This window comes from Vitis vinifera, chromosome 1 (genome assembly GCF_030704535.1).
Source record: "Vitis vinifera cultivar Pinot Noir 40024 chromosome 1, ASM3070453v1".
In the NCBI taxonomy this organism is placed as follows: domain Eukaryota; kingdom Viridiplantae; phylum Streptophyta; class Magnoliopsida; order Vitales; family Vitaceae; genus Vitis; species Vitis vinifera.
Genome location: NC_081805.1, coordinates 26603422 through 26664369, shown reverse-complemented (window position 1 = coordinate 26664369; position 60948 = coordinate 26603422). Strand labels below are relative to the sequence as shown.

The window sequence follows — 60948 nt, the reverse complement described above, 5'->3', positions numbered from 1 at the left end:
TTGAAGTTGACAATGCCTAAGGAGATTCTCATAACATGGGCATCGCCCTTTTGTTAACAAATCTTATCTTTCAATACTTCTTTATATGAATATAAGGTGGGATGGATCTCCGGTGAAGGGTATTTAGGTCATTTCAGAGGCTTGATAACTCGAGGAAGGTGGGTGGGAAGAGTAAAGATTAGGGTCTACTTGCCCCCAAAACGACGGGCACCCACGTCGGATTGAGGGTAACTGACAAAAAATGCCACCTTCAAGTGATGCCCCATTCAAGATTTCCTCAATCTTCTTGTCTCACTATTTTGGATCAGATGCAAAATTTAGGAGAAATCGACCAAAGAATCTCCCTTTGAAATTACCACTATGCCCCTCCCCACTCATGCACTTCCCTAATTTCATTATCAATCATTTTTGGTACTTATTGCCCTTTTGATTTTTTCTCCCCATTTTTCTCTTTGTTAACAAGGTGGTCCATTTTAATTTTTATTTTAATTTTAATGGCTCTAAAATTAGAAGTTCGTTAATAAAATGGATCCATAGACTAAATTTTAAAAATTTTATCTAATCATTTAAAAAATTAAAAGAGTAAGGACAAGGCTTAAGGACATAGGTACAAAATGTAGGATTAATTTATGATCAAAATTAGTTGAAAATTGTGACATTAAAAATACTAACATGGTCAAGCACTTGGCCATGCCCAATTAAAAAAACCTCACTAAGTGATTGGATCCCATGTCACGGGTGCACTCTCTGCCACCCAAATAAATAATTCCAATTTAAAAAAGAAAAAAAAAAGAAAAAAAATCTTAATGGCAAAAAGGTAAATAAAGTGAAAAGAAAGGGGAAATGTGATAAGAAGTGGGGGTAACGTGGGACGGTTGAGATTTAGTTAAACTGAGAGCCTCAAACATTGACAAATGAAGAAGGGCGATTCCGTATGGAGATGGGAAACTCCACTTTTTGCAAATGATCAAATTCGAAGGGCCCATTTGATAATTTTGAAAAAAATAATAATATTAGTAAAATAAAATAAAAAAATAAAAAATAGAGATTCCCACAAGCAAATGGACTCGACCCACTTGTGTAGTATGGAAAGAAAAGTCGAATTGAGGTCTTTCGTAAGCCAAATTGCGGCTAAGATTTTTCACTTTTTTATTTTTTAAATATTTTAATTGATGAAAATTGAGCTTTTGGTTTCAGAGTCAAAGGAGTTTGCGTGTGGGTGTTGAAGAGGGGTTTAAGGAGAAAGAGAGAAACGTCAAAGGCTGCAATTATTGTGTTTTGAGTAAAATGTGTTGTTCAGTGGAAAATGTCCTTTTGCTTCTTTAATCTTCTTCTTTTTTTATTTCTCTAATTATTATTATTATTATTATTATTATTATTTTTTGAGAGAGAGAGGGGGAGGGAGATTGTGTAGGTGGGGTTATTTTTTACTTTCATTAACTCGTGCTTCATGTTTGATTGGGAGAATTGGTTTTCCTTCTAGAAAACCATGTAGGAAAAAAATAAGGGGTTTTGGAGGAATGAATAAAAAGTGGGATTTCTCCTATTATCTTTCAATAGGGAGAATTGGGTTTTTGAGGAAAATAAATAAGAAATTATTAAAAATAGTTTTCTAATTTTAAAAATATTTTTAATAACATTTTTATTTATATATTCTTTTAAGAATTTATTCTTACAATAAGTTATCTTTGATAATAAGTTTAAGAGATTTTTAAGTCTTTTTTTTTTCAAGAAAAAAAATAAAATAATAAGAAATAATTTGAAAATTTTTGTATTTCATGTTATCTTCTTCATGAAGAATAAATGGAAAAAAATATATTTAAATTCTCAAGCAAGTGAGAAATTATTAAACAAATTCTTTTTTTTTTTTTACATGTTTGATTTGAAAAATTGGGTTTGTAGAGGAAAATAAAATAGTGTGAGATTTCTCTTTTGTATATGTTCAATTTGGAGGATTGGGTTTTTGAGGAAAGCCAAAAAGAAGTGAGATTTCTCTTGTTAATTTGGAGAATTAGGTTTGCAGGAAAGAATGCAAAAGATTATTAGGGTTGGAAGGAAATCAATAAAGAGTGGAATTTCTCTTTGAGTGCTTAATTTGGGGAATTGGGTTTTTAAGGAAAATTAAAAAAAAAATTAGATTTTTGTTATTCGTATGATTGAAAATTTTTATTAGGTTTAATTTGGAGTGATTAGGAGAATTGGGTTTTCATGAAAAGCGTGTAATAGAATTCACAAGCTTTGAAAGTGAGATTTCTCTTGGCTCTACACTTCATTTTGAAAATTGGATTTAAAAATGATTAATCATAATAAAGGGTGATTTAGTGGTTTGTTTGAAAACTACATAAAAACCATTTTATTAAAAAAAATCTTAAAAACATTTTTAATAATTTTTTTTTTATGATAAACACTTTTTTGAAAACTTGTTAAAAACCAATCATTTTCTAAAGCAAAAATAATTTTAATCGAGTATTAAGGTAGATTATTAAAAACATAAAACATATTTTAAATGTTAAGAAGTATAATATATATATAAAACTAAAATCCTATGATATCAAAACTGGGGTTTATATTTTCAAACCGTCTTTCTATAATTTACATGTTTGTTTCCTGGGTTTATAAGTCTAAAAAATGACTTTTTGCTCTTTGATATCCTTAAACTTTTATTAAATTTAAGCCTATAAGAAAATTAGTTGTTTAATATTTGGAATCTCGTATTTCAAAAAATTTTATTAGTGAATAATTTGAGAAAAAAAAATCTTACTAAACAATGTTAGATTCTCCTTAAATAATAGATTTGAAAAAAATGAGAAGTCAAAAAGTAAGATTTCTCTTTAAATGTTTGATACGGAGGAATTGGTTTTCAACCAATCAAATGGTAAGGGAGATTTTTTCTTTACATTAAACATGCTTGATTTGAAGAATTGGGCTTTGGACAAAACAAATAAAAAGTGGGATTTCTTGTTGGATTAGAAAATTTGGGTTTTGAAGAAAACAAATAAAAGTTGTACTAGACTTCTTGTTGGAAGCAAACGACAACCTTACACGTTATAAAGCTTAGTACCAAACGCTGAAGATTCTTATGAGCTGATAAATTGGAAAATTTCTTTAGTTTTCTAGGGAGGTCCATTTGAATTTTGAAGAAGATAGTTGATTGGAGAATTGAGTTCTTAAGCAAACCAAACAAATACAAGTTGTAGACAAAAGCAAAGAAAAATTTAAGTTAAAAAGATAAGTAAAGAGTAGTCTAAGAAATTAGAGTTTCTTACAAGGAGAATAATCATAATTTTTTTATTATAATTTTTAATTGGAGCAGGCTCCTTTGATTTTGAAAATTGGGATTTGAAGAAAGCACACAAAGGATCATATTTCTCTTCTTATTTTTTTATATAAAATTCTCAAGATAACAAATCAAACTTATAGTGGCAAGCAAAAGAAAGCTTTCTTAGAATAAAATTAATTGAGAACTTTTCTTAAACTTTATGTCTTATTTAGAATATTTGAGGAAAAGTCCGAAGATGGTTAAGCCAAAAAAAAAAAAAAGGGAAAAGAAAGAAAATTATTAATGCAAATCTTTCTTTATTTTTTTTTGTTTCATTTAATATTAAAAATTTGAAGTTGGACATAAAAATATTTTAAAATTTATGTATATATTTTATATTTCCCTCCTTTGTTGGAGTAAATAAAAGAATTTGAATTCTTTTCTATAATTTTTTTCTTAATACTTTCTGTGATCCAAATAAAACTAAAACGAGTTCATTACTTTTATTGAATTTAAATTTGACATTCATGTTTAGAATATGATAATTAATGAATTAAACCCGAATCAACATGACCCAATGGTAAATGCTTTATACATATTAAATTATTAGCTTAAAAAGAGGTGCACTAAATGAAAGTGAAATTGATGTTGAGGAAGAAAAAATGAAGAGTCCTTTATGTCAATCATTTATATATGAATGCCCCTTTTTTCACAAGCCATCATTGGGCATTTTAAAGTGGTGTTACGTGTACATTCTTGTGACTATGTTTTCCATATAAAGAAACCCCACATCCTAAGCCTTCACGCCCATTGAGCTCTACGAGGATGAGCACCACACCCTTGAGAAACATAAACAAAGATGAGATGAAGACACTAAAAATAAAAAAATAAAAAAATAAAAAAATAAGATTTCAATCCACAAACCACAACCCAAATGTCATATGAGGAGAATTTCTAGAAAAGAGGGTGGAGGAATTCAAAAGTCACCATGGAGTTCAAAGTTGACCTAGGCAATCTTTAATGATGAATATGCCTTTAAGGGCTTATCACTTTTCAAATAGAATATTTCTTTTTGGTTTTTTGAGCCCATTTTCTTCATTTTCAAGCCTATTTTGCCAATCTCCCTCAAGCAAGACATGTTTTTTTTATTTTTTATTTTTTTATTTTTTATTTTTAAATATCATATATTTATGTGTGTAAGCATCAAATGAGTACAAGGATAGCTGCCTTTCTTCACTTTGAGGTAAGCTAGGGTTTGGAATATTGTTCTTAACATATTAAGGAAAACCCTAAGATTGATTTCATCACTACTAGTCATCTTTTAACTTATTTTACTTTGCTACGTAAACTTGAATTAGACTTGCAATTGCAAGTTGCAACATGGGGGGTCTAGTTGATTGAGTAACTATCAGGCACACTTCACCATCATTTCCAACTTCACACAAGTTATTATTTAAATAAGTCCCTAACTTTGTCCATTCTACCCTAAACATTGATCTCATGTTAAATATTATTAATCCTAAAAAATTACTATTTATTTAGAAACCATACCAATAATATATGGTTTTTTTTTTAGTTTCAAAGATGAAGTCATAATTTCCAAAGATATATAATAATATTATAAAATTTTTATTAAATATAAATCAATTAATGCAGGATATTTGTACGAGAAGTAATTTTCTTTTCTTTTTTTGTAAAATAAAAAATAAAGGTTAAATTACATTATAAATCATTCAAAATCAATCATAAAAACTAGATTTCAAAGTGGGGATGGTATTTTTTTTCTTTTTTAATTATGAAAAGACCCTTCAAAGTTTGATACACCAAAATTGTGGGTTTGTCTCCAAATGTCATAAATGTGTGAAAAAAACCAGAAAAAGAAAAAGAAAAATCGTACACAAAGGGTACATGAAGTGTGTAAATGAGTTGTAACAACCCAATGGAAAAGGGGGAGGTGAGGAATGTCCATGGCCTACTTTAGAGAAGCTTCCTCTGAAAAAGGGTGATGGAAATAACAACAAAGGAGTGGTGTCTTTGGGCATGTGAACAAACTGGCCCGCCTGATATCATCAAATCACAAAAGGAAAATTTAGGCAACTCCTTCACTCTTTCAATCCTATAAGCCTCACATTCCAGTCTCACAAGCAAACTGCATTGTCTTTTACCCTTTCCTTTTCCCTTTTTTGGGTTCTCTTAGGGGTGGTGGGGGTGTTTGGATTTCAAGAAAAATTATTGTTTTCACATGATTATGCATTGTATTTTCTCCTCAAATATACACACACGTATACATTTTTAGATTCTTTAGTGGGGTTCTTGGAAGTTAACTTTCTAGGGGAGTTTTTGTGAATGATTGAGCTTCTCTAGTACTAGAAATGAGAACTGTTTTACTTTTTGGTGATATGGGTTATTTTTAAAAAATCTTAGAAATAAAAAAAATAATATATTTAGGGTAAAATTACAAAATGTTTTAATTAAAAATAAAGACAATTTTAATAATTTAAAAATTTTAATTAAATAATAATGTGTTGGTTTCTTTCTCTTCACGTCTCCTAAAAATTGTATTTGATTCTTAAAAATATTGTTTTTTTTTAGCATTTAGGAAAGAAATGTTCTGTCCAAACATCATTGTGTTATCCTTATTTTGGAACATAATTATTTAAAAAAAAAAATTAAATAACAAGTTCCATTGTTTTTGAAACTTTCTCCTTTAGATGGTGTTTGGCTGGGGATGGGGAAAGTGGTGTGGCAGCAAGTGAAGCAACTTTTTGGTGCAAATGGGGCACATGAGGCAAATGGAATTATTCAAATTCCAAGCCACTTTGAATTTTTCCTTTTTTTTTTTTTTTTTTCTTCCTTTCTCTTTTGTGAAATTGGTAAAGGAATCCAAGGAAATTTCCTTTAACAAAGCTTTTGATGCAAAAACACGTGTGACCCAAAAAAAGGCATGGACAACTTTAATAGTGTATCCAAACAATCACCAAACTTTATGTTTTGTTTGGGGTTTCCACACCCATGCTCTGCCCATGTGGTGTAAAGGAACGTATGGCAATTCAATATGGGCAAAATCTTATTTTATTTCCCACTTTTGTTTGGGAAAGGCAATGCATTTGAATTTAAGGTTTCTTTTTTTAATTATATATATATTCAAGTTTATTTCCTATTATCAATTTCACATTTTTTTATTTTATTTGTATTCTCAGTTTTGGGCTGGAGTGAGGCTGTTAAATTCAGCCCAGAAGCAAAGCCCAGTCAATTGGTAGCGGCCCAGGGAGGACCCTTGGACCACAAGGCCGTCCATTTCAACTAGGGCTGTAATAGGACGAACTCAACCCAACCTCAAAAGAACAAAAAAAAACATTTTTTTTTTAATATTTTCCAAAAACAAGGGTATTTGACATTCAAACAAACTTCAATATCTCGTTTTAGTGCTTTTGAGCTAAATTTGCATCCCCTTGCACCTTTCTCAATCCTTTCTTCTTTGTAATTCTTAAGCTTAAATTGTTGTCAAGACATTGTAAAGACAAGTCTCTTAAAACCCAAAATTAAAGTTTTAAATGTTTAAAAGCCTTAAAACCCTTAACTTGGTGGAAAGTGGATGTGGATCGAGATTAAACCAAATAGTCATAAGCTTCGTGTTTCATCTCTCTTATATTTTTTCTATTTGCTCATTTTTGTTAGTTACAATCACTTAAAATTTATAAAATTAACCATTACTTAATTCCTTCTTTTTCTTAGATGATTCGTGTAAGTAAATTGACTTGACTTTACACTCATTCCCATCATACTTTCATTCTTATTCCCGTATAACAAACTCACCTTTACATTAGGATAAATCCTTCTCCTTCCCTTTTTTCCAAATAAAAGGAGGATGCGGATAAAATCAATGAAACGGAAGAGATCCGAGTAAATGGAAGGAAAAAACAAATTATGAATTCCACTTTAAAGAGACATGTTACAAAAATAGCCCAGTTTATGAAACTTCTTATCTGGAGGGGAGTCAAGAAAATTCAAAGCTAGAAATACTTAAAGAAAATGAAGATAATAAAAACAAAAAATAGTTTGAAAAACCCCTTATGACTCTTATTTTATATTTGGGGATTTGGATTCTTTAAATATTTTTTATTTTATTGATTAAAGAAAAAGAGGAAATTAATAATAAGATGGATACAGAAGATACGAGAAGATGCGTCCACCCTTTACATATTTGATACTTTCTTCTACAAAGAAACTCATAACACCAACCCATTCGTAATTCATATATATGTTCTAGAAATATATCCTCTACCGGCATTTCAAATTTAAGCGGGAAGCATAGAGGCCCTAGAAGAGGTAAGAAGAGGAAACCTCACAACCGTTCGGAGGTACAATTGTGACGTAACTGTTCAAATTTTCTACTATTTTTCTCCAATTCTTGAGATAAGTTGGCAACACTAAAGACTTACACTGTTATAATGTATGATATTCCTAAAACCATTAGAAGCCTAATCTTTATACATATAGATAAACCATGTTTACAACAAGAAGATAGCTCAATATTCTCATTCAAGGTAAGAGATAACAATTTTGTTTTGAGTTATTTAATTAGAAGTAATAAATCTAACCCTCATTATTTTTTCAGCCTAAAAAATATTTTTTTTTCAAATAAAATTACTTTATTTTTTTTAAATAGTATTATATTTTAAAATTTACATGTGAATGAGCAAAATATTTTTATAAAAAATTGATGTCAGATTTATAAATTTAAGATTATTTCATCACTTTTAATTAGTTAATCTTTGTTTTGTTTTCTAACTAGTCCAAATTGAGCTCCTCGTCCGGTGGGAGAAAGGAAGAGATAGGAAAGTATTGAATGCTCTGGCCCCAAGAAGTACATCTTAGGCTTCTCTTTCACCATGTTTCCATGGCTTGAACTTCATTTTCTTTGTACTTTGAAAGCCATGTCAATAACTGTAACATTTCTTTTAGCCAAAATAAAAAATAAAAAGTAGGATGCTAGTAAGCCATGTCAATAACATTTAATGAGATTTATTTTTTTTCATATCTTAATTAAAATTATAATATATATATATATATATACATTTTTTTTTTCTGCATGAATCCTTATTGGACCTAGGCATGTGATGCTTAAATGAGAAGCAATGGAGAATAAATGCTTTCATTGGATAGAAAAGATTATCATCTACGAATATTTAAAAGAGAAATAAGGTTCTTTCAATATATAAAAATTAAAAAAAATAAAAATAAATTAAAGCCCTTGGCAAGGGTATTAGAGAATGCACTATATTCACTATCCCAAGCACATAATAGGTGGTGAGACTCTAAAAACAGTTTTTAATTGCTTTATCAAAAAACAAAAAAAACAAAAGAGGTTTGTTGTTATTTAATGTATCCAACAATGTCTTCAATATATAAGTGTTTTTAACACTCTGATCCACCAATAATACACATCTAAATATTATCATATGATGGTGATGGTTAATGCTAACCATTGTCACCAATAATTTTTTATGACTATTAATCCGCTATATTATGTTGAACACTTAACACATCTATAAAATAAGTGTAACCAAATTGACTCATGGAATTTATTTTGTATTCATATGAAACCAACCTTGTTATATCTGTCCGATTATTGCACCATGTAATCCTTTGGCTAATTCTTACATAACATCACACATTATACTCAATTGAGTTTTATCTATGTTCTTCATAACCCTATTGAAAGAATTAGTTATCTTTTGGTTTTACTAAAGGATTATTACGATCGATCATCAAACTCCTTCATAATTTACTTGTTTAATTTTTTTTATTAAATAACATAGGAAATGATGTCTCCCAAGGAACTCTAGTTATGATATTAGGTTCTTGTTTTCAATTTTCTTTGTCACCATTGCCGTTTGTAACACTAAATCCAATTACTTTAGCATATAAATTTTAGAATTCTTGTGCCTCATATATTGAGTTGAACTCTATTTTCCATAGACCTTCATATGTCAAATAATTTCAAATCTTCTCTAAAATAGACTTAGACTCTTAGGATTTAGGCCAACATGATAATATGAAAGAGTACAAAGAATGTGAGAAGATATATAAAGAATGTCAAAGGAGTATGAAGAATGTAAAAAAAATACAAAAATAATAATAATAATAATAAAATAAAAAAGGAGTAAAGAATTTAAGAAAAGCTACAAGGAATATGAGATAAAACATGCATAATGAATATAAGATAGTATGAAAAATGTAAGGAATTGTATGAAAATGTGAGAGATGATACAAAAAGTATAATAGGGGTAAAAAGAATATTAGAAGAATATGAAAAATGTGAGAAATGACATAAATAATCTAAAAATTAGTATGAAAAATATAAGAAATGATACAAAAAAGATACGAACAAAATGAAAAATATAAAGATTGTGCAAAAAAGAACGAAGAATGTAAGAAAGGGCAAAACGAATGTGAAAGAGGGTACACAAAATGTGAGATGGGTACATAACAGTACCCCTTCTTATATTCTTCGTACCATTTTTTACGTTCTTTGTATCATTATTCATATTTTTGATACTGTTTTTCGTAGTCTTCATACACTTTTCACATTCTTCATACCTCTCTTACATTCTATCTATCATCTCTCTCGTTTTTTATATCATATCTTCCACAACCTCTATACTATATCTCACATTTTCTATCTCACATTTTCTATCCCCTCTCTCATATTTTTACATCCCTTCTCAAATTCTTCAAAATGTATTGTCATTTTCTTTGTACCATCTCACATATTCCATATCATTTGTATCCCTCTCACATATTTCATACATTTTCCCACATTCTCACCCTTTTCCATATTTTTCTTACTCGTGTTATGTTTTTCATATCATTCTTACTTTATTCATAACTTTCCTTGTATTCTTTATATAATTTATGTGAGAAAAACAATTTAAGATAAAAATATGTTTTTACTATAAATATGCGAAGGTAAAAAAATAAAATGATATAAAATATTAAATTTTATTAGAAATAAATTGATGAAAATATGACTAAATTATCTCAATTTGATCAATGGAAAACTCAATTGTATTTTTTTTTTAAAAAAAATTCTAAAATAAAATACTCTTCAAATATTATTAAATATAAAATTTTTAATTACAAAATTCACATTTACATAAATAAAAAAAAATTGTGATAAACATTACCTATTACCTTAACACTTATAATTACTTGTAATCTTTCTCACAACATTTTATTGAAGAAATACAAATTCCTCGCTTTTATATCTTTTTAGAAGATACAAAATCTAATCTTCAAATTTTGATCTTTTGGAAAGAATCTTGTAGCTAAAATCATTTAATTTGTATATTCCATGTAGTGAGAATCAATTAATTGTTGTATTTTCTTCTTTTAGATAAATGTTAAGTACCACACACACAAAAAAATATAGGTCCAATTTTTGAAAGTAAATTATAATTCAACTACTAGCATATAAATATTGTAATCAGGATACAAAAATGTAATCAAAACATGAAACTATTCAATCTGTTAAATACAAATTTAATAATTTACATTTCGTACACATTTTACATAAAGATAGACCTTTGGCTTGGATGAATATTACCTTCCATGTGAGAACGCATTAAATTTTAATTATTTTTAAAGGATTCATCTTTTCTATAAAATAAAAAATGAACACAAAAAACACAAATTTTCCCTTAAATAAAAGTCTCTTTCTAGCTAGTTCTTGCACTTTGTTAGAGGTTATGATTGCCAAAGAAAATAAATAAATAAAAAATAAAACCTTCAATGTGGACAAATCAAAATATAATTACCTTTTTTCCTTCTGCCCATCATATTTGAGCTTTTGTATTGGATTCTACATTCAATCGCGGGCAATCTAAGATAAAAGAGGGGGATATGGGTCAATTAAGCGATCACCAAATCAAATATAGTCCCCTGAATGTAATATGAATTCCAGAAAAGCTCTTCTTATTTTTTCAAGCCTTATATGATAGACAAAACACCTTATAAAGATCTCTTTTGCTGTATTTTGGCTTAAAGAAACTGTACAAAGAGATGGAGCTTATTAATTGTTACAAATTCCACCTTGTGGCCACATAGCACTTGCTTGCCAGTGAGTGCAGATCCAGGAAAGGGGTGGTAGCTGGAGAACTGCAGGCGGTGTGGGCACCATCAGAGCTTGGCAAAAACAGGCTTCCTCTTCTGGATTTGAGCTGAGACGGCTTCGGCTAAATCACCAGATAAAAGCATGCCGGAGTTCCAAGTTGCAACATAATCTAATCCTTGATCCACAGTGAGATCTCGACCTCTTAGTAACACTGCTTTTGTCCCGGTGACAGCAAGAGGAGACTTGGCTGCAATTCCTGCCATAACATTTCCATGAGACCAGTGTACATCTTTCAACCTTTAAGTAACATTTTCCTATCCTACTAGATTGACATTTGAGAAATGCTAGCTACATTTCTCAGGGGCATTCTAATGAAATAGTATGTAATTCCATGTATTTGAAAACAGCCTCAACAGAAAGAGCTATATGAAATTTGCTTAGATTTCATTGGGCAAATGAGAGCCCTTATGGATATGTTTGGTTCTTGGAAAGTAAGGAAAAAAAAATGCTATGGAAAATAATTTCCTTATGTTTGGTCATCCTATTGAAAATACCAAAGAAAATCAAATATAATTACAATTAATTACAAACTTATACATTTCAAATTATTTAATCTTTATTTGAGTCTGAAGTAACATATAAAAATAATTTATTGACCTTAAATCTATCTTTTATTTTTCTTCACTTTTTTTTTTTCTTTGCACTTTTCCTCTCTATTTTCTTTCCCTCACATTTTCCTTCAAATTTTTCAGGAACCAAACGTAGCTTACATATGAGAAGTTGAAGAAAAACACAGGCATATTCGCAGCCTCTTTTTTTCCTTTCTGTTCTGTGTGATCTTATAGATTATAGCAGTCATCATATTTTCTCCATCGCAATCCCTTTTTCCAAGATGAAGACAACATTTTGGAATATGAAAGAAGAAATCAATCTTGTTTCCAGTCATGATTAGTAGCTATTTGTCTTTGAAGTTGCTTCATGCACTACTAAAAAACCAGAATCCTCAGGTGGTCAGTTCAGACCTTTCCGTGCTATGTTGTAGCATACTACATTAATGTAAAATCCTTTCTCTAATGAGTCTATAAGTTCTATTCTGCATGGTATGATTATTTTTGTTACTATTTTTCAACTCAAGATAATAAAAAGATACTATAGAATGGATTTCATCATCCGACCAGATCACAAATCAATGAAAATTCTATTAACAAGACCTTTTCAATTGTAGCGAATATCTTATTACAAAAATTTCTTGCTAGTTCAGGATATCAAGAGGTGCTAGTTGACATTTTATATTTAGTTAGCACTCATAATCTTCTTAGAAAGAGACCCAATCCAGCATAGAAATTAAAAGTATTACTGAAATAAATCTACAACTATTGAACCTGAAGTTTGTAAAATGGACCAATTCATTTCTATCCTGTATCCCTAATTGACGCAGCCTCTCATACTTCAATTGTAAATTCTAGCATCACATGAAAGGTCTCATATGCCAGATAGAAGCATCACTGCATCAGTAGGAAGCTTTGCAGCTATTATCTGGCATGTTCACACCTCTTATATACCGACTCGAATAAAATAGGAATGGTAAGTTTTACTCTTCAACATCCATTTAGGGGATCCAAGCTTGAGTCGGTTTTATATTAGAAATAAGTCGTACCCACCAGCACCAATAGGCAGCCTTTAGCTATTATCTTCCGCATTCACATCTCTTCTATACTGAATTGAATAAAATAGGAATAGTGCGTTTTACTCTTTCATATCTATCCACATGGGATCTGAGCTAGGGCTGGTTTTATGTTTGAAATCAATCCTACCTACCTACCCCACCAGCATCAATAGGCGTACCTAGGATTCAGTCATCCTGAAATTGAGCTATGGATCACCCTCTCACCCAAACAGCTCGCAACAAAGAAGGATGGAAGGGACAAGCAACAAGGACCAAAGACTATAGAACAAATGACTTGTCAGACTTACCATTTCTATCCAGCTCAATGCCAATATAATCAGGCTTGAAATAGAATAAATAATGATAACAGATGCTGGTTGAATCCTAGAGAGATTATGCAGAACCTATGAACCAATTGTGTAAAGGAAATTAAGCAGAACTCTGCACCATTATTTGGAAGCCATGGGACCAGTGATCCTAGAATTTATCGTATGAGATTGGGCTTTTCCACATTACTTAGACCATACAAAATACGGTTTCGGTGGTTGATCATCTAAAACAATAATTTTAATCAGCTACAGTAAAGAAAGAATATTCGTAAAAGTTTTTGAAATTTGAAGAAACAGAGCAACATAATGCTAAAATCAGAAATAGAAGATGTAGGAAAAAGCCATTTACCTTCTGCAACTAGTCTTATGCCTTCATCCATGGCTTCCTTGGAGGCAAAAACCGTAGAAACCAGACCCAACGATTTCGCCTCAGAGCCCGAAAATCGCCTTCCAGTCAGCGCCAATTCGACCGCGTTACCGTACCCAACGATGCTCGGGAGCCGCTGAAGCGTACCGACATCGGCAGTGATCGCCAGATCCACCTCTTTCACGGAGAAGAATGCGTCCTCCGTACAAAACCTGATGTCACAAGCCGTCACAACATCAATCCCAGCGCCGATGCACGCTCCGTGGATCCCGGCGATCACCGGCTTCCGGCAGTGCTCGATGGCCGTGATGGCATCCTGCAAGAACTTAATATGCCGTCGGAGCCTCTCCCCGGTGCGGCCGCGGTCACTGGATTGGGAACGTTCGGAGATGGAGTCCAAGACTTTTAGGTCGATGCCGGAGCAGAAATGGGCTCCGTTTCCGGAGAGAATAATGACGCTTACGTTAGGGTTTTGGTCGAGGGAATCGAGGGCTTTGGGAAACTCTGAGAAGAAGTCGAGGGAGAGAGCATTTCGGAGAGAAGGACGGTTGAGATTGAGGTGGAAAACTGAAGATTTAGGGCTTCTCTGAACAATTTCTAGGGTTTTGTAGTTTTCCATAGTTCGAGTATGGACTATCGAAGATGGGAACTGAAAGAAAGGAAAATCTGGGAAAATGCCTGGCCCTGTTACCAAACAGTAGCTAAAGCTAAAAAAAATAAATAAATAAAAAAGGTCCTACCGGGAGTCGAACCCAGGTCGCTGGATTCAAAGTCCAGAGTGCTAACCACTACACCATAGAACCATTTTATTGCATGGTTTAGTAATTTTATATAATCAAATTACTTTAATCCATACTCTCTCCCAGTTTATGATATCCTAACCACAAGTCATTCATCTCTTAATTTGAAAGCTATGAAATAACGTTCTCATGTTTCTTTTGAAAATAAAATAAGGTTAATTGAAAATTTTTGATTGATCGAGACTTGTTGAATGAAGATATTAACAATCTTTTAACTACATATTCCATTTAATCACTTTCAAAAGAGTGTTTAGGACTATGAAACTAAGAGTGTGTTTGAAAGTGATTTTAGAAAACGATTCAAGTATTTCTGACACTTAAATGATAAATTTTTTCAAATATTAGGAATATTAAAAACGCTTCCTAGAATCACTATCAAACGGGCTCTAATTATGATGGTAAAATCTGTAGACCTTTAAATGTAAACTTTAGGTTTAAAAGGAGTTTGATTTTTAATCTTTGTCTAAAAGTTAATTAAGGTGTGTAAAATAATTTATTAAACACCATATAAAAGAAAACACTAAATACAAATGGAAACTCATTTAAATATGTTCAATTGGTAAAACTACAAGATATTCATCCATAACAACAATTACTAATTCTTAAAGTAGTACTAAGTTTTACTACATCTAATATGCACATTCCTCCTAAAGATTTCATTATCAATAGCACTTGCATTGTCTTTTAAGTTCTCTCAATGCCATAATCTCATTTTAGTTCTTAAATTGATGTCGTAATGCGTCTACATAGTTAAAAGGAGTTTATACTTATATAGTGTCAAGAACTTTATACCCTATTCAATGTGGGATCACAAACGCCCCTCCCCCCTATGCAGACACAATGCCCTCACCCTCACAGTTTTAAAATGCATTTATATAGTTAAAAGGAGTTTATACTTATATAGTATAAAAAACTTTCTACTTTACTCAATGTGGGATCACAAACACCCCCTTTTCTCTATACATATGCAACATTCTAGTTATGTCTTATGGGATTGTGGAGCTAAATAGATAGACACACCTCATAAGGCCAAACAAATCACTACATTGGCATTGAGGATTGTGTCACACCCCTGAATATCACTCTAAATTTTTCACGAGTGTGCGATGCTAAGGACCCTTCCTTAGCTAACCTTCCTTCCCAGCTTTTAGAAAAACAGAGTAAAAGCAAAGTAACAGGGACACAAACGATTACGGGAAACCCTTCCCAACTTGTATTATTTCACTTTATAAGACAAAATTGTTTCCCCTAAGTCAGAGTACAATGCTTACACCCCTAAGCATTCAAAGAACCATGTCCCAATCTCTCGCTGTTTCAAGGATGCAGGAGCCTTTTTAAAAGACTCAGCCTGCAAGTTACATTTTGAATTTCAAATTCAAAACCTGGAGCCAATCTAGAGGTTATGCAACTGGTTAGAATTGCCCATAACTGCCTTACATAACCACCCACCACCCAGATGGTGGCCTGCTCGTGAACCACCCACTTGCACCAGCCATTAGCACATCAGCCAACTGCAAGTCAATTGTAGCTGATTGCTTGACTTGATCACTAGCTGCACTAGCTAGCTGCCATCTCCTCAAGCCTTTCTCACCAAGCTGCTGGAGAGTCCCCCTAACAAGCTGCCTCCTTCCCCGTAAGGTGCCTCTTGTGATCGGGTGCCCACCAACGTGTCTTTGATTAAGGCCTTCTGAACTAGGCAACATGCACCAACCAACTGACCAAGTGTCTGGTGCATCATTGTGCCTTCCCCACACTGATGTGTGAGCCCATGCCATGTCTAGGTGCCCATGGTCTGGGTGTGTTGCTTAATCCCACTATTAGGTCCAGCTCCATAGCAACGAGCCATGACATTGCGCCCATGGCTGATCCTTCTTGGTGCATAGGGCATTGCACCCCTGTGTTGTACATAGACATCATGGGTGCGAGTCAGCTGCTATCTAGTGCCCCATCAGGCTATAGCATTGCGCTCATAGCTTTCTCAGTTGGCTCACCACACAAGGCTTAAGCACCCTCGTGCTTGCGCGGGGAGGAGGTAGGCCGTACCAGGCCCCATGCCGTTGTAGCCACGGGGTTCACACCACACATGTCATGGAGCCCATGTGTGCGTGCTTGAGTCCTATTCGTGTGTCCTAGGCACGCCCAAGGTCATGACATGGTGCCTCCTTTGTGCGGTCAAGACTTTCCCTTGGTGCCCCTTTGAGTCACCTACCCCCCCTTAAAAAGTAACACGGACCGTTTTCATTGTTTCTGGAGGAGACATCAATATGCTTGAGGATACATAATGGAATATTTAAATAAATATAAATTAAATTCCAAAATAGCTCTCAGCCCCCATCTGCACCAACTCCATAACCTATATAAGCCTGGTGCGCGCTCGGTGCACGTCTGGCTCTCCCGTGGTGCGCGTGTAGTGCGAGTCTGACTCGCCCGCGGTGTGTGCTTGACTCGCACATGGCCTCCTCACTTAGCTCCTAGAGTTTGAACCACCAACCCTCTAGGCCTTTCTTGCTCTCTGTCTAGGCTCTCATGGGTGCAAGGCCTACCCATGAGGCCCTTTCCTCTATAGTTGAGTCAAGTGGTTAAGGGGTTGACAGATCGACTTTAATACCATTTGTAACGATTCATACCTAATCATGTAAATATTGTTCATCCTAGGCCCAAAGGGGTCTTCATGACTTTAAAACACATTTGCATGGTTAAGAAGAGTTCATACTTATATTATAAACTTTCTACCACACCTGATGTAAAATATCACAATGGATTTTGATTTTTTCCCAACATTTGTGACTTAGTTGTATTTGATTAGTTGGATAGGATAAATGTATTTAAGGATATCACCTCCAACAAAATGAATTTGGAAATACATCTTAGGACATTATATATAGTAAAATGTATTATGTTATATTCATATTTAGTTTATGGAAATGAACCAAAAATAAAATAAAATATATATTGCAAAGTCAATAATATGAAAAGAAATTTGGAAAAACAAAACATAGAGAATGGATGAGAAAAATGAATTCACAATGTATCACATCACTAATGTGTTATCTCACCTATTATCGTATCGCATCTTATATTCAATGAATCAAAGGTCGGCCTTAAGGTTTTAAAAATTTTAAAAATCTTTTCATATTATAAAATAAATCTTAAGCTAATTAGAAATCAAAGACACAAATAAGTTGATTATCCTTAATGATCAATTGCTCCCCATGTTTCTTAAAACTTCTATACCAATTGCTAATATGTTGATTAATTGTCCCTAAAGGATAACTAATCATTCCTCTAGTAGGTTGAATTCCTTTGCATATCTTGGTCCAGACTTCAATTTTGAAATGTTCATTATTATCATAGTTAAAAGCAAATCCTAAAATCATTATACTCACATAAAATATAGCAAAATTGACATTATGAACATGTATAAAACTCTATCTTCAACCTTGAATTTAAATGAAGTTTTAGATAGTAACAACATATTAGAATTTCCGATTTGGGTTGGTATTGTCAAATAAACCATGCACTCATAGCTTTTAAACTCCAAATTCCTCTCACAACTTCATTTTCTTTACTATGAGATATATATTCATTACAAATATTCACTATGACATCATATTAAATAAAAGTGTGTTTAGTAATGATTATAAGAAGTATTTTTAAATTTTATAACATTTGAAAATTTTCATCATTTAAGTATTATAAAACTCAAAAACACTTTCTATAATTAATGTCAAATGTACTATAAGTTTTTTCGACTTGAGATAAATAAAAAACACTTAAAATATACTTATCTGAAATATACTTACGTTTATCACTATCTTTAAATAAAACATTTTTTATCATGTTACTTTAGAATAATTGTTTCTAGTTACTACTAAAAACTTTTTATCGTAATTACAAATTGGAATACAAGATTGTTATTAATAGTATAAAAAATCATAAATAAAAAAAATGCAAATGATATATAGCTGTAGAAAGATATAAATGGAAATTTCTTACCTTCTACTTTAGACTAAGTATTTCAAAGAAATTTGGCAAAATTTTGAAAAAAAAAAAAATAGTGGGACATAACACCCTATAATTAGTGATATTTCCAATTTGGTTAATGCAAAACCGAACACCCAAATCAAACTCTTAAATTTTTGTTCCAACCAAAGAAAGTATGCTGTGCCATGTACGAAATGTATATTTGCAATTTGCGTGGAACATGGCTTGATTGTAGGCCTCTTGGTCACACGTAATAGAATAAATAAATAATAAATCATAAATAAATAAATAAATATTTCTAGAGCGGGGTTCAGTTGGGAACAGCTTTGGAGTCTGCACCATTCCATTATCTTATGACATTTATTTCATGCAAGTTTAAAAAGCTTTAGCTTTCCCCATTCCTCAAAATCCTCATCATTGTCTTCTTCCACAACCTCCACTCCTTTCCATTCTACAAACCAAAACAATTAAGAAAAGGATTGGGTGGAATCTAGATTTCATCCCTTTTGACCAAAAATTAAGTAGGTATTTTAAAATTTTCATCTCCCAAGAATATTAATATACTTTTATATTTTAAATTTAAAATATTTTTACAAGAATCATTATCAAAAGTTTTTTTTCAAAAAGAAAATATATTATACATAAATCTTTTATTTTTTATTTTCTAAATTTTATCAAATACTTGATTTTTAAAAGCACGGACTCTAACATTCAAGTTAGAGAATATATGTTAACTAGTTGTATTATTACCACACTCCAAAATTTAGTTATGAAAATTATGTCAATGGTATTATGTACCCTACAAATTGGATTTAAATTTCAATAAAATTTAAAATATTTAGTTATTACTTTTTAGTTGTAAAAGCTCGAAGCGTGGGAGTGCATGCAAGCTAATTAATTTTTTTTCTTTTTATCATGTTTTCGTATATTTAATTTTAGCTTCAACTTTAACACAATTAAAGATATTTATATATTGGGTTCCGGTTGTAAAGAACAAGGACTAGCCTAATTCTCACTAAAACCGAATTTTATTTATGGAAATGATGCCTCATTGAGAGACAAAAGTGGTAAACTTAAAATGAAAATTAATGACAACTTTTGATAATAGACATATGAATGAAGAAATATGTAAAGATCATGATCAATGAGTCGGAAGGAAGAATTAATTGCACCGTTGTCTTGCACTAAACTACTTTGATTGGAAAATATTTGAAATGAATGAATCTAAAGCTCATTCTACAAATGCCAAAAACCTTTGATGAATGTGGTAAACTAACTTTCTGGTCTCCACCCAGCATTGCCGAAAAACTAATGGAAAACCTAACGATATAAAAACAAGAAAGAATGTAGTAAAAGAAAAAAAAAACCCATCGTTGTCATTATTATAAATATGTCATTCTTTTGTCTTACTTCTCCTTATATAACTGCAAAAAACAGTGGCTTGAGGAAGAATAAAGGTAAGTCCCCTTTAATACACGAAACCAAGCATGAAGATACTAACAAACAAAAATCAAACAGAATGCAGAGGAAAGTTGATAAATTTGAGCAAGTGCATGGTGACAAAGTAGGGTTATGGCTGATGCCGCGATGGAAACGGCTGAAAGGAGATTTTGGAGGTGGTCACGTGAATGAAGCCTTACGCTAGACAGCTTTGCAGCATGTAACGTAAAAATTCCCACATTTGTTAGGGGATGATGTCACCCCTCACAGGCGCGTCCCATCTCCCTCTCGAGGGTTATAAAAATTAAAAGTATTTATGCATATAGGAGAATATTATTTTTTGTTTGAAATTTTGGGTTTCAGGTTTCGGGTTTTCCTTCGCACGCGTGCAGGGAGGCAAGTGGGGGTGGGGCTTTTGATTGGGAGAATGATTTTATTGTACGCCACCTACTAATCCTCCGATTGTCATGCAACCAAGATGAGTCCAATGGGCACAGTCTCTTGTTCCTCTCCCTCTCCCTGATCTCTCTCTCCCACATCTATATATTGAAGCTCACATGGCACATGCATCAACCCCACCATTTCCAAGCGCTTTATGAGCTGAAGGGGTTGGCTGTTTAGGAGAGAAAGCCAGGGTTTCACTTGGGGGTCGGCCCTGTCGTCTTCTTTCCCTTTTCTCTTGCAAAAGATCTCTGATCTTTTCTCCTCTTAATTCATTGAAGAGATGGCTATGGCCATGGCCAACCATCACACACTAGGTCTTATCTTCGGTATCTTAGGTAAATTCACATACTTTCTTAGCTATATATTGCAGCATTCCTCCATTTCTGTCTTCTCCATCCATATTTTGAGTTGGTTTTTAGTTAAGTTTTTGGTATGTAACTGTTGATCTTCCATTTCTGCCGTGTCCATTTTTCAGGCAACATTATCTCCTTCCTCGTATACTTCGCTCCTGCGTAAGTTTTTTGCCATTTTTTTTTTCTCTTTGTCAGTTTCATTATCTTCTGGTTCTTGATAGATATGATCACATGTTGCAGACCAACATTTTATCGAATATATAAGAGAAAATCAGCAGAAGGCTTTCATTCACTGCCTTACATAGTAGCACTCTTCAGTGCTATGCTATGGTTGTACTATGCTCTACTCAAGAAAGATGCATTTCTTCTGATTACCATTAACTCCTTCGGCTGCGCCATAGAGTCTTTCTACATTCTTCTGTACTTCTTTTACGCGCCGATGCAGGCCAAGGTGTTTTGTTATACCGAAAAATATTTCAAGGTTTTGTGTGTATCTCCAAGTATTGGCCTAATCTTTTTATGAATTCTCTGGGCTGCAGAAACAAACTCTCAAAGTGGTCATTTCTTTGAATGTTGGGGTGTTCTCTATCCTTGTTGTCCTTATACAATTTCTTCTGAAAGGCTCAAATAGGATAAATGTTTTTGGGTGGATCTGTGCTTCATTCTCAGTGGCAGTCTTTGCAGCTCCTTTGAGCATTGTAGTGAGTATTGTTGAGGTGATGATTTCATATCAGTTGATTCAGGTTTTGATTTTTTATCCTTTATGGTTTTTTTAGGCCAAAGTGATTCGAACCAAGAGCGTCGAATTCATGCCTTTTTCCTTGTCCTTCTTCCTCACATTGAGTGCCATCATGTGGTTTGCCTATGGCCTTCTCAAAAATGACCCCTGTGTTGCTGTAAGTGATTTTCCCATCCAGAGAAATGATCTGCTGGTCTGTTTGAAGTGTCTTGATCTTTGATTTTTTTTTCGGGTTTTTTTTCAATGGTTAGATTCCAAACATTCTGGGGGTCATATTGGGGCTGGTCCAAATGGTGCTGTATGGATTCTATAGGAATGCTGGCAAAGAAAAGATGGAGAAGAAGCTGCCGGAACACATAATTGACATGGTCATGCTGAGCACATTAGGCACATCTGACATCCATCCGATCGGAGCCCAGCAGAATGGGATCAAGAAAAGTGGTAGTGAAGATGTCAAGGATGATGAAGAAACTGGGAATCGCGAGAAAAGTACGGAAAATTCAGGTGAACTCCAGCCAAATGGAAGTACAGTTTGATAAAAGATGAAACTCTATTTTATTTTGTTAACGAGTGTTGCAGCCAAGTATACGCTGCCCTTGGCTTCTCTCCTTGCTTTTGGACCATACCCCCCATCTCTGTCTCTCGTGTATTCGATACATATATCATGAAACCAATATAAATGCTTAAATATATACTTTCTTGATCTCATTCTACATGCATCAGATGCAGATTTGTGGTTTTTTTTTCGGGTTTGGATTGAGCATAGTGGATTGATGAACATCTAAAGATGGGTTTTTGCATCCAAAGATTGAAGACCAAGAAAAAGGAAAGAAAACAGAGAAAAACAGCCAGAGTCTGTTGAATAAATGGCGAAGATCAGCCATTCATGGTTGGAAAAAGACAGCTACTAAACAGGGCAGTTAGGGTACTGGGTTGGAGGTATCTTGATGAAACAGTGGCTTTATAGAAACTGAGAAAATGGGAGATGGGCGATTTATTTATGCTAATCTAAATATTAGAGTCGACAAGTATTCGGAGATAGAACTCGACATACAAGATGATCAAGGATGAATAAAGTAACATATCAATTAGTCCATGAACTGTTCCTGAAGAAGACTATAGACAACAGAAATCTTTTTGCATAGAAGAAACCCTAAAAGAGCCTGAAAGGTTTATAACATTACTCGACAGTTTACTCTCAAAATTTTTTAATACGATTTCCTCTAAACAGAAAATATACACTATCATCTGTTGTGCTTTTCATCTTCTTGTTCTTCTATGTTTCAAGGAAAAGGGGGAAAGGGAAAAAGGAAAAAGTTAAAAAAAAAAAAAGGAAGAAACATGTTGGCATTCAGAGCTGTTTGGATGGACCTGCTTAAGGGAAGATCAGCTTCAGGAATTTCTTCAGTCCATCTGGTACAAAACCAGGAAAGCTCCGAGGGGGTAGAGGGTGGAGCCTTGGATTGTACACAGGGAGATTACCCGTTAGTGCCATCAAAACTGCCTTGAGCACTTTGTCGTCTCTTTTCTCGCCAATTCTCTCCCCACATTTTGGCTTCAGCAACAGCTCGTTCTCTATCCAAATCCCTGTTTAGCATCCTTGCAGTTTCCCTAGGAGAGTCTTCCCTCTCAGACCCTTCCAAGTCCCATCTTCGTCCAGATCCTCCCCCATCCTCGTTCCTTGTAACCCTTGCACTTCTCTCCTCTCTGTTTCTCCTCTCATCTCTATCCCCAGAACCTCTGTAGATGTGCCCATGAGCTGCATTAGGGTCATATGACTGGTTTGCCAAATAAGAGAGGGCAGTCACCACATCACCAATGAGAGGACGGGTGGCAGCTTGTTCTTGGATGCACATGGATGCCACAGCTAGAGCCTGATAGAGACCCCGCATTGGATACCGACCATGCAATCGTGGGTCCGCCAACTTTGCAAATTTTCGACGATCATTGAACAAAGGGCGGGCCTGCAAAAACATAAAACACAAGATATGAGAAAAGCACTGTTTGTCCACAAACATGCATGCACTTATATAAACCCCAAAAGGAAATGGAGAAAGGAAAATCACAAGCACAAGTGATGGTGCAGTAGTCAGACATGTGGCCTACACTACAGGCAGCTTAGGCAACCACACTACAAGAATTTAGTGGATTACCCATGTGACAAGATTCTGTTCTCCATGGGGTAGGGTGCTGTCAATGGCTTTACGTCCAGTAATCAGCTCCAAGAAGACCACCCCGAAGCTGTAGACATCAGACTTCACTGTCAATTGTCCAGTCATGGCATACTCGGGAGCACAATAACCATAAGTGCCCATAACCCTAGTTGAAACATGTGACTTGTCCCCAACAGGACCAAGCTTTGCAAGCCCAAAATCAGAAAGCTTGGGGTGAAATCCTTCTTCTAGTAAAATATTGGATGACTTGAAGTCTCTATAAATAACTGGAGGGCTTGCTTTGTCATGCAAGTATTCCAAACCCTTGGCTGCACCAGCTGCTATCTTCATTCTTGTGTTCCAATCCAGCGGTTCCTTATCAGGTGGAAGATCTGCACAAAGTTCATTTAACTATTGGTTGACAAGTTACTAAAATTGGCAACAGCTCATGTGACTGAAATGATCAGGCAATGGTTACAAATTTATTAAGCATGAAATGCTTGCGTCTATGCATTTTTGTCCCGTGACTTGATAGAACTTTATCCAAAAGATAATACTCCGGAGATCTCAATCCTAAGCTTGATTGTTTCCTTCCAATTTAATAATCCTTTATCTAAAACTAGTCAGGCACACCAGTTATCATGCTAGAAAGAAAAATAAAGGGAATTTTAACCAAAATATATAAAAACAAAGAAAATAAAACAAAGCAAAACAAAACAAAAACAAAAAAACAGAAAACAAGAAAAAAAGAATAATGTCCAAATGAATGCATGCCCATTACACATTATTGAGACTAATAATAACAGTAATAACAACACAGTGCCTTCTTGTTTCTAGATAAGCAATCTAATTGATCTAGAAACTGTAATTTTTTCATTTATTTGTATCAACTTAAAAATCTATGACCTGAAAGCAAACTTCAGTGCAAAACAAATGTGTTTGAAATTCAATTTATCCTACCTATAATCTAATAATAATAGAAGATTTTAAATCACCTCTATTCATAAAAATATGGTTCTAATCCCAAGGATGAACACTATTGTCCTCTATGATTTCACTTACCATTAAAAATAGATCCTACCTAACAGAATTCTGAATCATCTTTAGTTTAACTAACTCGCAGCATTTGTAGAATACTATCATGTAGTGTATGCAGATAAAAAAATATATCATTAGAGAATACTGAATATAGCAACCAATGAATCAGAGAACTAAAGACTCATTGATGGATCAAAAAGGGTAGAAATAAAATCTCATTGATCAGGAAAAAAGAAATGCAAGAATAGGAAAACCAGCAACAGAAAATGAACCCACTTATACTGTCCTCCATATCCTGATAAAATAAAATTTATGCATACACAGGTATATGGTTGAGTCTGTTTCAAGACAAAATGGGCCAACAATTTTGACATGGTAAAATAACAAGAATTGACATGTTCCGATCACTTAACAGGATCCACAACTATAGACATTCACTAAGCTGTCCAGTACAGGAATGTCTCGTGCTAAATTAGCAGAATGTAAGTCACCGCAAGGTTCACCACAACCAACGGGCAAATTGACACCAGCATATCTGAGTTGGAGGTCATCATCAGCCTTCCACAGCCAAAGTACATGATCTAAATATAATTGAACTTTAGGGTCTAAAGTGATTTTTGATATCACCACTTGGACTTAACAGAATGAACAAATAAGAACCAAAACTGGAACACCAAGCTTTTTACCAATTATTTGGGTCCACAAAGATTGATTATTTTACGAATCGTAGAAACAGAATTATAGGCAAAAAATTATTACCAAGAAGGTGATCCTCCAGTGATCCCAGGGGCATAAATTCATAGACAAGAAGTCGCTGTTCTCCATCAGCACAGTAGCCTATCAGATTCACTAGGTTAGGGTGATGCAGAAGGCTGAGCATGAGAACCTCCACCAGGAATTCCCTGTTACCCTGGAGACCCTCTCTATCCAATTGTTTAACAGCAACAACCTGAGAAAGACAAACATGGCTTTATCACATGAATGCATCTTCACCACTATCAAAATTAAACAAGATTGAGTGGCTAAATTCTACAATATTCATGCTAAAAGTTTCCTAAAGAAATAAGTCATTGAAATCCTATAACTGTGGGTCAAAATGGAACATTGCCAAAATCCCTAAAAACTGAATTTGAATTGCTTGGGAAAAAATCTCAGGTTTTCTTTCACAGTTTTTGTACTATGACTATTGCAAAAGAACATCAAACAGATTTTTCATAAATCAGAGTATAAAATCAAATCACATCTGTTTGGTATTTTTCCTCCTTGAATGGTGAAAGAAGTGGAATACCATAAAGCAGTCAATATCTCCATCCATAGGAGTTATGAAGCTAACCTGCTAAGAACATGTTGGAAAAAGTTTACATTATTGGGTTTGTTGTGGTAAATTACTTGGCAGTACAATTTGGTGTACCTTAAATGCAAATATGGTTGGTGTGTTAAAGAGCTTCAAGAAGAAAAGTCAGCCAACTATGGTACAATTAAATTAAAAAGAAGAAACGGGTTTTGAGATCTTCATTATCATACAATCTTAAGGGAAAACAAATTCCGGAAATATACATACTAATTTAGCCCACCATATGATAATTAATGCAAAAAGTCAATTTTAATAAAGCAGTTTTTATCCTTTACTTGGAAAATCCAAAGATTACTGATCGTGGTCACATAAACAGAAATAAATTAAAACCTTGTTGAAAGCAATGTTTCATGACAATAGTGATAGAAAGAGTCGATAAAACAACAATGGAAGTATTTACCTGCCCCGTACTCTCAAGTCGCCCTTTGTACACACGTCCAAATCCCCCTTCCCCTATAAAGGACTCTGGCTGGAAATTCTTTGTTGCCACCGCTAGCTCACGGAAAGTGAATGTTTGAGCAGCGATATGGCCATCCGGCACATCCTTAGGACCAGATGACTCCTTTTTCAACCCGGTGCTGTTCCTTGCTTTGAGCCTGTCTGCACCTGCAAATTTCATGAAAACAAGAAAGTGCGGATCCATAAGCAGTGGTATTAGTTACATCATTCTCTTCCGACTGAAATCACCGATATCATACAATTTCAGACCCTGGTTTCACCAAGATACTACAGATTACACAAAATTTGAAAAAACTAGATAGACCCCATTGATGCATAATTCCAATCAGATTCAAAACAACCCAACTCAGGTATAATTCCAATCAGATTTTCAAACCCTGGGTTATAAATAGACAAATTGACTAAATTGAGCTATGAGACTACTGAAAGAAACTAGAAATGATTAAGCCTAACTCTCAGACCCACAAAGTATTAATCAGATCAAACAAGGCAACTCAAATTCATCATGAGATCTCACTATCAAAATCCCCTTTTACAAACCGTAGCAAAATTGAATGGGGTCTACACACAACTCCGGAAATATGAAGCTCAAGAGAGTCAGATCGAAATACCCAATTGAAATGATCTCACAAAAACCTCAAACCACATCAAATTCAACAATCAAAAGAAAACCCCAGATCAGATCAAGCAAAAAAACACCCAAAAGCCAAATTTAGAAAGAAGAAGAAAAAAAAAAAAAAAATCTAACCGGAGGACAATCTGGAGATGTTGGATGCCACCATCTGCGGAGATTCCCTCCGATCATCCCTACCCTTGTCCGGATTCAGCTTCTCCTCCTCCCTCGAATCGAAACAAGGAAAACAACCCATCTCCCACACACACAAAAGAAAAAACGGCCCCCAATCTCTCAAAAACTTGTCCTTGAATACCTGAGGTGTATACTAAAAACCCATTGAAGAATATGCATCAAAATGGAGAGGCATCACCCCAAAAGACAACGACAATGAATCCAAGTTGGGAAGGAAGACGAAGATAGAGAGAGGGGTCTTGATGCTTGCTTTGGTGAGAGATAACTGGCACTGAAACAGGGGTGTTGAAGCCGGCTTTGTCTCTCAACTCATTACGTTTTGTTTGTGAAGAGTCTGTATTTATATGTGTATAAAAGAAGATGAGGCTCTTACATAAGCCTTCCTAGTTCCTACCCAGCGCCTACTCTCTCTCCTTTGACCAAATCTTACTCTTTGGTCAAAAATGAAAAGGCTAACACGAGAATTGTCCGGAAATATTTTTAAAAAAATTTCAAAAATAAAATTCTACTTTTGAATTAAAAAATATGAAAAAATAAAATAAAAATATAACGCCATATATTTTGAATTAATATTTTGATACCATATGTATGGAATTTTTTGTTTTATTACTTATTTTTTATATAATATTATTTTATTTGGTTGACTAATGTTTTTAATTTTGAGTATTTTTATTAATGTGGTGGATTTTAAGGGAATTTTCAATTAAAATGGTAAAATTTTCAAAGTTAAATATATGGATTTTGAAGAAGAATAAAATTTGAGACATGAAGATTATTGGAAAATTATTGAAAATAGAGGGGAGAAAATTTCTAGAGAGACCAAAGAGTCATCATTTCTTCCTTATTTGGACATTTGAAATATTAAATTTGATAATATATTTTTTATTTCTTTATTTATTTAAATAAAAAGGAATATTTATAATTAATTATTAAGAAAATTCTTTGTTATGTAGGAAATCAATGTTTTTTTTTCTCTTTAATGTTAAAATAATTAAAATTAAATAAATGTCAATTTTTTTTTGCTTACCTCCAACTTTTTCACTTGGTAGATTTCATTTCCTTCTTTGCTATTATTTGTAGTACAATTCCATTTATTATAATAAATTTTTTCTAAAAAATTAATTCAATTATTTCATGATAAAAGCCAATGAAATTTAGAAAAATAATAATTTTAAATTTTGTGAAGTTTACAACATATTATATTCAAGTTATGTTTGACAAATATTTTTTAAAAAATACAACCAATTTTATAGTTAAATATTTAAAATTAAAAAGATAACATATACGTAACAAAGAAAGTTTATGATATTATATATGTATATAATTTCTTCGTAATCTTATAGACACGTTTTAAAACGATAAGGGTTCCTAAAAAAGGATAATATTTACATGATTTGATGTAATTCGTTATAAATTTATTAGAGTCGATCCTTGACCCGAATATGAAAGTCTTATGAAGAATATTTGTTTGTTTGGTACCACAATCGTGTGGTATATAATAAGACGTAAATGAGTGTTTGTGATATCTCATATTGGATAAAAGAAAAAGTTACATTTTAATTTTATAAACATATTTTAAAATTGTGAGGGTATGGGTTGGTACAAAATTAGATAAAATAAGAAAAGAAAAAAAAGATTTTAAATTTCATTAGAAAATGTATGATAAAAAATAATATAATACGAGAGCTTATGATTTAAATTTCTATTTTATTTTACTTAAATAAATACGATTTTAAAAAAGGGTAATTAAGTAATTTTATGATGATGATGAACCGCTTCGGTTGACCCGTCTATTTTAAATCCGGTTGGGCCGGATAGCGTATCGATTGCGTTGGCGTGTTCTTTAGCAGTTCCGTAGAAACGCGTTAGAACTCGCCGAATTAATCATTTGGGCCTTTATTTCATTGGGGCCCATTTTACACAGCTTGGTAGATTCTCTCATATCATTTTCAGACACCAATCCTTTTTTCGAATTTTTTTTCCAAAAATTATTTATCAAAACAATAAATAAACTAATCTATCAAAATAATTTTTTTTATATTTAAGTTATTAATTTTTCATTGGTAATTATAATAATTATCTACATGGGAGTTAGAGCTAATTCAATGTGAAATTACTATTTTTGTTTTAAATAAAATAAAATAAAATTGGAATTCTCGTTAAATTTTTTTAAGAATAGATATAATTTATTAATAAATAAATATTATAAATATTTATAATTTATTCTTATAAAACAAATCATATTTTATAAATGTTCAATAATTTAAAAATAAAAATAAATATCAATCAAAATAATTTTTATTTAACATTATCTATAATTAGGATATGATGGGATAGAGTCATTTCCAATAACTTTAAAAAGTAAATTACAAAAATATCATTGGTATAAAATTTCTTCATCCCCAAATAAATATAATTATAATATGACTATGGAAAGTTGAAATTGAGAAGGAAAAAAATATGTTTGAATGCATTCACGTAAAAATAACCATAAAATAAAAACCCTTTAAAATTACTTTAAGTTTCATGCATTTATTTGTTAAAAGTAGTATTTCTATAATTAAAAAACAGTGTTTAAATGGTCAAATATGATACTTTTGATATAAAAAAAAAATGCATAAAATATTAATTATTTTTAATATCTATTTAAAATTTATATTTTATAAAGTTGAAATTTCTAACAAAGAAAATGATTCTAATAAATGGAGATACCGACTTTGTCATTATCACATAGAAATAGAAGGAAGATTGGAGAGTGATTTGGTAAGAAAATAGTTTGGAATTTAGTGTGATTTTGAAGGGTGTGTGAGGATGAACCTTCATTTCTAAATTCAAATTTGTAATCGGTGTCACCGACATGGTTGGAAGTTGGAACTCGTTTATCCCCTTGACTTTTGATTTGGAATCACCCTCAATGCCCCCATCCTTTCTTTGTCTTTTCTCTCTTTCTATCCTTGTCTCTTTGTTTCTTTTTCTTCTTTTTTTGTTTTTTTTATTTCTAAATTTATGATCCATTCATTTTTTAATTGACTTTTTATTTTATTTTTTATATTAATATTTTTAAATTTTAATGTTGTAATAGAAAAGTAAAGAGTAATTAAAATAACTTTTTTTGGATTAGAAGTTAACAATCAATAATTATTTTAAAAAAAAATATCATTTAGACTTTCACGAGTGTTGTAATTTGATTCCTAAACTTTTTTTTTAAATAATTGTAAACCATAATTGGGATTTTCTATATATAAAAAAAAAATTAAGGATTTGTCTATCCATTTTGATAGAAAATTCTAACATAAAATAATTTATTTCACATTTGAGTAGAATTTAGGATTAAATTAATAAAAAAAAAGTTTTTATCAAAAAATGGATAAATATGAGTTGGTATAAAACTCTTACATAATTAGATTTGATGAATAAAAAAGGATATATATATATATATATATATATAGTTCTCCTCACCCCAATTATCAAACTAAAATATTTGATATTATTTAAAACAAGATCTAGGTATTTCCATTTTCTTGGCCTAATAGATTACCTCAAGTGGGAACACCTGAATGGACATCTTTGACAGGGCCATCATATTTAATAAGGGTGGACCAAAATTTTTGTGACATCTCAATAATTTTTCTCTAAAGTATGAACATTAGTTTTCATGGTAACTTTTTAGTCAACCTTTTGATAATTCGGTCTAAAAGTCAATCACTATTCAATGAGAAAAAGTCGATTTGTTTATGATATATAATACCACATCTTATGGATTCATTCTAAGCTAAGGTGAATTATTCTATTATTGTATCCTAAATAGGATTGTAGTTTGGACAAGTTGATTGGTTTAATCACTAATTTTAATTCAACCCAAATTATGAAATAATTAACCTGACTTCAATTCAACTTAATATTTAAATCTAAATATATAACTTAAATTCAACTCATCCTCATTTTTCTAAGTTTAAATTTATTGGTTTAAACTTGAGTTACTTGGATTGTAAATAGGACAAAATTTGAATATAGCAACAAAAAAAAAACTAAAAGTAAATTTATATGTTTTTTCTAAAAATAATAAAATAAATAAATAATATAAGATAATTTGATATTTTTATTAAAAATTATATATATATATATTATAAAAATATTAAATTGTCGAATTTAATTCAAACTCAATCCGAGTACTAAAAATAATTATTTTAGTCCGTAAAAATATCATATTAGATTCGAAATTGAGTGAGATCAATCCATTATGGTTTCACCCTTAATTCTAACTATATATAAAATAAAAGATATTTAGTAAAATAACAATTTAAAATATTAAATGCATAAGGAAGGCATGGACTCACCGAATTTGAATGTACAGTTTGGATGGGAAGGTTCTTTTGAGGGGCTACAGACAATCACCAACTCAACATGAGTTGGCGTGTACACACGTTTTGAAGATGTGTGGCACCAAAAACGAGCCCAAATTCATAGAGAGGTTGAATTTTGTGTGTTGATTCTCTTAGTAAATAAAAAGACCAAAGAGGATGTTTATATGGTCTTCGAAGCCTAAAAATAGCTGTCTTTGTACAAGAATTTTTAGCTTCGAAATTAGGTGAATGATAACAACCCATTTGAAGGAATATATTGACTATGTAAAGTCTAAAGAGTCCTTTGATGAATACGTCATTTCCTCTTCTTCTTTTTTTTATTAATAACTTGACTATAATTATACATTCAATTATTTTTAGCTGAATAAAAAAATCAAAAAAAATTTTTCTTTCTATTTGGACAAAAAATAAACACCACCTTAAACAATCCATTTCAATAATTAGATTGAAATTGAGATGAAGTTTTTGAATCGGATATTAATTTGGATTGTACTCAAGAATATGTTAAGAGCATTATTTTTATCATAATATTTATTATATATAATGATATTAATTTCAGATGTTTTCAAATAATTTTGAAGTAAAAATTTTCATCAGATGTAATTCAACTCAAATTTAAATCATATAACTCAACCAGATTAATCTAAACTTAATTCAAATTTAGAAAATAATGTAAAATGTAACGTTTTATGTTAAAAATGGGATTGGGTTACATTCAAATTGATTTCATTAAACAAATAGTAAAAAGAAAAAGAAAAAAAAAGTGCATTCTTGGAAAAGTTTTGCTTCAAGTCATTCCTTTTATATATAGAATTGGGAAAATAAGTATTTTTTAAGGCATTCATAAAAGTGTACTAGATGGGGCCTTACTATTTGGACGGACCATTTTGATGACATTACATTATTGGGTACCCCACAATGCAAAAGGAGGATTTAAAAGGGAAATGAGGTCTACCTCAGTTTGTTAGACTAGCAAGTAGACAAAGATTTTCCACTAAAAGTAAGCCCTAATTTTCTGAGATTGTCTTGATGTTGGTCTTTGCATTTTAGACATCACAAACAAAAACAAAAACGTTTCATACAAGGGAGGCCTCCCTCCGCACTTTCTTATTAATGTTATTAATGTTGTTGTCCCCATGCTCCCAGTTTCACATGGGATAAATGAGTTTGGAATAAATTTGGAATTTTCTTTTTTGGGCATTAAAAACGCGAAACCAAATAGGAAATGAAAAATATTCTCTTTCTAATTTCTTTTTTTAGTCATTCTAAAAGCTTTATTAAGTACATACTTATCTTAAAATAGATTTTAAGATTTTGAATAACCCGAAGCCAAATTTGATGATGTTGGGTAGTCTCGTTATATCAAAATTAAATTTAAATTTTTTTTATCGTTTTGCATTCTGTCATTCTTATTTATGTCATATTTGGTTAAAGTATTAAAAAAAGGGAAAAAATGATGAAGAAAATGATTTTATCATGTCTAATTAATCATAAAAATTATGAAAATAAAATAAAATAAAATTAAAATTAATTAAAAATTTATATATTTTTAAAAAGCATATAAAAAAAATTTATTAACTTGAAATCCTTTTATATAATTTTAGTTTCTTTCGTTGTTTTTTTTAATATTTTTTTTTATTTTATTTCCCTCATATTTTCCTTTAATTTTTCCAAGAATCAAACGGAGGGTTATGAAACATAATTAAGTTTATTAATAACAATATTGTAAAGTTAGGCTTTCAGATCTTTTGGGGATCGAATCGTCGGATTGGGCTCCAGCCGTGCCACGAGTTGGACTCGGGCTAAAAAAATCAGGCCGACCTAGTCTTACAGGGATCTCACCACTCACCAGGCCTAGATGCGAGCGAAGCTTAGGTTTAAAATTTTTGGTGGGCTCAGGTTGGGCTTGAGCCAATGGGCCCAATTTTCATCCGACAGTCGATTTGAAAGTCCTTCAAAAACAAGGAGAATTCAAGTCTCGTATGGGCCATTAGTCTGAATCTCCTACAGGATCTACCATTAATAACAAACTTGATAAAAAGTAAGGCTTTAATGGGTAGTGTTTTTTAAAACAGTTTTTGAAAATTATTTTCTAGTGATTTGTGAAACAAAAATATGTTTAAAGGTATGAAATGTTTTTGACACTTTTTCTATATTTTAAACATAAATTTTATATGCAGTATTTTATTTTTAATTTTAATTATTTTTTAAAATAATCATTAAAAAATAAATAGAAAAACTTAAAATAATTAAACAAAAAATTGTTTTAAAAACTAGCTATTAAACAGGATCTAAAACTTTGTCTCCTTTCTTTTAAAGGAATTTTCTATTATTGAATCCGCTCCTATTAAAATAAAATTATATTAATAGATGAGTTCGAGCTTCATGGAAAGATTTCAAAGAACAGAAAGAAGAAGAAGAAGAAGAAGAAGAATGTATATGCTACAGGGAAAAGAACAAGGAGAAAATGTAGATGTTATTGCTTGTGTGTTTGTTTGTTTGTCTTTTTGTTGTTGTTGAAAGAATGAAGAGAAAATTTTCGATAAGAATTTCACCAAAAGAGAATGCCAAGACTACAGCACATGAAGAATGATGTTTCGAGTAAATCATCCCACAGCAGCATCCACTGGCAGTTCCATGTGGTAACAAGAGGTTTATTCAGATTTGCTCTGCTCATCATAAGCCTCGAAATCATTGGCATCTGGGATATATCCAACCCGCTTCATTTGCTCTGTGAGCATTTTGAGAACTGAATAGATTTGCTTCCTATGAGGATGGCTTTTATCTTTAACCAGGAAAACATGCACTCGGCTCTCTACTTCAATCCAACTGCAACCTGGCTGCTTAGTGACCCCCTGTTGCCTCATAAGTTTCCTTACTCTTACAACATCTCCCCATCTTCCAAGCTCAGCATACATGTTTGAGAGAAGAACATAAGGTCCAGAGTTCCAAGGATCGATCTCCAAAAGCTTCTCTGCTGCATGCTTCCCCATTTCGATGTTGCCATGAACTTTACAAGCAGCAAGCAAAGACCCCCACACGACAGCATCAGGATTCACTGGCATTGCTTCAATTAAATTCTTTGCTTCATTGAGGCAACCAGCTCGTCCTAGTAAATCGACCATACATGTATAATGGTCCTTCAGTGGTATTAAACCATGCTCCTCCATTGAAAAGAAATAGTGACGGCCCTCTTCAACCAAGCCTGCATGGCTACAAGCACATAGAACTCCTATCATAGTAACATGGTCGGGTTTCTCTCCACATACCAACATTTTTCTGAAAATTTGAAGAGCTTCTGCCCCATAACCATTTTGTGCATACCCTACTATTATGGCATTCCATGAAACACAATCTCTTTCCTTCATTTTCTCAAACACCCGGCTCCCATCTTCAATTGAACCGCATTTCATGTACATGTCTATGAGAGAGTTTCCCACAAAAATATCAGACTCTGCTCCAGACTGGAACTCAAAACCTTGCTTCAAGACATGGGTATGAGCCTGACGACCGAGCAGCAGATCAGCGAGATTGGCACAAGCACTAAGGAGATTCCCAAAGGTATAATGGGTTGGCCAAATGGATTCCCTCTTTAGGAGGCGGAAGAGTCTGAGAGCCTCTTCATTCTCCCCATTCTGTGTATAACCTGCAATAAGTGCATTCCAAGATACTACATTCCTTTGTGTCATCTTCGAAAACATAAATCTTGCAGCTTTTACGCTTGCTGCCCTTGCATACCCGCTTACCATGGAGGTTTCAGACACGACATTCCTAATAGACATCCTATCAAAAACCCTTCTGGCTTCATTAACTTTACTGCATTTTGCATACATATCAACCAAAGCATTGCCCAAAACAAGATCATCCCTAAATTTGTTAGTTTTCACGACACGGGCATGAATTTGCAGGCCTTCTTTGAGTGCACACAAGCTTGCACAGGCACTGACTACGCTAGCTAGCGTGACCTCATCTGGTTCTAGTCCAGAGTCCATCATCCTCACAAATACCTCTAGAGCTTCACTTGCTGGACCATTTTGCTCGTAACAGGTAATCAAGCTATTCCATGTGACTAAGTTCCGCTCGATCATTCCTGAAAAAACTTCCTCAGCGCAAGCCACACTCCCACACTTAGAGTACATATCAATAAGGGCAGACCCCATATAAACATCGGTTGAATACCTAGATTTTGATACCAAAGCATGGACTTGGGTACCCATATTTAAATCCATCAACCCTGCACAGGCACTCAGAGCACTACCAAACGAGTACTCATTAAGCAAAAAGTCCTCCCTATGCATCTTAACAAAATATTCTAAAGATTCTTCGAATCGATCATGTTGAGCGAAACCCGACACCATCGAATTCCACGAGCACTGATCAGGCTCAGGCATTGAACCAAAGAGCCTTGCTGCCTCATCAAGAAATCCCGATTTAGTCAACACACTTATAAGGGAATTCCAAGTGAAAGTGTTCCTTTGGGGCATTCTATCAAACAACTTGCGGGCATCATCCAAACAGTCACATTTCCCATAAACATCAATCAACCTGTTCTGAATGAAGATTTCCATTGAAAACTGAGTCATGAGAATGCGGGCGTGAACCAGACGAGTGCCCCTGGCCGACCTTGAACGGAGGCAGGAGTCCAAGAGCTTTGCAAATGGAGATGAATTAGGCAGATAGAGGTCTCTAACCAACCCATGCTTTGCCATTCCATCACCTTAGGGGAAAAGGGTCTCTTGGGCATTGCTCAGAATCTTGAATTTCCTCAATGTAAGCTGAATTTGAAACTGACAGCTGAGTGAAAAAGAGGGCAATGCTGGCTGTTGGACTGCCATTCCTGTGAGATTTGAACTTCTGTTGGCCTTTGTTTGTTAGTTGTCCTCAAACCCATACTTAAGGGCCATGGACCTTACTCTCTTAAACCCTTCTAAACTAGGCCCAAACCCACACTAAAGGCCCATGGACCCTTAAGTCTCTTAAACCCTACTTACCAAGCCCATAACGAGAATGATAATTTTTTCTTCAAAAAATTCTTCTAGTAAATATGTACCCATCCATTGGTTCATTCTTTCACAATACAAAAAAGAAAAAATTATTGTTATCTCCTAATTTAGGGAAGACAAGATCTTTTTTTTATTAAAATTTTTCTATTTAGTGGTATTAATCCAATAATTTAATATGAATCACTGGTTAAGGAATATATTTTTTTTCTTCTATTTGTTCAATTGGTTTTTTTTAATGATTGTTCTATAATTCAAAGGACATAATGCTCTTTTAATGTTAAGTTTGGCTCTACGAAAGTAACATAGAAAATAAAATAATAATAATAATAATAATAATAATATTTTCGTACTTGATTTATCATAAAAATGTCAAAAGAATTGACATAATTAAAGTTAATTAAAAACTTATATATTTTCATATTATATACAAAAAAAAAAAAATACATAAATGTGGACCCCGCATTTCGATGGCTCGAATGCGTTTCCCACTCGATGGCGAGCTCGAATTTTTATTTGAAAAAATTGATTTTTATTGATTAAGAAAATGACTTGGAGTCGCCACTTATTTTTGTTTTATTTTTAAAGGGTAAACAAAATAAGAAAGAAAAACCCTAAGTGTGACTCCTTATTTTGGAAAGGGTGGTCTATGAAAAACCGGATCGGGTTCAGGGGTCAGGTTACTTATCGGGAAGGTACGGTAAAAGACCGTAGCACCCCTCTAAGTCCCTAAAGTCGGGTCTCTACTAATGAGATGAAGCTGACATGGCAATCAATGAGAAAATCAATGAATACTCGAATCAATTATGCACATATGAGAGTCAGAAAATGCATATAGACTAACCAGAGTGGGAATGAGTGTGTACCTGAGCAGCGAGCCACTACGCGCTATCAAGAGAGAGGGTTAGTGCAAAATAAAGAGCATGAACATAACTCACATGTCACTAAATCGAGTACAAAATCATTCAAGGCACGCATGGCACTTCACTCAAAATTCATTTTTATTTTAAAGAAAATTTATTTGATGTTGGGCCCCCACCAAAGCCCATTTATTTTGCATGAACCAAATCCGTAAATTCCATCATTAGGAATTACAAAATTTGATTCTTGCTTATTTTAAAACATTTTAAAAAAAACAAAAGAGATGTGAAAATGGCTTGCCAAGAAGAAGAGTGGCAGCAAAATTTTATTGGAAAAATGGATTTTTGGAATCTAAGAAAAAACTAAGGATGAAAAATGGATGAGTTTGAAATTATTTTAAAACAAACTAAGATCTAGAAAATTATTTGAAGAAAGGGATTTAAAAGAATATTTTTCAAAATTGGAGATGGTGAAATGGGAAAATGGCACTGTGGCCCAAAGGTGGCCATGCACCATGCAGAGAATAGAGCCATTCTGGAGGACAACTCATGCTACTGCCTCTTATTTCAATGTATGGAACCCAATTTGAAAGGCTAGGTCAATTTCAGAACTTGCAGTCTTCCAGCTTCTTGACCACTTCTGAAATTTTAGGGCCATGAGCAGGCAAGTATAGAGTAGATAATCGAGTCACTTCCCTGGTGTCATCACTCTTCACTTCCTTTTGTCTTGAAGCCTTCCAATTAGCAACCAAGGATCCCTCCTAAGTGAATCTGGAATTGAGATTTGCCAAGCAATCCTGCAATAGGCGACTCCGCTGGGGATCATTAGAGGGTCAAGCTTGAACTTAGGATGAAGCAAATGTGGCTTTTGATGAGTCGATTAGTGGATACTCCCTTCTTGATTGCACATTGAGGGTTCCCGAGTTTTCACTTGGGACATTGACATGATTGATTGTATTAGTTGATTATCTTGATTGGAGATTTTGACACAGTGATTTTCTTCATGCTTCATTGATATATTTGTCTGAGATATTTGACATGCTGATTATGATGATTGATTCGTATTGATAGAGGATTCCGAGATAGCTATTTTCTTTGTGCTTCATTGATATATTCATTTGAGATTTTGACATGCTGATTATATTGATTGATCATTTCGTATTGCTTAGTGCATTGATCCTGATTTTGCCATGATTATTCCGATCACTTCACATGCATACACTCACCACTGTATATCACTCAGTTTGACATGTTGATTCTCTGACTTGTATATCCTCTCGGTCGTCTTTGAGTATGATGTTCATATCACTATTCATCTTGATTATCACGACTTGTGTGGACATGAGTGATATACCTGTACTCTGCTTGACTGTATGGTGCATGACTACCCTTCCTTTGTGTGATTGCATGTTGCTTGTCCTTGTGGGCAGCACATATATCCCCTTACCTCCAACTCTCTTGGTTTCGGTCATTCCTTTCATCCCGGTTCTCACTATTGCAAGTGTGAGACCTTCTATGTGTTTGCTCTCTGACCGAGCCAGAGATTAGGAGTAGGGTCTAGCGACGGGCTATATCGATGCACGGGAGCATTCTAGAGGAGAGCGACACTTTGATGTCGATTGGAGTCCGATCATTGAAGACCTGTATAGCCCGGAGCTAGGTTTCATGGATATTTGTGTGGCCAGTGTGTTTCTTTTCCCGTTTTAGCTTCTTAGGGTTTTCGGATGCACCCACACCATTCACTGTGCACTCTAGTCGACCATTGAGCGTTGAGAGTTTGAGAGGTTTCACCATAGGAAACCCCCTGGGATGCGAGGTAGTGCATGTGTGGAGGTGATGACCACCTTGCATGGAAGCGCCCCGTCTCTTCGGAGGCGTGCAGAGGGTTGCGTACCGCCGGAGGGTATGATCGCTTCTGCTAGGGATCTTTAAAGTCCACCCATATCCATTTAGAGCCACCTTCACCTTGTAGGTTGAGCCGTAGATCCTTCGATTAGGACTCCCTCCCTACACGTGGGTGCATCTGAGGGCTTTCAGAGCCTCTGTGGTTACACTTCGGATTTGACATTCCCTCTTTTTAGTCTTTAGTTGAGAGTGCTCGGAGATCGGTATGAGTTTGAGTACGGTTGGGTCACTTTTCGTCTTGTCACCTTAGTTTATGCTTTTCACTCGATGAGTTTAGCATGTTTTCTCCCTAGGGTTTTTTTTTTTTTTTTTTGTTCTCATTTCTTGGCTCGGCACACCCCTTCACTTTGTTGTCACTCACTCGATACTTTGGGATATGTTCATTGATCATCTTTTTACACTGTATACCTATCATGGGCTCAGTACCATATTCTTTGTTTGATCCTTGGTTCGATTTTCAACTCGATGCTCATATTTTCATTACAGAAAGGTGAAAGGCACATTTTCATATTCACACTTTTTTCGAGAGATTCGCCTTGATCACCTTATCATTTTTTCTCTTATGGAGCTCGAGTTGAAGGTTGAATCAAGGATATTTTTGGTCTAGACTGAGTATTGATCTCGTGATAGTGTTGTTCTTCACACCCCATTTATTTTCTTCACACCTCGATCATTTTCTGGATTACCGATAGAAATTCTTTAGTCATATTTGTAGTTGTCTCACACTGGACACTCATGTGACTCTAGAGATTCTATTGTCTATCCAAATTTTGATTGTCACCATATGATTGTGTGTCGCACCCTGTCATGTATTGGGTTGTAGTGTATCATGCATTGGTCATTGTTCGTTGCATCTTGTGTCGTTGCATGAGTCGTGTTTGAGTCGTTGTGTTTAGGTTCTTTTGTAGGGGTTATTTGTAGTCCTAGTCTTGGTTCAGTGCCTTGGGTTGAGTGAGAGAGATGTTGATTCGTATCGTTGAGCTGCTATAGACAGATTCACAGTCTGTTTCGATTGGTTAGCTTATCGCTTCTGTGGTTTCGATTCAGGAGGCATTGACTAGTTTGAGTTAGAGGATGGATAGTCAGCCGAGTAGGCATGTAGTGCTCGAGGACACGCCATCTGATATAGTGACGCCACCTGTTCTACCTGTTCAGACGCCAGCTACACAGACGTTGCCTACTGTTTCACATGATCATGCTGCTGTCATTCCACCTATTGTCACACCAGTTACCATTATCGAGGATCCCCATTCTCGTATGGACAGACTCGAGCGGAGGATTGGACAGATGAGAGATCTTGATGAGATGATTTCATGGGATGACCCCGGCGACGTGCCAGTGGCCACTTTGCCAGTCGGTTTCAGGATGCCTGATATAGAGAGATATACGGGAGTTGGATGTCCTCGTATTCATCTCAGACTTTATAGCACAGTTATGAGGGCTCTTGGTTTAGATGAGGCACAGTTGCTCACTTTGTTCCCATTGTCATTGAGCGGCATGACACAGAGATGGTACGCTTCATTAGAGACATCTCGTCGGAGCACAGGAGTTTCTGATACAGTATTCCTTCAGTGGTGATACGAGCGTTACACGTAGAGAGCTTGAGTTTCTTCGACAGGGACCAGATGAGTCTGTTTCTTCTTTTATCTCCCGCTGGAGGGAGAAGGCTGCGGAGATGATTGAGCGACCTAGCGAGAGAGATCAGATGAGCATGTTTTTGAGGAGTTTGCACCCTAGGTTTGCTCGGCATCTGACAGGAGTCCCATTCCAGGATTTCAGATCATTGGTTCAGGCTTTGTTCGATGTAGATGATGGCATCTCTAGAGGATTATGGTCAGATATTATTCCTTCTCCGGATACTGAGGGGAAGGGAGTTGGTGGATCATCTGAGAGCTATGGAGGCGTATGTTCTGCAGACTTTCAGCATCGACGACCTGGTTATCATCCCTATGCGAGATCATTGCAGATACCTAGGAGTGATTTCCCACCTTTACAGCATCGTCATCCTCATTCAGTTCAGCAGTACCCTTCTGTGCATCCTCATACTGTCACAGTACGACCTTCATTCCAGTTTCAGCGTCCGCAGACTAGTATCCCACGGTATGAGCAGTCTCGCCCCCATTGGCGACTTCAGAGGACTTATTCTGATTTGGGGATGCCTTTGGATAGAGCTTTTGAGCGACTCAGATCTATTGGTGTTTTAGTACCATTGGCCCTTAGGCCACTCCCGAGTACCTTGCCTCCGCGTTTTCATGCTCACGAGTTCTGTGCATTTCACCAGATGGCGGGCCACCGTACTGATTATTGTGCTTCTCTACGTCACACCATACAAGATCTTATTGACAGTGGTGCGGTTAGCTTTCCCGTATCGACCACAGATACTGATCTTGGTCCGGATATGACTGTGGATTCCTTTCCAGCCTAGTCCACACATGCAGTTCCTCCTCCTTCGGGCGTATACCATCACATTTTGGACACCCAGGGCACTGATATTCACCAGACACTTTGATATTGCATACCTTGTTGGTGTATTTTGGGACTACATTGTTAGTTGCTCGTTTGAGTTTTTGTTCTCTTTTATTTTGTATTTGAGTCTTGATTTGTAGTTAGTGGTTCGTGTTCGTACCCTATGTTTTGAGAGTAGACCTTATTATCTTATCATTTCGCATGATGTACTCTCATTTCACTTAGTGATATTGTTGTTTTCTTGGGTATGTGTTTCTGTCTTCTTTTTATTATTATCATTGTATCGTATCATGCATTTTATGTGTTGTTATCTTGTGTAGCATCTTGTGTTACTTTGTTTTTTTTCTCTTGCATGTGTTTGTTTTAGAGTCTTGGATAGTTTTAGTGTTGTGACTGGTCCGCGAGCAGAGATTGATGGCATGATGGATATGATATTTTCAGAGTACATTGAGATTATACTTCTTCAGTTGAGGTTCACCATGTCGGACGAGATCGCACCCATTACTCTTACTACTCTTTATGAGATGATGGTGGATTTGACGCGGAGGGTTGAGAGGATTGAGCTCATTTTGTCAGGGCATCCATCGTCATCGAGAGGAGCTCCAGGAGTAGCGATGCCTTCATTGCCACACTTGACTTCATCGACACCTGCTACTTTGGGTGCCTCACATCCACGGTCTCGCCCACATTCAGTGTTCCAGCAGCATTCCTCATCCATTTCACTGGCTACGCCGACACGACCTCCGCCTCAGTTTCGGGGCCCTCCGGTCGTTACAGTTCCTCAGGATCGATTTCCTCCCCATCGACGATGTCGGAGACACTTTTCAGATTTGAGCGCACCCCTGAGCGGGGTTTTTGAGACGTTGCAGGCCATGGGATTTTTGGCTCCTCTGGCTCCTAGGGCACTTCCAGATCCTGTGCCTCCACAGTTTCGACTTGATTTATATTGTATGTACCATCAGTCAGTAGGACATCACACTGATCGTTGCACTGCTCTACGACATGCCATACAGGACATTGTTGATTCTGAGACGTTTGGGCATCCTCAGTCCGATATGTTTCCTATTCCTACCTCAGCTCAAGCCATGCATGCAGATACCCCTTCACCAGCAGTCCCTGATCTTATTGATTTGGGCGATTGACTCATGATTGGCTTACCTTGGTGTGATGACACTCAGATTTTGTTCCTTCTGTGGCCAGAGATGAGATGACAGGACCAGTCACTGTTTTTGTTTTTGTTTGTTTAGTCTTGTTTTGCTTTTGACTTTTAGAGACTATAACTCGATTCTTGAGTATTGTCTTTGTTGTCTTTCTTTTACATGATGTACTCATCGGATTATCCCATTGGATGCATTTTCCTTTATGGACATGTGTTCGTGTTTTGTGATATGATGTGTTGTACTTTTGATTTGGGGCATCTCTTCACTTGCATATTGTGGTCTTGAGGCTTGACCTATCATGGAGGATATTGAGCCTATTAGCCTAGGATCAGAGATTTGACCTAGAGAGTTCGAGATTGTGATCCATCTTCTTATGATCAGAGCAGTACCTTCCTCACTTCCCGCACTTTGACTTTGCTTTGACCTACATCCATCCATTGTGAGCTTTGCATAGTATCACCCTTGAGACCACTATATGACCTTTCCATCCTCGGTTTTTCTAGCCTTTCACATCGCCTCTCTGATTCGACCAGGTAGAGTGTGAGGAGTTTGAGCCCAGGGTTGATTTCGCACGGCGAGGGTTGGCTTATGATCTTTGGATGGCTTACGATGTGAGGATTGGTCGATTGCTTGATGAGGCTGTCACTGATTTTGCCGTGAGTATAGAGATTGATCTTGTACGATGAGGGCTGGCTTGTGATGGGCAGTCGTGCTTGATGAGATCACCGTTTACTTTGCTTTGAGAGGATCATCTTTGAGATTATTATGGAGCATTTGGAGTACGGTTGGTGCATGATTCTAGAGGGTTGGCGTGGTTATATCGGATGGACATCGATCTTTAGTATTGATCATTTGAGGGCTTGATAGCACGATGTTTGAGACCGTGGTCGCAAGATGGGTGGCTTTCATTTCGGTTAGCTCACACCCTATTACCTTTACTGACATCTAGACCATTGCTAGCCCTTTGAGCCTCGCATGAGCATCATAGCCTTTTATTTCTTATAGCCTTGCTCACCTTCTACACCGGGATAGGGGCCCTTCAGTGTATGCATGCATTGTTTAGGAGTTTCATGAGCTTTGGACCTAGGGGCACATCTTTCTCATTATCTTTTCCTATCATTGCATCATTGCATTTCATCACACTTCATCGATTGTGTCCTTTATCCTATCTGTTGCTCGTTTTGCATCACTTTCTCCCACCCCCGAGTGGTGATCATCCTCAGTTCATTACATGGGGGGTAGTCATGTCATTTCCACTATCTATCATACCGACATTGATCCAGGGATCCTTAGCTTGAGAGAGTCACATCATTAGAGAGAGTTTATGCTACATTGACATTTGAGAGCATGTTTATTCATTTTTACTTCGTCTTTAGATCTTTCTTGGTTTGCGTTCAGAGCATGTATATTTGTATATATGTAAAAAAAAAAAAAAAAAATATTGAAAAAAAAAATGAATGATTGAAAAAAAAAAAATTGAAAAAAAAATGAAAAAAGAAAAAAAGAAAAAGGTGCATGTGTGTATTATTTTCTATCATTGAGTGTGTATATCAGTGTTTGAGAGTTCGTATGTGAGCTTTCCGAGACCCTTCATTCTTTGTATTCATTTTGTTGTATGTTTTGAGAGTGAGATGAGTGGCCTTCTCTTAGGAGCTCTGGGCCATTGTCCATTCCATCATTGTGTTCGTTATTGACGTGACTTCCCTTCATATTTGATTTGAGCGGATCGCCATCATTCTCGTATTCTATGCTTCATCATCATCCTCATTTTCACTTCTGATTCATCATTTTTATTTCACCTCTTATTCCATTCTTACAGTGACCTCATTTTCAGGTTTGATACCCTCTTCGCACCATCATTATACATCTCGTCATCAGTTCGGTTTTTTTTCATTGCATCATCATTGTTACCATGTTCACAGTAGGCATCTTCAGGTCCATGGCTCACGATATTTTCTATATATGTTGCATTTTATACATGAGGGCATGGGTTTTGATCATTGGGTATTTGGGCCTAGTTTCCCTTCATTTCTATCACCCTATTACCCTAGCCTTCGTTACGTCCTGAGTCTTAAGACCACCCTGAGGACATGACATCACACATTGTGTTTGATAGCTCTTATGTGAGCAATACTTGGGATTGATTCGAGAGCATTCTGATTGTGCTGGACCGGGAGTTATGGTATGACCCTACATTGGGGCATAGCCATCTCGGAGAGTTTTATTATCGGATGACCATTATGCCGAGGCATACTCTTCTCAGTCGATGACGGATTTTTGAGTCATGTCCATTCCTCGGAGGATATCATGTCCTTTTTCACATTAGAGCATGAGACATGATTGACACATTTCATTTGGTGTACTTTACACAGGGGCATACCCCTTTCGGTCGATGATGGTTTTTAGGCATAGTTGTTCCTGGGAGGCGATTAGATTCATTTCACATTGGAGTATGAGATATGATTGGGTGATATCTTTGATGTGATCACAGGAGCATAGCCTTCTCATCATTGTTGGCATATTTTTTGAGATGATTGGATTAGGACACAGACACTTATGAGAGCATACTGCGGAGTTTAGTCATTTCAGGGTTTGCCCTATACTGGGGCATACCCCTTTCATTGGCGGTTGATCTTAGAGATACCAGTTCACATTGGGACGTGCTTTTTCTTTAGAGGAGGTCAGATGCTCTCTTCATGTTACCATGATGACTTTGAGGAGCGGAGATTCATTTTGATCAGATGATGTATGATTGGTTGCACTCCTCTCATCGACGTTTGATTTGGAGATGCTTACACTGGGGCATAGCCTACTCATTGATGATGATTTTGTGAGATGACAGTTTATACTAGACGCTTACCTTCCAGAGATTATCTTGTACTGAGGGTTTGCCCATTTCGAGATGATGCATTCACACTGGGGCATAGCCACCTTGCCGATTTTGACATTGAGACTCCATTTCGTGTTTATGATTGCTGCTTTCGATGGATCATAGAGTCATTGACACCCTGGGCTCAGTCTCCTCAGCATACCTAGTTTGATTTGGGTACCCACTTTCCTTTGTTACACACCTATACATCCTACATTGGACACTGTTATACTTGCACCCATCTTATCGGAGCCTTACATCTTTTGAGCCCACATATTTCATTGTCTTACATGACCTTATCCCTTTCTCTTGATCAGGGGAAGATATGGGCTAGTCTTGAGCTTTCTGGTTGAGTTTTCACATGCCTTTGGACATTAGGTTCAACATCTCCCATGATGGTAGGACCTATTAGATTGTTGATGCACTTGTGATGATGTACTCATATTGATAGTTGACATGTCGTGTTTTGATTTGCTTACATTTCAGACCTAGAGTTTTGGTCAGCGTTTGTGTGATCCATTATTTTAGTTTTGCTTTGTCAGCATAGTTTCAGTGATGCTTGGACTTGTTTTAGCGTTTGTTCATTGAGGCCATGTATATCTTTTGCATTGCATCATCATTGAGCATATCCCAGAGTGTCTTGTATGGTGAGATTCCGTGTCTTATGTTAGCTACTATCCTACACTGGGGCATACCCCCATCCTTGAGTTCATCGGATATTTTGCAGATTCTCTCACTACTCGATCTACTTCTTGATCTTTATGGGTCGTCACACTGGGGCATACCCCCCATCCTTGAGTTCATCAGGTCTTTTGTGTACTTCCTCACTGCTCGATCTATTTCCTGATCTTTGTGAGTCATCACACTGGGGCATACCCCCTTTAGCGCTTTTTCTACTGGGGCATACCCCCTCCCGTTGGGTTTGTCATGTCTCGTGCTGATTTCATGATTGTCAGACGCATTTGTCGATCTTTGCGAGTTATCACCTAGGGCATCCCCCTATTGTCATCTTGTTTAGGGCATCCCCCTTCATTCAGTTATCACCACCATGGATTTTCATCCTTGGGCTTTTGAGATTATCACCACCATAGATTAGACATCTATGGGCATTTGAGATTATATCACCACCATGGATTTTCATTCTTGGGCTCTTGAGATTATATCACCACCATGGATTTTCATCCTTGGGCATTTCGGGATTATCACCACTATGGATTTTCATTCTTAGGCATTTCAGATTATCACCACCATGGATTTTCATCCTTGGGCTTTCGGATTATCACCACCATAGATTTTCTATCTATGGGCATTTCAGTTATTTCACCACCATGGATTTTCATCTATGGGCATTTCAGATTCACCATCATGGATTTTCATCCATGAGCCTTTGTTTTGAGATTATCACCACCATGGATTTTCATCCTTGGGCATTTCGGGATTATCACCACTATGGATTTTCATTCTTAGGCATTTCAGATTATCACCACCATGGATTTTCATCCTTGGGCTTTCGGATTATCACCACCATAGATTTTCTATCTATGGGCATTTCAGTTATTTCACCACCATGGATTTTCATCTATGGGCATTTCAGATTCACCATCATGGATTTTCATCCATGAGCCTTTGTTTTGAGATTATCACCACCATGGATTTTCATCCTTGGGCTTTCGAGATTATCACCACCATGGATTTTCATCCTTAGGCTTTTGAGATTATATCACCACCATGGATTTTCATCCTTGGGCATTTCAGATTTCACCACCATAGATCAGACATCTATGGGCATTTCAGATTCACCATCATGGATTTTCATCCATGAGCATTTGTTTTAGTTATCACCACCATAGATTAGACATCTATGGGCATTTCAGATTCACCATCATGGATTTTCATCCATGAGCCTTTGTTTCGAGATTATCACCACCATGGATTTTCATCCTTGGGCTTTCAGTTATCACCACCATAGATTGACATCTATGGGCATTTTTATTGTATCACCACCGTAGGTCTTCACCTATGGGCCTTCTAGTTTAGTGTTTAGGGTTAGTTTTTTTGGTTTGGCTTGCAGAGCTTTATTTTCTTATTTTCTAGTTTAGTGTTTAGAGTTAGCTTTTTTGGTTTGGCTTGCAGAGCTTTATTTTCTTATTTTCTAGTTTAGCGTTTAGAGTCAGTCTTGTCATGCAGAGTCACAGCTCCTAGCGTTCATATTTTCTGGCATTGCATGTCTCACCTTCATGGATTTGCGCTTATTCTCACTCTCCTCACCTCGTTACCCTGTGCTTATCGCCTATTCATCTTGTAGTCCACATAGGGCAGTCTCCTTTAGACGCATTCTTGTTCGTACTCTAAGGTGGTTCGACCGTTACTCACCTTTGACATTGATCTTCGAGTCACTTTTGGAGACGTTTTAGAGGGAGCCTGGATCCTTAGTGTGGCCGCAGAGGCATTTTGTGACATCTTTCTTTTTTTAGGATTAGAGCCTTTGTGTTAGTCTGTCAGCCTGAGCGAATTCATGTTTTGCTGGTGTCCCTATGGGGGTCTCCTTGGTTCTTCGGTAGAGTTCACTTCATTGCACTCACTATTCACACTTACTTTTCACTCCAGTGTTCATGTTCTTTACACTCGTGAACTCTACCGAAGAGGGGCATATTTGTAGACCCCCCATTTGGGTGCTATTTCATGCAGCTCATTCTGGCCACGTGTCACTCCCGGATTAGTCAATATAGGATCAAATAGTGGACTTGGAGGAGCAATCAGGGGTTGACACCTGTAAAGGTGATTCTGAGAAAATCGGCTGGCTGTTAGTGCAAGCTGGGAGGAGCGTATGAGAGAGGGTCTGGCAGAGTGGAGAGAGGGACCTGGGCTGCCGGCAGGAGCTCTCTGAGTAGGCCATTGGAGATATTTTGGTTGCTGCAGATATGGTTAGAAGGGCAAATCTGGGGAGAAAGGCAGAGGAGGAGATTTTTAGGGGATGAGCGGCATTGAGAGAGGAGGGGGGATTCATCTTTCTGGGTGAGGGCGAGAACCAGAAAAAAAGGGGGTTTTTCTGGTCATTGAGGAGGGAGTTTTGAGAGAGATTTTATTAGAAAGATCCTAGAGTTGAAGAAGAGGAGGAGGCGGGGGAAGGCTTATTAGTGAGGAGATATTTTGAGTGTGTTCTTGAGCTTGAGAGAAGAAGCAAGGAGGTCACAGAGAGCAGGACAGATAGTTTCAGGTATGGCCATTTATGGTTTTTCCTGTATATTCTCTCATCTTTCGTATTTCTCCTGTTTATTTTCTATGATTTGATCTCTGCTTGTTGGGTTGTTGTGTTTTGATGATTACTAGTTTAGCTTATGGAGAGCTTGTTGTATTTTAAAGTTTTACCCCAACAAACATCTTCCCTTTTAAACCCACTGATTGTTGAACCTATGGATGAAATGATGAGATGGGTTCAGCATGATAGTTAAAAGCTTCATTTCTTCTTTTCTTTATTCTGTTATGGTTCTCTTGTTCCCTTTGCTTTCTTCCTGGATATGCACTCAAGGTTTCGGGATTGAAAGAAGCTGGTTATAGCTAGACCTGACATTGTGGTGAGATGGTTGATGGGTTATGTTTTCCCACGTTGATTCATTCTGGAGATTGACTTGACCACTGATGATTTTGAGATGCTGTGACACCAATGTGTTCTAAAATGAAGCTTTGAAGGTAGCTAATATGGTGGAGATTTAGTTTGTGTTTTGATGATAAGTTTCGGTCATGAAGTTCCATGAAGGCTCAATTGGTACAGGGACGCCATTTGGAATCTATTGGTAACCTATGTCGTGTGTAGAAGAAGTATTCAGTGGGTCTTCTCCTCAAGTGGCTTCATTACTGGGCACTCAGTCACCAGAAGTTGCATCCAAAGTTGCTGCTAGTGGTGATGAAGCTCATGAAAATCGTGCCAAAGTCGTTGAAGAAGCTGTTGCAGGCTGGGAAAAAGTTGAAAATGGAGTGGTGGTTTTAAAGCAACCAATTGAGGCTGAATTTACCAGTTCAAAGCTAATAAAGAGAGGCATATCATTGTTGAGTGGGACCACTTTCTTTACCGCACATTTCATACCGGATTCTCTTCAACCCTTCCCACATGCATGCATCAACCCTTGCATACATCTCTCTACAAATTGCTCCATTAATTGATTGCATCACCCATCACTACCCATAGCACCAACGATGCCGACACCCTTCATGCCCATTATATCCATCATCACGCCCACCTTTTTCACATCCGTTTCATACCACTCATGTCCATGCCGTTATTTACCTTTCTCATACTCATCACCTAACCTAATATACCCATATCTCAACCCCCATGCACGTCATTACCCTCCGATACTCCACCATACCCATCATTCATCCATCCATCTCCCTCACTAAATCTTCATACCCATTTCATCTCTCAACCCCTTACTTTATTCACACTAGAGATACCCTTGCTGACGTTTCTCAAAACCCATGCTGTAGCTTCTGATATACCGAATATATCCCCTCCCAGTGCCGAGTCATCTGCTGCATGTGCACCATTCACCAAGCAAAATGCGATCTCGCTGTGGGACTGGACTCACAACCCGAAATATAAGCAAGGTCTCCAAGCTTAGTTCCCGGTATCCATTAAGATGAGAAACTGGCTCAGAATTTTCCTCAGTGGCAGTCTTGGATATTGGCCACCATCACAGTCTTTCTTGTTGGCTTCATCAGATGAAAATCCTTTACAGGACTAGTCAGTAATGGCTGATATTCCTTTGATTGACCAAGGGTTCTATGGAAATGACAGCGACAGTGATAGAATCAGTGGTGATGAAAATGACGGCGGCCGGATGAACACTGCTTTTGAATACGCACTCGAAGCTGATATTCCATGCAAAGATAAGCAGATCAGTACAGCCGTCTCATCAGTTTTGAAGACAAGCCACTTGGTTCTCATACTTCTAGGGTCTTCGAAGTGGGGTTCATTTTGACAGTCCTCCAATCTGATGCTGGAAGTGAGAGAAGTTCAAGAAAGGCTAACGAAGACTGCTTCTCATGTCCTTGATAATGAGGATTATTTTTTATCAGTTCCACTTTTGGGGAAGTGGGTCTAGTAATGATTTCATGTGTTCACCACCGGGTCTAGTGGGCAGCAATTCAAGAATACGATTCCCATATGAAGAACTTGTAGAGGCTACAGATGAGTTTTCATCACAGAATCTTTTGGGCAAAGGTAAATTTGGCTGTGTACAGAGGCTTCCTAGCAGAAAAGAAGGGAAAGCATTCCTTACATTGTACTGTTGCTGGTTTTGTTTCGGCTTGGATTGATATTATCCCAAAAGCTCCCGTTTTGCCAAAAGATCCAAGAATAAACGAAGCAATGAATGCTAGAATCATGGTACAATCTTTCAAACGAGTTCAAGGTGCAGTTGCAGTGGAAACCCTTCTATCAAACTGATCTCATTCTCTAAACAAGCAGTTGAAACTCTGATGATAAGTGGGTCTAGTCATTTATGGTCGGACTCTCCCGGGGATTGAGCGCATAGTTACACAGTTGTGATTACCCAAGTACTAACATGAGTAAAGATCTGAAATTTCAGCAGAGGTGGGAGTTCCGGAGGAGAGACAGTGACTTTGATTCTTCAAGTGATAATTCTAGATTGAGTTCCAGTGGCGAGCCAGTTCTCAAGAGACACAAACTGTTTTTCCTCTCTTATTTCGCCTGAAAATGATGAAACCAGTGGTGCTCCTAGATCTCAACCAGAAGATAAGTCTGATCGCAGTTCAGGGGAAAGTAAACAAAATACAGATTGGATCGATCAAAAGGAGACTCTGATCGGATCACAGCTTTGGTGGAATTGGGAAGGAATAGACTTCAACTTTGGCATAGGTGCCCACGGTGGTTGGAAGCAATAGCACAGGATTCTCATCTATTCAACAGATTGTTGTTTCTGCTCTGGCATCTGGGCTTCCAAATACTACAGCTGGTCTTAATATGGCCGAAGTCCTGGCACAAGCTCCCTCACGGGCTCGCATTACACCCCAACTACCAGTTAACACACAGCGGCTTGAGGAATTGGCAATTAAGCAACCTAGGCAGCTAATACCTGTGACACATTCCATGCCTAAACCTTCAGTCCTCAATTCTTCTGATAAATCAAAGCCAAAAACTGTAGTCAGAACCGGTGATGTTACTCCTATTGCAGGATTGCTTGGAAAATCTCAATTCCAGATTCACTTAGGAGGGATCCTTGGCTGCTAATTGGAAGGCTTCAAGACAGAAGGAAGTGAAGAGTGATGACACCAGGGAAGTGACTCGATTATCTACTCTATACTTGCCTGCTCATGGCCCTAAAATTTCAGAAGTGGTCAAGAAGCTGGAAGACTGCAAGTTCTGAAATTGACCTAGCCTTTCAAATTGGGTTCCATACATTGAAATAAGAGGCAGTAGCATGAGTTGTCCTCCAGAATGGCTCTATTCTCTGCATGGTGCATGGCCACCTTTGGGCCACAGTGCCATTTTCCCATTTCACCATCTCCAATTTTGAAAAATATTCTTTTAAATCCCTTTCTTCAAATAATTTTCTAGATCTTAGTTTGTTTTAAAATAATTTCAAACTCATCCATTTTTCATCCTTAGTTTTTTCTTAGATTCCAAAAATCCATTTTTCCAATAAAATTTTGCTGCCACTCTTCTTCTTGGCAAGCCATTTTCACATCTCTTTTGTTTTTTTTAAAATGTTTTAAAATAAGCAAGAATCAAATTTTGTAATTCCTAATGATGGAATTTACGGATTTGGTTCATGCAAAATAAATGGGCTTTGGTGGGGGCCCAACATCAAATAAATTTTCTTTAAAATAAAAATGAATTTTGAGTGAAGTGCCATGCGTGCCTTGAATGATTTTGTACTCGATTTAGTGACATGTGAGTTATGTTCATGCTCTTTATTTTGCACTAACCCTCTCTCTTGATAGCGCGTAGTGGCTCGCTGCTCAGGTACACACTCATTCCCACTCTGGTTAGTCTATATGCATTTTCTGACTCTCATATGTGCATAATTGATTCGAGTATTCATTGATTTTCTCATTGATTGCCATGTCAGCTTCATCTCATTAGTAGAGACCCGACTTTAGGGACTTAGAGGGGTGCTACGGTCTTTTACCGTACCTTCCCAATAAGTAACCTGACCCCTGAACCCGATCCGGTTTTTCATAGACCACCTTTTCCAAAATAAGGAGTCACACTTAGGGTTTTTCTTTCTTATTTTGTTTACCCTTTAAAAATAAAACAAAAATAAGTGGTGACTCCAAATCATTTTCTTAATCAATAAAAATCAATTTTTTCAAATAAAAATTCGAGCTCGCCATCGAGTGGGAAACGCATTCGAGCCATCGAAATGCGGGGTCCACAATAAAATAAATTTTAAAAACTACAAAAATAACTTCTTAATTTTAAATTTTTTTCTTTCTATTTTCTAATACTTCCAAACTAAAGATAATCTCGACTTTAAGAAAGTAAAATGAATTTTAAAAAATAAAAATAATTTATTATTTGTTTTCTCTCCTAATTTCTAATTCTTCCAAGCCAAACATAACATTCATTCTAAGAAATAGCCCCTTGATTTTAGCAAAAACCTAAAATTATTATTTAAAAAAAAAAAAGTCCCTTGTTTGACAAGTCCCCATCTTAACTTTAAACTAATCAACCTGCCCATTTCAGCTTTATCAGCCAAGGAAGAACTCAACCGGCCCAAAATCCACAACAAAACATGCTAATTGGGGTTCAAACAAGCCAGTAGAAAGCCCTTCAAAAAGTGAAAAATGGTCCTCCAACGCTCAACACAGTACCAATAATAATAATAATAATAATAATAATAATAAAATCACTATTATATATCAAGTCAGTCTTTGCTATCCATTAATAATTTTGAATAAAACTTTGAAGTATTTGATAAAACTTATTATTTATTACTTGATTATTTAATTTGATTTTAAGTTAAACTATATTTAAGTTATTAATTTAAAACTTATTTTTTACTTTAAGAATTAAAATTTTTTAATAAAATTAATTTAAAATTTATTATAAATTATCAAATTGATATATTTATCCTTATAAATTATAATTAAGGTAAAAGAAGTTAAGTAACAACAAAAGAGATTATGAAGATAATTATGAAAAATAAGGGTAAAAAGATAAAATAAAAGTACGGATTTAAGAATAAGTTAATTATTTTTATTTATTGTTTAAAATTATTTTTAACTTTAAGTTATACTATTAAATTATTTTATCAAACATATTTGATTTACTTAATAACTTAAATTAAGTTAATTTACCTAACATATATTTAATATTAGATTGAATTTATTTATTTCTTTAATCTTATTACAATATAATTAAATTATAAAAAAGATTTTCGAACTATACAAAATATGACTAAATTTCATAAAAATAATAAAAGATATTAATAACAGAGTTTTATATACATATACATACTTTTCGTATTCAATTTAAAAGTAGTATTTATATCAAATTTTAATAAATTTTAAATAAAAGTACTAAATTAAATTTTGTAAATTTAATATATTTTTTTAAACGTGTGTGAAAAGATATTTTTCAAAAACTATAAATAAATAAAAAATATTAAGTTTAGATTTTATGAATTTGGATTTTCATTTTTTATTTTAACTTGTGTATTTCCAAAAAGGCAAAAAAGCTCCACGTCTTTGGCCGGTCTACGCCGTATCCGTACACCGCCGCCCGACTCCTCTGAATGTGTACAGTGCACGCCTATTCCCTTTTTCCATTCAAACTGCCCACACTGTCACTACTTTAGGTAAACATGCAGAGAAAGTGTGTATGTGCTTTTCCTTCTTTTTAGCCAGTACAAACTCTGAGTCTCAATGTACTGGGATTTGCTCCAATCCCACATCGACTTTCACTTGCAACCAAACAAAAATAAAATAAAATAATAAATGGGGGTTGGGGTTTTAGGTGAAAGATTTAAACAATTCAACAAAAACTGACTATATCGATTATCTTTTAATACCTATACATCGAGAATTTTAAAAACCTGCTTTTACTTATTCGCTTTTGGTTTCTTTGTTTCACAATCGATTATTTTTAAAAATAAATTAGACTTAAGATCGATTTGTTTATTTTTAACTTTTTACTTAAAATAATTTGTTTTCAAATTTTAGTTTGTTTATTTTTATTTTTTTTATTATTTATTATATTTTTTTTTGTTTAATAGAAAAAAATCAAAATTTTTAAATAAAAAAAGTAATACATCGGTTTTTTTTTAACTTTCTAATATTCAATAGAAATAAAATATTAAAAAAAAACAAATAATTTAATACTTAATATTATTAAGAATTAAAGTCCTATTTAAAATTAAGTTAAAAAAATAAACATCATCTTAATCAAATCAATCTTAAACAAGCTTGGTTTTGTTTAGTTTGGTTTGATTTTTTCATTATTAAAAGATTGACTCGATTTTAATTTAAATATAAACTAACCATATTAATTTTGTTGATAACTTGATCGTTTTAACTCCGTGTCCTACTATCGAGACCATCCACGAGACCTACTATATCCATATGAATTATGTTCCCTATCTTTATGAATATGAATGAATTTTTTCTATTATTTTGCTCACTAATAATAGTGAAATTAACGGTGTAGAGTCAAAAAGGGATTATGATCCAAGACTATTAATAAACTAATTTCATAAATCCACTTATAAAAAAATAGGTTCTTACGAGATTTCTAGTAGAATTAGAAAACATTAAGCATAAGTCGGGTACATCGGCCCTACATATTCAATTAAAATTTTTCTTTAAAAATTGATCCTTTTTATATTTATAATATGAAGGTTGCCAATAAAGACGGTGTTAAGAAGCACTTTATATTTGGTTGGATGAAGTTAAACCACACGATTTTTCTCGAGTGTAGGGCATGTTACATGGTGTTTGGAAAAAGATGGAAGAAAAGAGGATTGGGCATTTGACCACCCACATGCACCACAATTGATCTCTTCTTTTCGTGGCAGTGATTAATTACAACTTTATGAATTTCATTAGAGCCAGTTGTTTGAGTCTAAGAAACCCTCAATACCTCCTTTTTTTCTTAAAAAAATCTCTGAATTTATAAGAACCATTAATATAAACTAATTTTCAATACTATCAACATAGTTATGTTTGAAGCCCATTAGGCTTAGGCTGAGTGCCGTCCAAAAGTGTCCTTTACCAACCACCCCTCTACTTGCACCTATATGCACTTCTTATTTTTATTTTTATCCTTAAAATTTATTTTAAAAACCTTAAAATTTTGATATGGTAAAATTTTTTAAACAATTTTAAAACCATTATATTTTCAATTCAAACATTTAAATGTTTTGATTTCTTATATAAAAATTAGTATTATTTTTATTTTATTTTAAAATTAGAAAATAATAAGTGTCTAAATAAACATTAAATATTCGAAGTCTAAGAAGTTTGAAAATATGACAAAAATTTATATTTTTAGGATCTTTTTCCCTTTTTTCTTAATATTGTTTAAATACCCAACATAATCTAAGTATTTGATATTTATTAGTAATGGCTGATGAATTGATAGTTTAAGCAGTAACAAAATCACTTAAAAGCTGATGAGAAATTTAAATAGAAATCTAAAAGTAAAGTTCATAATAAAGGAATAGACTGTTATCACTAAATAATTTCTTCATTGTGCTAATAAATTAAATAATTTAACATAACATCCATCTTTTAATTTTAATGATTGGTTGGTTTATTTCTCTCATCTCATTTATATGTCGAGAAAATACTAAGAAAATAAAAAATAAATAAAATAATTTTCTTATTTGCATTAATTTCATTTACCTTTCGAGGGATTTTGGTTAAATTTTATTATATATCTCTTTTATTTTAAGTGAGAGAGAAGATGAATGAAAATAAAAAAGGAAAAGGATAAGGGAATGACTGATGAAATTTCAAAAGTATGAGAGTTAGATGTATTAACTGAAACCTTAGAGGAGGTGAAATAAATTATTCCTTCATATTATATTGGGCATGATTATGAAAGAAGATTAAATTTAAAATTAATTATAAAATAATTATTTCAAATTATTTAATTTTTATATAGAAGATTTAAACTAAATAAAATGAATTTATAAAAAAAAATATATAAAAATAATTTATTAGTTTGAATTTTAGTTTTTAGTATTTTTCATTTTTCCCTTTCTTGTTTCCTTTCTTCAAATTTTTTCAAGGATCAAAATGATTGAAATGAAAGCTTTTAGATCAAATTAGTATGATATAAAAATCAAAATATTTTATTAGGCTTATTTAAATACTTTAGAATATTGAATCACTTTCTACCGGATATGTAATCCAAGTGGAACGATAAAATTTAAATTGTTGGACAAAGATGCAAATAATAAGACTAAAGTACAAAAGAATAAGGTAAAGTACAAATAATTTGACCAAAACGTAGAAAAATATGATTAAGATATGAAGTAATAAGATTGAACTTGGTACAAAACAATAACACTTAAAAGTACGTGTGATATCTTATTAGTTGAGCTTTTTGGTATGTATCAATTTGATATTACACTGAAAGCAATAAGTTATTGAAAAGTTATCATATAAAATTTATATGGTTGTTTGAAACTCTTTTAAAAAGCAATTTTTATTATCAAAGACAAAAAAATTATTTTTTAGACAAGAAAATATGGTTGATAAATTTCTATTAAAAAACGTTTTTTTTTTTTTTACAATTTTTAAAACTAGAGAATATGTTTTATAATTTTTTGTTAAAAACAATTTTTTAAGAATTTATTTTGAAGATAGGATATTTTATTAGAACATATTTTATAATTTTTAATTATTTTCACTTGAACAATTTTTAAAAATAATTGTATAAATGTGAAGGATGATAGAAAATAAACGTTACTTATTTTTAAAATATAGTTCCAAGAGATATAATATATTGAAAGTATTCCATGTTTTCAAATTGATTTTTTATTTTAAAAACATTCTCAAACACCATCATTCCACGATGCATAAAGAACCTACGGCTAATCTTAATTCAAATGGCGGGTCCACCTGTAGTACCCATATGAGGTCAAAGTCAAATCACGAGTGTCGTTGAAGGATGACCGTTGATCATGGTGCTGGTGATGATATTTAAATAAATAAAAAAACACAAAATAAAAGGCCAACCTCCGACAACAGGACGGAGACAGCCGTCTTCTGAACCCTCAGACTTGTCCCTTAGGAAAAAAAAAAAAAAAGCTTATTTCCATGTCTCTAAATAACGATCATCTCCCTTTGTGTATAATGTAGTGCGTATTCTCTTGAGTACACAATTGCTCATAGCCGCCTTCTACTGCTTCCATTAAAGCCACTGTATCATGATAATTTTGTACTTTTCTTTGCATTCAGCCATCCTTTTAAGGCAAAAATCAAGGCACGCGCTGCGACAACAAAGAGACAAAATGTGGAATCACCAAAATGCCCCCGACACACCCGCACTATAAACCTACCTTTTCCCACCACCATTCTCTCCACGCCTCCCGTGCTGTTCAGATGTACTACCACCACTCCGAATCTTGGGGATACTATACGGCGGCAGCGGCAGCGGCAGCGGCGGCGAGAGTCATGGCGGATCCGCTGGAGCGAGTGGCGAGGCTGGCGTCGGAGAATGCGGTGGTGATCTTCAGCCTCAGCTCCTGCTGCATGTGCCATGCCGTGAAGAGGCTCTTCTGCGGAATGGGCGTGAACCCGACTGTGTACGAGCTGGACCAGGACCCCAGAGGGAAGGAGATTGAGCGGGCGTTGATGAGGCTGCTGGGGAACTCTCCGGCGGTGCCTGTGGTGTTCATCGGGGGGAAGCTCGTGGGGTCAATGGACAGTGTCATGGCTTCACATATCAATGGGACTCTGGTCCCTCTCCTCAAGGAAGCCGGAGCTCTCTGGCTCTGATCTTAAAGGTTTGATGATACTGATCATGATCAGGAAAGAAGAGGAGTAGTGAGGTAGCTAGCTACCTCCATTTTTGTTTCTCTTTCCATGACTTTCTTTTCCTCTCTGTTTCAATGTAATTCTGTGGTATTAATTATGAAATCAAAGCCACCATCTCTGTATAGACCCAAGAAATTTTAAAAAATGAAACAGAAAAGAAAGTGGTGAGTGTTCTTTTCTTTGCTTGTCAATGGAAAGGTTGAGTGGTAGTTTGTCAAAGGCTCATAAAATCAAAGCTAAAAGCTGGCGAAAAGGAAAGTTAAGACTTAGAATTTAAATGAATGATCGAACTAATACGTCTACCATAGGTAATTTAATTAAATTATTTAAAATTAATGAAATTGAGGGCATGCATTAATGTTAAATAATAATAATAATAAATATAACTCATGTGTAACTTTCATATTGATTTTTTTTTTTTTTTTTTATCTTAGAAAAATATTTCATTTACTGAATTGTACCTACATTAATCACAAAAATGTGGATTCATTGAAAGGAAAAAGAGAGAAAAAAAAAAATTTATCCACTTAAGGTGGTTGTTTTAAATAACAATTTTATATTATAGGAAAAAAAAAAACACTTGTTAATCAAAAAATTATTTTTTACTTTTTGAGAGCATTTTTCAAGTATTTTAAGTTGATTTTTAAAGGGTGGTTTTCAAAAATAATTATACAAACATAAAAATGATTAAAAATAAAACATTAGATATAAATATAAAAATTATTTTTAAAATATATTTAAAAATATTTCAGGTTATTCAACAAACTTTTATTTTACAAAATATTAAAAAATGGTTTTTAAAAATCTTTTTTAAATTATTTTTAAAAGCAATTATCAACCTAAACTTTTTGTATATATGTCTGTGCTTGTAAAAGATGTTTTTTTTTTTCTTTTTAACAATTTTCTTTTATCTCAATGGTAGGAGAATTGTTTAAGGATGGAGTAGTAAAAATTTCAACTTTTTTTTTTTTTAATAATAGAAGAAATATAAGAAAAGTTGTATTCAATTTTTTTAAAATGCTGCATTTTACCTTTGAATTTTGCTTTTAGTGTTTGATAATAGAAATTTGTTTAACAACCGAATTAGGGCAATTATATTACTCTTATTTCAAATTTTTAAGTCTAATAAAAATATCCATCAAAACCTTGGAACATAAATAATCATCGAGACCCTTAGAGAAGTAAAAAAAAAAAAAAAAAGAAACCGAAAAAATAGCTCCTTAAATATAAGTGGAGGTGTAAATTGGGCCTAGAGGCCCAAAACATGGAAAGGCCTAGCCCAATTTGGATCCATTTCCTCCTCTTTCGACTTTCCCTATATGTCGGAATAACATACCTCGGACCTTGGGATTTGGGCCCCACTTTCAGGCCCTGAAGTATCAAGTTTGCCCAACTAGCACCTAAAACCCTAGGTCCACGCTTCTAAACCTGAGCCCAGTCCATTCACGACCCTGCTGCTTAACAATTTAACTTTGGATTTTTTTTTCCCACATTCCAAATTTGGACATAGTTTAAGATTTGGGTTAATTTTATTGACCTCCCTTGAAGCTTTGGTTGAATACACCTAGCCCGATTGGTTTGAAATTTCATCACATGCCTCCCCTATCTCATTTGATATTTTCACTCACCTTTCCTCTAATTCAAAATAAAAAACGTATTTGACGAATTTTCTAATTAATGAGACTAGTTATATTTAGCTAAAATCTCAAGAGAGATGAGTGAAATTATCCCTTTAAGATTAACACTATAGACTTAAAAAAAAAAAAACAAAATTTAAAGATTAAATTAAAAAACAAGTGAAAGTACAAAAGTGATTTTTGTGATTTACTATAACTTCAAAATTGTTTACAATAGTTTAGAGTCTCACATCAAGATGGTTTTATAGAACTTGGTTTAACCATGTTTTGTCATGTAGTGACATGTAGCCACAAATTTTCACCTGGCCAATTATGATACTAAGCTTAGTTTGCTAGTAAATAGCCCTAAATTATCTTATATGCTTCTTTA

At 34.6% G+C, this 60948-nt stretch overlaps 5 protein-coding genes and 1 non-coding gene across 6 annotated transcripts; 2 read left to right on the top strand and 4 right to left on the bottom strand.

Moving 5' to 3' along the window:
- Nucleotides 1-11196: 11196 nt before the first annotated feature.
- LOC100249010 (delta(3,5)-Delta(2,4)-dienoyl-CoA isomerase, peroxisomal) lies at nt 11197-14523 on the bottom strand. Its single transcript, XM_002265304.5, has 2 exons — nt 13720-14523; nt 11197-11631 (listed from the first exon to the last, which is right to left on the bottom strand). Exons 1-2 carry the CDS (start codon nt 14354-14356, stop codon nt 11441-11443), a joined length of 828 nt encoding a protein of 275 aa, XP_002265340.1. The 5' UTR covers nt 14357-14523; the 3' UTR covers nt 11197-11440.
- TRNAQ-UUG (transfer RNA glutamine (anticodon UUG)) lies at nt 14469-14540 on the bottom strand. The gene has a single exon. It is a non-coding gene; the product is annotated as a tRNA-Gln (tRNA).
- Nucleotides 14541-20541: 6001 nt separating this feature from the next.
- Nucleotides 20542-22187, top strand: LOC100243643 (bidirectional sugar transporter SWEET15). Its single transcript, NM_001397863.1, has 6 exons — nt 20542-20740; nt 20881-20917; nt 20999-21209; nt 21298-21459; nt 21535-21654; nt 21749-22187. The coding sequence occupies exons 1-6, from the start codon at nt 20686-20688 to the stop codon at nt 22031-22033; spliced, it is 870 nt and encodes a 289-aa protein (NP_001384792.1). The 5' UTR covers nt 20542-20685; the 3' UTR covers nt 22034-22187.
- A 431-nt stretch (nt 22188-22618) lies between these two features.
- On the bottom strand, nt 22619-27659 carry LOC100254113 (serine/threonine-protein kinase PBS1). The gene is made up of 5 exons (XM_002265040.5): nt 27250-27659; nt 26443-26648; nt 25448-25637; nt 23651-24042; nt 22619-23461 (listed from the first exon to the last, which is right to left on the bottom strand). Exons 1-5 carry the CDS (start codon nt 27368-27370, stop codon nt 22976-22978), a joined length of 1395 nt encoding a protein of 464 aa, XP_002265076.1. The 5' UTR covers nt 27371-27659; the 3' UTR covers nt 22619-22975.
- Nucleotides 27660-34125: 6466 nt separating this feature from the next.
- Nucleotides 34126-36558, bottom strand: LOC100253980 (pentatricopeptide repeat-containing protein At2g13600). Its single transcript, XM_002264289.4, has one exon. The coding sequence runs from the start codon at nt 36380-36382 to the stop codon at nt 34328-34330; it is 2055 nt and encodes a 684-aa protein (XP_002264325.1). The 5' UTR covers nt 36383-36558; the 3' UTR covers nt 34126-34327.
- Nucleotides 36559-58470: 21912 nt separating this feature from the next.
- On the top strand, nt 58471-59115 carry LOC100255784 (glutaredoxin-C1). Its single transcript, XM_002264506.4, has one exon. It carries the CDS (start codon nt 58507-58509, stop codon nt 58900-58902), a length of 396 nt encoding a protein of 131 aa, XP_002264542.4. The 5' UTR covers nt 58471-58506; the 3' UTR covers nt 58903-59115.
- The last annotated feature ends 1833 nt before the right edge of the window (nt 59116-60948 follow it).

Bases quoted from the DNA above. Each gene is read 5' to 3' on its own strand.
- LOC100249010 (XM_002265304.5), bottom strand. From the start codon at position 14,356: ATGGAAAACTACAAAACCCTAGAAATTGTTCAGAGAAGCCCTAAATCT. The intron at 11,632-13,719 runs GTAAATGGCTTT...ATGTTATGGCAG, and splicing joins CATAAGACTAGTTGCAGAAG to GAATTGCAGCCAAGTCTCCT.
- LOC100243643 (NM_001397863.1), top strand. From the start codon at position 20,686: ATGGCTATGGCCATGGCCAACCATCACACACTAGGTCTTATCTTCGGT. The intron at 20,741-20,880 runs GTAAATTCACAT...TCCATTTTTCAG, and splicing joins TCTTATCTTCGGTATCTTAG to GCAACATTATCTCCTTCCTC. The intron at 21,210-21,297 runs GTGTTTTGTTAT...TCTGGGCTGCAG, and splicing joins ACGCGCCGATGCAGGCCAAG to AAACAAACTCTCAAAGTGGT.
- LOC100254113 (XM_002265040.5), bottom strand. From the start codon at position 27,370: ATGGGTTGTTTTCCTTGTTTCGATTCGAGGGAGGAGGAGAAGCTGAAT. The intron at 25,638-26,442 runs GTAAATACTTCC...TGTCTTTCTCAG, and splicing joins GACTTGAGAGTACGGGGCAG to GTTGTTGCTGTTAAACAATT. The intron at 23,462-23,650 runs GTAATCCACTAA...ATGTTTTTGCAG, and splicing joins AACAGAATCTTGTCACATGG to GCCCGCCCTTTGTTCAATGA.
- LOC100253980 (XM_002264289.4), bottom strand. From the start codon at position 36,382: ATGGCAAAGCATGGGTTGGTTAGAGACCTCTATCTGCCTAATTCATCT.
- LOC100255784 (XM_002264506.4), top strand. From the start codon at position 58,507: ATGTACTACCACCACTCCGAATCTTGGGGATACTATACGGCGGCAGCG.